We start from the raw sequence: 72,089 nt of genomic DNA, 5'->3' as shown, positions 1-72,089 counted from the left end.
ACTGAGCATACCTTTAACTTGACTTTTCTCTCTCTTAAAAAGTAGTAGGTAAAAAGCTCTAGTCGGCTCAGACACCAAACTGAGCATAACTTTAATTTGACTTTTCTCTCTGTAAGAAGTAGTAGGTAAAAAGCTCTAGCCGGCTCAGACTACAAACTGAGCATACCTTTAACATGTCTTTTCTCTCTGAAAAAGTAGTTGGTAAAAAGCTCTAGTGGGCTTAGACGCCAAGCTGCGCATACCTCTTAATTTGACTTTTCTCTCTCTAAGAAGTAGTAGGTAAAAAGCTCTAGCCGGCTCAGACTCCAAACTGAGCATACCTTTAACTTGACTTTTCTCTCTCTTAAGAAGTAGTAGGTAAAAAGCTCTAGCCGGCTCAGACGTCAACCTAAGCATACCTTAAACTTGACTTTTCTCTCTGTTAAAAAGTAGTAGGTAAAAAGCTCTAGTCGGCTCAGACGCCAAGCTGCGCCTAACTTTAATTTGACTTTTCTCTCTGCAAGAAGTAGTAGGTAAAAATCGCTAGCCGGCTCAGACGCCAACCTATGCATACCTTTAACTTGACTTTTCTCTCTCTTAAAAAGTAGAAGGTAAAAAGCTCTAATTGGATCAGACGCCAACCTAAGCATACATTTAACTTGACTTTTCTCTTTCTTAAAAAGTAGTAGGTAAAAATCGCTAGCCGGCTCAGATGCCAAGCTGAGCATACCTTTAACTTGACTTTTCTCTCTGTAATAAGTAGTAGGTAAAAATCGCTAGCCGGCTCAGACGCCAAACTGAGCATACCTTTAACTTGACTTTTCTCTCTCTTAAAAAGTAGTAGGTAAAAAGCTCTAGTCGGCTCAGACTCCAAACTGAGCATACCTTTAACTTGACTTTTCTCTCTCTTAAAAAGTAGTAGGTAAAAAGCTCTAGTCGGCTCAGACTCCAAACTGAGCATACCTTTAACTTGACTTTTCTCTCTCTTAAAAAGTAGTAGGTAAAAAGCTCTAGTTGGCTCAGACGCCAAGCTGCGCATAACTTAATTTGACTTTTCTCTCTGTAAGAAGTAGTAGATAAAAAGTACTAGCCGGCTCAGACTACAAACTGAGCATACCTTTAACGTGTCTTTTCTCTCTGTAAGAAGTAGTGGGTAAAAAGTGCTAGCCGGCTCAGACGCCAAACTGCGCATACCACTTAATTTGACTTTTCTCTCTCGAAGAAGAAGTAGTACGCAAAAAGCACTAGCCGGCTCTGACGCCAAACTGAGCATACCTTTAACTTGTCTTTTCTCTCCGTTAGAAGTAGTAGGTAAAAATCGCTAGCCGGCTCAGACGCCAAGCTAAGCATACCTTTAACTTGACTTTTCTCTTTCTTAAGAAAAAGTAGGTAAAAAGCTCAAGTAGGCTCATACTACAAACTGAGCATACCTTTAATTTGACTTTTCTCCCTGTAAGAAGTAGTAGGTAAAAAGCGCTAGGCGGCTCAGACGCCAATATGAGCATACCTTTTTATTTGACTTTTCTCTCTCTCTAAGAAGTAGTAGGTAAAAAGCGCAAGCCGGGTCAGACTACAAACTGAGCATACCTTTAATTTGACTTTTCTCTTTGTAAGAAGTAGTAGGTAAAAATCGCTTGCCGGCTCAGACGCCAAACTGAGCATTCCTTTAACTTGACTTTTTTCTCTCTAAGAAGTAGTAGGTAAAAAGCGCTAGCTGGCTCAGACGCCATGCTGCGCATACTTTTTAATTTGACTTTTCTATCTCTAAGAAGTAGTAGGTAAAAAGCTTAGCCGGCTCAGACTACAATCTGCGCATACCTTTAACTGGTCTTTTCTCTCTGTAATAAGTAGTAGGTAAAAAGTCGCTAGCCGGCTCAAGCGCCAACCTAAGCATACCTTTAACTTGACTTTTCTCTCTCTTAAAAAGTAGTAGGTAAAAAGCTCTAGTCGGCTCAGACGCCAAACTGAGCATACCTTTAATTTGACTTTTCTCCCTCTAAGAAGTAGTAGGTAAAAATCGCTAGCCGGCTCAGACGCCAAGCTGAGCATACCTTTAACTTGACTTTTCTCTCTGTAATAAGTAGTAGGTAAAAATCGCTAGCCGGCTCATACGCCAAACGGAGCATACCTTTAACTTGTCTTTTCTCTCTGTAATAAGTAGTAGGTAAAAAGCTCTAGCCGACTCAGACGCCAACCTAAGCATACCTTTAACTTGACTTTTCTCTCTCTTTAAAAGTAGTAGGTAAAAAGCTCTAGTCGGCTCAGACGCCAAGCTGCGCATAACTTTAATTTGACTTTTCTCTCTGTAAGAAGTAGTAGGTAAAAATCGCTAACCGGCTCAGATGCCAACCTAAGCATACCTTTTAATTTGACTTTTCTCTCTCTAAGACGTAGTAGGTAAAAATCGCTAGCCGGCTCAGACGCCAACCTAAGCATACCTTTAACTTGACTTTTCTCTCTCTTAAAAAGTAGTAGGTAAAAAGCTCTAGCCGGCTCAGACGCTAAATTGAGCATACCTTTAACTTGACATTTCTCTTTCTAAGAAGTAGTAGGTAAAAAGAACTAGCCGGCTCAGACGCCAAACTGAGCATACCTTTAACTTGTCTTTTCTCTCCGTAAGAAGTAGTAGGTGAAAATCGCTAGCCGGCTCAGACGCCAAGCTGAGCATACCTTTAACTTGACTTTTCTCTCTCTCTTAAAAAGTAGTATGTAAAAAGCTCTAGCCGGCTCAGACGCCAAGCTGAGCATACCTTTAATTTGACTTTTCTCTCCGTAAGAAGTATTAGGTAAAAATCGCTTGCCGGCTCAGACGCCAACCTAAGCATACCTTTAACTTGTCTTTTCTCTCCGTAAGAAGTAGTAAGTGAATATCGCTTGACTTTTCTCTCTCTTAAAAAGTAGTAGGTAAAAAGCTCTAGTCGGCTCAGACACCAAGCTGCGCATAACTTTAATTTGACTTTTCTCTCTGTAATAAGTAGTAGGTAAAAATCGCTAGCCGGGTGAGACGCCAACCTAAAAGCATACCTTTAACTTGACTTTTCTCTCTCTTAAAAAGTAGTAGGAAAAAAGCTCTAGCCGGCTCAGACGCTAAATTGAGCATACCTTTAATTTGACTTTTCTCTCTCTTAAGAAGTAGTAGGTAAAAAGCTCTAGCCGACTCAGACCCCAAACTGAGCATACCTTTAATTTGACTTTTCTCTCTGTAAGAAGTAGTAGGTAAAAAATCGCTAGCCGGCTCATACGCCAAACTGAGCATACCTTTAACTTGTCTTTTCTCTCTGTAATAAGTAGTAGGTAAAAATCTCTAATCGGCTCAGACGCCAAACTGAGCATACCTTTAACTTGACTTTTCTCTCTCTAAGATGTAGTAGGTAAAAAGCGCTAGCCGGCTCAGACGCCAAACTGAGCATACCTTTAACTTGACTTTTCTCTCTCTTAAAAAGTAGTAGGTAAAAAGCTCTAGTCGGCTCAGATGCCAAGCTGCGCATAACTTTTAATTAGATTTTTCTCTGTCTCTAAGAAGTAGTAGGTAAAAAGTACTAGCCGGCTCAGACTCCAAACTGAGCATACCTTTAACTTGTCTTTCCTCTCTGTAAGAAGTAGTAGGTAAAAAGCTCAAGTAGGCACATACTACAAGCTGAGCTTACCTTTAATTTGACTTTTCTCTCTGTAAGAAGTAGTAGGTAAAAAGCTCTAGTCGGCTCAGATGCCAAGCTGCGCATACCTTTTAATTAGATTTTTCTCTCTCTCTAAGAAGTAGTAGGTAAAAAGTACTAACCGGCTCAGACGCCAAACTGAGCATACCTTTAACTTGTCTTTTCTCTCTTTAAGAAGTAGTAGGTAAAAAGCTCTAGCCGGCTCAGACTCCAAATGGAGCATACCTTTAACTTGACTTTTCTCTCTCTAAGAAGTAGTAGGTAAAAAGCTCTAGCCGACTCAGACCCCAAACTGAGCATACCTTTAGTTTGACTTTTCTCTCTGTAAGAAGTAGTAGGTAAAAATCGCTAGCCGGCTCAGACGCCAACCTAAGCATACTTTTTAATTTGACTTTTCTCTCTCTAAGAAGTAGTAGGTAAAAAACTTAGCCGGCTCAGACTACATACCTTTAACTTGTCTTTTCTCTTTCTAAGAAGTAGTAGGTAAAAAGCTCTAGCCGGCTCATACACCAAGCTGAGCATGCCTTTAACTTGACTTTTCTCTCTCTTAAGAAGTAGTAGGTAAAAAGCTCTAGACGGCTCAGACGCCAAGCTGCGCATACCTTTTAATTTGACTTTTCTCTCTCTAAGAAGTAGTAGGTAAAAATCGCTAGCCGGCTCATACGCCAAGCTGAGAATACCTTTAACTTGACTTTTCTCTCTCTAAGTAGTAGTAGGTAAAAAGCGCAAGCCGGCTCAGACGCCAAGCTGAGCATACCTTTAATTTGACTTTTCTCTCTCTAAGAAGTAGTAGGTAAAAATCACTAGCCGGCTCAGACGCCAACCTAAGCATACCTTTTAATTTGACTTTTCTCTCTCTTAAGAAGTAGTAGGTAAAAAGCTCTAGCCAACTCAGACCCCAAACTGAGCATACCTTTAATTTGACTTTTCTCTCTGTAAGAAGTAGTAGGTAAAAATCGCTAGCCGGGTCAGACGCCAACCTAAAAGCATACCTTTAACTTGTCTTTTCTCTCTGTAATAAGTAGTAGGTAAAAATCTCTAATCGGCTCAGATGACAAACTAAGCATACCTTTAACTTGACTTTTCGCTCTCTAAGAAGTAGTAGGTAAAAAGCTCTAATTGGCTCAGACGCCAAACTGAGCATACCTTTAACTTGACTTTTCTCTCCGTAAGAAGTAGTAGGTAAAAATCACTAGCCGGCTCAGACGCCAACCTAAGCATACCTTTAACTTGACTTTTCTCTCTCTTAAAAAGTAGTAGGAAAAAAGCTCTAGCCGGCTCAGACGCTAAATTGAGCATACCTTTAATTTGGCTTTTCTCTCTCTTAAGAAGTAGTAGGTAAAAAGCTCTAGCCGACTCAGACCCCAAACTGAGCATACCTTTAATTTGACTTTTCTCTCTGTAAGAAGTAGTAGGTAAAAAATCGCTAGCCGGCTCATACGCCAAACTGAGTATACCTTTAACTTGTCTTTTCTCTCTGTAATAAGTAGTAGGTAAAAATCTCTAATCGGCTCAGACGCCAAACTGAGCATACCTTTAACTTGACTTTTCTCTCTCTAAGATGTAGTAGGTAAAAAGCGCTAGCCGGCTCAGACGCCAAACTGAGCATACCTTTAACTTGACTTTTCTCTCTCTTAAAAAGTAGTAGGTAAAAAGCTCTAGTCGGCTCAGATGCCAAGCTGCGCATACCTTTTAATTAGATTTTTCTCTCTCTCTAAGAAGTAGTAGGTAAAAAGTACTAACCGGCTCAGACGCCAAACTGAGCATACCTTTAACTTGTCTTTTCTCTCTTTAAGAAGTAGTAGGTAAAAAGCTCTAGACGGCTCAGACGCCAAGCTGCGCATACCTTTTAATTTGACTTTTCTCTCTCTAAGAAGTAGTAGGTAAAAAACTTAGCCGGCTCAGACTACAATCTGAGCATACCTTTAACTTGTCTTTTCTCTTTCTAAGAAGTAGTAGGTAAAAAGCTCTAGCCGGCTCAGACACCAAGCTGAGCATGCCTTTAACTTGACTTTTCTCTCTCTTAAGAAGTAGTAGGTAAAAAGCTCTAGACGACTCAGACGCCAAGCTGCGCATACCTTTTAATTTGACTTTTCTCTCTCTAAGAAGTAGTAGGTAAAAATCGCTAGCCGGCTCATACGCCAAGCTGAGAATACCTTTAACTTGACTTTTTTTCTCTCTAAGAAGTAGTAAGTAAAAAGCGGTCGCCGGCTCATACGCCAAGCTGAGCATATTGCTTAATATGACTTTTCTCTCTCTAAGAAGTAGTAGGTAAAAAGCTCTAACCCGCTTAGACTACAAGCTGAGCATACCTTGTAATTTGCCTTTTCTCTCTCTAAGGAGTAGAAGATAAAAAGTTTTTGTTGGCTCAGACACCAAGCTGAGCATACCTTTTAATTTGACTTTTATCTCTGTAGGAAGTAGTAGGTAAAAATCGGTATTCTGCTCAGATGCCATGCTGCGCATACCTTTTAATGTGACTTTTCTCTCTGTAAGAAGTAGTAGGTAAAAATCACTAGCCGGCTCAGACACCAGCCTAAGCATACCTTTAACTTGACTTTTCTCTCTCTTAAAAAGTAGTAGGTAAAAAGCTGTAGTCGGCTCAGACGCCAAACTGAGCTTACCTTTAACTTAACTTTTCTCTCTCTTAGAAGTATTAGGTAAAAACGCTATCCAGCTCAGACGCAAAAACCGGCAAACTGCTCCAACTGTGCATTCGCAGAAACACCGGTCTTGCCGGTTTGCGCAACTATGCATGTGTGGAATTAGACGGAAATTGCCGATCTCGCAGTCAGCTTACCGAGGACGCAGAAGATGGACGCGTGGAACTTCACTGGTAGAATCTGCGGCGAGGGGTAAGTATGGAGTATGGGGCATCTCCCCAGGGGCCTTGTTAGCCTGGGGGGAGGAGGGAGGGGGTCTACCTTGGGTAGGGGGGTACGAGTTTTTTCAGAACATGTTGAATTCTCCTTTAACCAAAGTGGTCCTTCATGGTAGATTTTTTAGAGGGTGGGTTTGATGGGCCTCTTTGGTCTAGCATGTGGCCCCAAGCAAAGGGAAAGTTTATCGGTTCCTTTGGGGTCCTCTGCAATTGAATTGTTCTAATAAACATACTTATGTATAATTCTCATGTCACTGCTAAGACTATTTCCCAATTGCCCGCTGAAATTGGTTTTAACAATTTTGTTTTGAAATTAGTTTTAAGAAAAATGCAGTTATTCTGTAATTTAATGTAAATTGTCATATTCAATGCAATATTCAATGATTTTTTAATAATGTCTATTTTTTAACTTGTTTAACATTTTAACAGTGATTGTAAACAGATATGCATTGCCCCTTGAAATAAAATTCTGTACATTTTCAATCCATTTTGCAGTGTTTTTTTTACTCTTCTCTGTATTTCTGTGATATCTGATTATCCAGGCTTTTAGCAACTGCACTGATTCCTGCGCCTCCATGTTAAGTAACACCAGAGGAATCCAACTGAGTGTCTCTTTCTTCAGGGCAAAAGATGCTCTTTAGCATTTTCCTGTTGATGGGAAGAGGGAAAACATGGCTATGTACCTTTTTTGCACCCTTCCACAGGGAGAACTTCTAGTTCTCTTACTGCCTTGACCTAAGGGATTTCCAGTTCTATTTCAGTTTTCCAGGTTCTTAATTCATAGTGCACCTCACTGAATGAACATCCTTGATCATGCATAGAGCATATTTAGTGATTAATGCAGCTCAAAAAAGAGTAAATTGTTACTTTCCATGTTTTTTTTTGTAATAATTCTACTCCCCTCTAACATTTGCACATTATTTATCTGTAAAAGATCTTTAAAGGCCACTTTATCTGTGTCTCTGGATTGAATGATGACTTCTAATAACTTTAATAACTTGCAGCAGCTGACCTTATGCTTAAATTATCCTTAAGGCCTTTTCCTTAGGCCTTAAAATACATTCTATTCATCTTTGCAGTGGAGTCTGGTATTTTTCCTTTTTAGCTTTGGATAAGTCAGTCTGTGCTTTATTGGCTTTTAAAGGAACAGTTCAGTATCAAAATAAAAACTGGATACATAGGCTGTGCAAAATAAAAAATGTTTCTAATATAGTTAGTTAGCCAAAAATATAATCTATAAATGCTGGAGGTACCAGATATCCAACATAATAGCCAGAACACTACTTCCTGCTTTGTAGCTCTCTTGCTTTTCATTGTTTGGTTACCGGACCATTACCAATCAGTGACTTTAGGGGGGCCACATGGGTCATAACTGTTGCTTTTGAATCTGAGCTGAATGCTAAGGATCAATTGCAAACTCACTGAACAGTTATGTCCCATGTGCCCCCTTAAATTCTCTGTCTAACTCAGAGCTGCAAAGCAGGAATTAGTGTTCTGTTATGTTAGACATCCAACCATTCCAGCTTTATACATTAAATTTTTAGATAATTAACTATATTAGAAACATTTTAGTTTTTCATAGCCTATTTATCCAGTTTTTATTTTTAAATTGAACTGTCCCTTTAATATAAAATCACTCTACCCTACTCTCCAAAACTATGTGATCACTAAGAGGTAATAACAAATTCAATTTAGTAAACGGCCAGAGGATATTCTCACTTTCCATTTGGTACAAGTAGCAAAGTCCCTTATACCAAAGAAATGGAAGACTAAAAAAGCCCCCACAGTAAATGAATGGATAAGAGCGGTGGAGGTTGTAAGAGAAATGGAGGAATTAACTTCTATATACCATAATGAGAGCAAGTTATTTTGGAAGATCTGGTCCCCATGGATCGAATATAAAGATAAGTTAAACAAATAACACTAAGGGTTGTAATCTAAGGGTTAAGAGATAAACAATATATGTAAAGATGTACCTTAAAGTGTAAGCGAAACTTGTGTGGCCAAACCCCGATTGTTTTCCCCATTTTGTTTTTTTATTTACCCTTTCTTTTTTCTGTACCCTTTGATTTGAAAAAATTACAAAATAAAGAATTATAAAAAAAAAAAAAAATGCAGCCTATGAGACTCTATTTTTCAACTAAGGAGGGGGGTATGGGGGAGGGATAGGAGGGGGTAGGAGGGGAAAGGGGAGGGGGGAATGTTAGGGAAACAGACAAGAGAGATAGGAAGTAAAAATTGCACCTAATATCATTTCAAACTTGGCTGTGATATATAAGTCTGTAGTCTTATATGTAGTGTTAGGGGTTGTCTCGTATCATATAACATCTGGGCAAGGTTCATGTAGGTTGTATATTTGTAAATCCTTGAAATTCCCAAATTGTCAATGTTTTCAAATGTTGCTGCATTTGATTCCTTATCCAAGCTATTCTGTATTCAAACTTCCCTATTATAATTAGTTCACAGATCACCTCCAACTTATCTATGTGTTCCCCCAAATCTGTAACATCTCTCTGGATCAGTGCAATGGAGATTGCATTTGAGACCATATGTGATATGTCTGCTGTAATGCGCTCTTGTAATAATCTGAGCTGTTGGGAGAGTACCTGTGCGGTTGGACCCTCGCATCCAAGTCTGGTGATGGAGGCGCTCGTTGAGGAGAATCGGTTACAGAGCTTCCGCTGTTTTCTATAGATGAGCAGGTGAGTGATGAGGGATATCAGAATCTGGTATCTTGTCAGTTGTTTCGGCGCCATTTTTGGCGTATTTTGCTCTTTGTTCTTCTTCTTACCCATGTCCAGTGCTGCTAGTGTTCCCCTTGTATTTAATGACCATTTAATCAGATTGAAAAAGCGTTTCTCTGATTGCTTATTTACAAAATATTTAGCTGTATAGGAACGGAGCTCTTAGGAAGTACGTGTGGTCTCTCTCATGGTCGGCCATGCCCCCCATGCCATTTACTTTTATATATGTTTGGGGCCATATTTATATAATTCACTGTGTATGGGGGATTGATTTCAAAGTCAGTTTTGTAGCTTGAATACCAAGTCACACCCTGATCCAACTTCTATATATCAAAGGGTTACCTGGGAATTACTGTATGTGAGAAAACCCGCTTGACAGGATGTGGACAAGTTGTGGAATTTTACCTCCTCCATCTCATCAGTTGGGAGGTGAGCTGTGGGGCAGTGGCTGAGGACTGGCATAAAAAGAACCCTGGGGTTAGCCAGGGGGGAGCCTGGGAAGAGAGAATGAAGACAGAAGCAGCCTGGGATAGATGAGAAGCAGCCTGGGAACAGGAGCCATCAGATGGACAAAAGAAATGCAATAAGGGCCTGACAACAACAATGTAGACTATATCAAACATTTGTAAATGTTAATATTGTTTCAGTGTAATTGTTTTTGCATAACATTGATTTATTATACAATATAGTCACTTTAATATACACGTGTGCATTATTTGTCTGATAGCTCAAAAGAACCATAAACCCTTGTTAGAGGGGTTTGTCACAACACAGCAAGAACATTTATTGTAAGAAGTTCTTTTAAGCAGCCAAAGTTTCAGCCATCAAATATCCGGAGGGCCCAAACACTGGTAATTAAAATGCTCCAACAATATTTTTTTTATAAAGTCAAGCCCTGTGTTGTGCCAAACTTTATTTTCATCAACTTCCATACTTTTATTGAATTTTAAAGATCATATTTCACCTTCTCTTGTCTCTCTGGAGTAACTATGGGCACACCATTGTCGGGTCGTGACCTTACTGTGCTGGCCTCCAGCCCACACCTTTTATAGACTTGTGCCTGCCCCTTCTGTGACATCACATTGGGGTGGGTGGGTGCATGCTGGGTGTGGGTGGTTCAGCAGAGGGTAAGGGCCAGGGAAATTTTGTCGACCTACACAACATTATACATTTCTTATTCTTGTCCCTGCTGAGTAGAATCCCTAAATTCCATTTAAGGCAGCTATATAATTGATACAGTAGTTGCTAATATTACACAGATGCTGCTGAGAAATGTATCAACTAAATGTAGTAACAACTGTAACAGATTAGAGGCTGTCCCTGGATTACGGAGCTGCCAGAGAGAGAGAGGAACATTACAAGCCAGTGCCAATGCTCAAACAGAATACACAGGTTCAATAAATATCTGCTACTGAGAACTCAGAATGCCAAAATTCTTTATTCTTATAAAGCACTGCTTTTACACATTTGTCAAAATGACTATAGACTATAAAACTATAAGCACACACAGTGCTGCTACCTGCTGCAGGGCTTTCCAGTTCAATCAAGGTTTTGGCCCAGTGCTTGCAGTTATTACACAACACTATGAGGGTATATTTATCAAAGAGTGAAGTTAGAGATTGCCACAGTCCATTAAAGTGAAATTCTGCCACTCTCCATTCATTTCTATGGAATTTTGAAAGGCATATTTATCAAAGGATAAATAAAAAAACTTTCACCCATTGATAAATACGCTTTTAAAATCCACGTAGAAATAGAGGACTGTGGGGATCTCTAACTTCACTCTTTGATGAATACACCCCTATATTTGGAATATGGATACTAAAGAGTTATTGCAGCCAATTTAATTAAAACTACCATATTTTACATACTGAACTTATTGCCCCAGCCTTAAGTTTCAGCTTTTCAATAGCAGCAATGATCCAGGACTTCAAACTTGTCACAGGGGGCCACCATCTTGGAAAGTGTCTGCGACACTCACATGCTCAGTGGGCTCTGAGCAGCTGTTGAGAAGCTAAGCTTAGGGGTCGTCACTAATTATCAAGCGGAAAATGAGGTTGATCTGTAATATAAGCTGATGCTACAGGGCTGGTTATTAAATTCGGATGCTAGTTGCACTGGTTTCTGTGCTGCCATGTAGTAATTATCTGTATTACCTATTAAACAGCCTTATACTGGGACATTTATATTCTATGTGCACTGTATCTTGTAAGTGACAGCAGCACAGAGCATGGGCAGTGAATCAGTAGAAAAGAAGATGGGGAGCTACTGCCACATCTTTGGAGACACAGATCTTTACTACTAAATGGCTGGGGTTGACACATACAGTACAACATTTCTACCCTACTTTAGTTAAGCTTTAGTTCCCATTTAAAGCTGTGGGTTCATGTGTGAGTACCTAATAATTTCAGGAAACAGCTCCTGGAGAACTTTGCACATCTCAACCCTTTTTTACAAAACTGATCATGTGTTGCATAATATAGGCGTATATAGACTACGGCCCTTCAGCTGCTGCTAAATGTATACCTTTGATAAAGAGGTGGGTGGTCAGATAAATATCTAGCATAGGTCAATCTAAAAACAACTGGACTTGCTGAGTAATCAATGAAGACGTTTCACTACTCATCCGAGCAGCTTCTTCAGTTCAACTGACTGGTGTGGGAAATTCTCGGCATATAAACTCTTCCACTAATCCATTTACAATGGCACATTGTAACTCTTCAAAGAGCTGACATCTGAAGAAACGCACAGAGGTGTTGATTCTGTGTAGTTGTGATAGGATTATCCAATGTGTCATGCAACTCCTAGATACAGGTGTTACTTGTGAGAGTTGCATGAATGGATGTGTGAAGTGTTCTGAATCCGCCGGTATATAGTATATACTAGATATACTATGACCTGGATGAATGAAAATCTTCATAGTCGTGGTCAGATAAACAAACTATATCCATAATAATAATCAAATAGGGTGGCAAAAATATAATTCTGGTGCAAAACATGGCTCAGCTTCCAAAATCATTTTGAAAATGCTTTACCAAGAAATATATATACATTAAGTAATTTAGAAATGTTAAATTAAATTGCTCTGAGTATTAAATATGAAATGGACAATCATACCCAGACTGTACTGTTTAAAACCTATACTTGCTCACCCCTCTCAACCCAACCTTGTAGTTACGCAGGGGTTGGATATTCCAACAAGACAATGACCCTAACAGTCCCCCAACTTGAATATCATCGCAGATGATTTGAAGCAGGCTGTCAGTCAAATTGAACTGAACTGGAGGGATTATGTATGGACGAATGGGCAAAAATACCACCATCCAGAACCCAGACACTCATCAAAGACTATAGGAGGTGTTTAGAAGCTGTTACATTTGCAAAAGGAGGCTCAACTAAGTATTGATGTAATATACAGACACATATACAGACACACACACATATGCAAACATGCACACATACAGACACATGCACATGTACAGGCACACACACATACAAACACACATACACACACCTACAGACATATACAGACACACACACATAAACAGACACATTTACACTGGTAAAGAATAATGGATATATGTATATCATTTTAATGCAAGGAAAGAAGAATACTTTGTAAAGAAGTTCTCTGTCCACTCCTAATGGATTACCAGCTATTGCACCACTGTCAATAAACACAAAGAAGTTGGGGTTGTACCATAAGATTTCTGTAAAACGTAGATTCTTCCCGTGCAGTTATACACTCCTTATCAGATCACCATTGAAAAAAAAATTATTTGCCATTGAATACATTTATACATTTTCTCTTTTTTTAGTAGTTTCTAGGATTATCTCCTGAGGGAAGTGAACCAGAATGTGATGAGAGAATCTAAAGGAGTTGTGTGAATTCTTGTTCAATTTCAGAGCAGCATTAAAAAATGTTTCAAGGGAAACTGGTTTTGATAAGGATGTCAGAACTTTTTTTTTTTTTAAATTGACTAATGAAAAGTGGTGAAACGTTTTCATTTTTACTCTACTGGCCAGCAGATGAAAAATACTTATAAACCAAAAAGTCCCTAATGTCTTTGTGATGTTTATAAAATCTAAACAGATACAGCACAACCACAAAAATAGTAAATTCATACAGCCAAGGACTGTGTTCCCTCCAATACTAAAGCACATAAATCTGATCACTTAATCACTGATTACATGACTGAGATCAATTGGGCTTGATAAATCACAACTTTATGTTGTCATCATTTTATGTCAGTTCCCAGCAGCTCTCCTACAGTTTGTGTCAACCATATTCTTCCAAAGAAAAAAAGTAACTAGCCATGGTGAATTAGTGTATGGTGTCTAATACTGTGGAGAGTAAAATACAATACTCACACAAATTAATGAATAGAATACGGTTATGAAGCACCTGGGATATGACCAAAACTGTGATGAATATAAAGTATTGATTTACCTGAGCCCACCAGTTAATTAAACCCCACCTAGTTGTGAAAGAACTTTATCAGCAGTAGTAGATGCTTCAGAGTATTTTGCATATTAACTTTCCATGTTGTAGTTCAGTTTTAAATACAGCCACCCATGCCATACAGCTTACAAAAGAGTCCATCCTCTCTGTTTCGGATATGTTATTGGGTTCCATGATAACACATTTCTGCAGCTCACCCTGCTCCACCATGGTCTAATATTCCCCAATTCTCATGCATGTTATTAAGACGTCACTATAGTTGCTCAAACACTCGCCAGAAGTGCATGGAAATGATAATGTGAAGTACCCTGAACCAGCAAGGGGAACTGAGATGTTTGGCTGAACCTAAGGGCATGTGGAGTGGCTGCATACCTCCCAACTGTCCCGTTTTGAACAGCTCAACCCGCAGTCCCCCATTTGTACTGAAAGGTCCCAACTTTCTCTGCACTGAAAAGCCAGAAAAAGAAACAAAGTTTCTAACTTAACTGGCTTTTGGCAGAGAGCCCAGAACAGCCACCAGGTGCAACTAAGATACTTTATAACAATAAGTAATTGTAACAATTTAGATAAGGAGATCCCTGGGGAAAAGTTAGACTAACAGCTGAAAGGGCAAGTCACCTTCATTAGCAAAACTGTAATAACTGAAAAAAACATAAATATGTTCAAGCTTTCATAACCTGCCAAATTTTATAAAATGACCATGGTAATTATGGGTGTGGTCACAAAAATGAACGTGGTCAAAAAATTATGTTTTTGTCCCTCTTTTTATTTCCAAAATGTTGGGGAGGTATGTGCTGCAATCGGGCTTATTAGCAGAACATGGGGAGGTAGTGATATTGGGCTAATGGAAGGGCAAATAGTACTGCTGACATAGTGGCCCTGCGTTTGGCGACCCCTTTTCTAGGTTATTCTGAATATTATGTATCAAGAAGTAATGGGCAGCTAAATTGTTGATTATACAAGTGGATGGGCCAGTCTGTTTGCTGCCACACTGATTGGATACACCCTTTAATGGCTGAATTACCACTCTCCATGTAATGTAATTTCTACACACCCCGGGTCCACATAGGGGCAGTTTCTCACAGGGCCGGAACTAGGGGTAGGCACAAGAGGCACGTGTCTAGGGCGCAAAGCTTGGGGGCGCCAGGCAATTACCTTATATGCAGTCTACCCCTAGTCCTGCAACTGTTACCACATTGAAACGTGTGTTAAATAAAAAACACAACTTTTGCAGCATATTTCTGCGTCTGATTGGAGCTCATTACCACATCACTTCATTGTATACATTGAAAAGTAGGTGCGCTATGTGAAGCCGAAGTGCTTTGCGCATGACTAAGCCTGCGCCCCGCTACGCACGTGCGTCCTCGGTTGCGCACCGTTACCCACGATTACGCACGCGAGTCCTCGGTTGTGCGCTATTGCGCACAGCTGCGTTGGGGACCTCAATTGCCAGGCCAGATGGGTTGCCTGGGGCAACTGACAGACCTGGCCCGGCATTGGTTTCTCTAATCGTCCAGTCTATAATTCCTCTGGAGACAACATTCCATATTAGGCGAGCAAAACACTAGCATGCCACAATCCCACCAATGAGCGTGTCCCTGGGCGGAGCTTAACTTCTCTCCTGAAGCAGCCACTTCCTGATTGGCTGCGGCTTCCCCTCAAGCCTGAGCAATTGACAGCAGTCTAGCCGCTCCCCCCTCACTCCCGTCTCTGGTATTTGACTTATGAGCCATCAATTTGTTGCGTCCTTATCTGAGGCCGGCGACCTGTATTGATGTGCTGTCAGTGTCTGCAGCTCACGCCGCTGTTGCTGGGAAATGTCTGCGAATGATCTTTATCAGCTTTTCATTCAGCTGAACGGTACCATCGGGTAATGGCAAGGGGGGGGGGCTATGACTAGAACTGCAAGGAAATTGTTTAACACATTTAAAGATTCACGTCAGTAATGTTTCTCATTACCATAAACCTATAACAAAAATATAAAGGTAAAACGAAGTACACGTGCAACAGGCTGTCAGGGAGTCAGGGAGTGCAGTCGGGAGTTGTGAAGTTCAGTGGTCAAATAATGTCATGGCATCAAAAGTTATTCCTAATATATGTGATTTATTGTAATTATTATTGGGGAGGCACCTGAGCCATGGCTTGGAAGGGGACTATACCTGCAATCTAACATCAGGTACCTTGGATTAAAAACATCCAAGCATTTAAACTGTAAGTGAGATAAAAGTTGCCATGATCACATGACCAGTGGTCACATGGTCCAACTGACATTTCTCTGAGCTCCAACTGACATTTCTCTGTCAGAACCAGGGATAAAATATATTGACTAAGAGACTTCCCGGGAACTTTCTGTTGAGATGCCAGGAGTCTGAGCCATGGCTTGGAAGGGGGTATACCTGCTGATTAACAGTGTGTACCTTGGATTAAAAATATCTGAGTATATAAACTGTAGAGAAAGAGACTTAGCCATGATCACATGCCCCATAGTCACATGACTCAACTGCCATTTTGTGTCAGTTGGTAAGCAGAATATCATGTGATGTGTGAAGCATTTGGACCTGAGGAAAGAGCACTTAAAAAACTGGAGAAAGGAGAGAAGATGTCAAAGATGGGGGAAACGCTCTGCAGAAAAGCGAGATTATCAAGAAATAATCAATACAGATGAGCAGGCAGGAGAGTGAAGTAAGTAAGATCCAATTTCAAAAAGCTGATTTTATGCATATGGTGGTTTCTTTAAAAACATTTTTCTTGTTAATTAGTTATATTTTGTTCTGCGATTTTGCAGCAGCTTTTGTTTTGACATATTTTAAGAACAGTTTTTTTTTCAGGACTAAATCTGCATTTGTCAGTAAATAGGAGATTTGGTTTGATTAACTAAATACATAAAGCACATCAGTCATAGAAATCCTTGTTACTGGAGAAGGGGCTAGTTACACATGGGCAATAAAAGCCATTTCATTTGTCAGGGAAGATTTCTCAGATGGGATAATCCAGCAAAGAGGCACATTTTTAATTATGTATGCTGGTAAGTGCCAGTTATGGGATGTTGTGTGTAATATTATGGGATGTTGTGTGTAATATTATGGGATGTTGTGTGTAATATTATGGGAAGTTGTGTGTAATATTATGGGATGTTGTGTGTAATATTATGGGATGCTGTGTTTAATATTATGGGATGTTGTGTGTAATATTATGGGATGTTGTGTGTAATATTATGGGATGTTGTGTGTAATATTATGGGATGTTGTGTGTAATATTATGGGATGCTGTGTGTAATATTATGGGATGCTGTGTGTAATATTATGGGATGCTGTGTGTAATATTATGGGATGCTGTGTGTAATATTATGGGATGCTGTGTGTAATATTATGGGATGTTGTGTGTAATATTATGGGATGTTGTGTGTAATATTATGGGATGTTGTGTGTAATATTATGGGATGCTGTGTGTAATATTATGGGATGCTGTGTGTAATATTATGGGATGCTGTGTGTAATATTATGGGATGCTGCGTGCAATAGTGACCGATTATAACTGCAATGCTAAATGCAAAGGGAAAGAGCAAGACTGACAAGCAGCATTTGTCAGAGAGGAGATTAACAGGCATTTGACTGAAGCAAGTGAGATCCAATTTTAAATAGCTGATTTATTCTGTTTATGTATAGAGTGAATTCATTACACCCTAGGGTGGAATTAATTTTACTGCTTTTTTCCCACAGTGATTTACAGATTTACATGGGCAGCGCAAAGCCATTTTATATTCCAGGGGAGCTGTGTTTTTCTGCTTATTTATAAGGTGCAGTATTTACATTTTTCTTTTAGATGCATTTTATACTGTGATTTTATGACCACTTTTGGGGTTAGATTTTCCATTTGGTTGACTAAATTTACATTTGGGATAAACCATTTTTCATTTAAAAGGAGGGATGATTTGTTTAACTACAGCACTGAGATATTTGTTTTTAAAGGAACAGTTCAGTGTAAAAACAAAAACTGGGTAAATAGGCGGTGCAAAATGAAAAATATTTCTAATGTAGTTAATTAGCCGAAAGTGTAATGTATAAAGGCTGGAGTGACAAAGGAGGGATAATTCTTTAACTACAGCACTGAGATATTTATTTTTAAAGGAACAGTTCAGTGTAAAAGCAAACACTGGTAGTAGTGTTCCAGCTATTATGTAAGACATCCAGTCACTCCAGCCTTTATACATTACATTTTGGCTAACTATATTAGAATTTTTATTTTTTATTTTACAGCCTATCTATTTAGCCAATTTTTATTTCCATACTGAACAATTCCTTTAATAGAGACATTATGTGCAGTGTCACATGGGCAATGCAAAGCCATTTTATTTGGCAAGGTAGACATGTGAAATTTGGAAACAGGCACATTTTCCATTTTGAATGTTGGTAAATGTCTCCGTGCTCTGTTAAAGATACAATTAAAAAAAAAAGATTTTTCCTATTATGTATAGGGTGAATTATTTCACTTTTTCTTGTAAATGTATATTATTTTATGACCACTTTAACACCTTTGATCCCTGTGTTCTCCATTGTGTTGACTAAGATTACAATCTGGTTAAATAATTTCATAGGATGGCTAATTGTTAACCACATATATTCAGCAATCCAGACACTTGGGGACTGATTTACGATTACTCAAGCCTTTCAGCATTTTTAGGTGCCATACTTTTTCTGCCTGCTCAGTCTAAAAACATGTTTTGGGAAACATATTGGAAGTTCTGAAGAACACTTGAGGACCTTACATCCTCTCCAGTTATCAACGGTGAGCTGTGAGCGGCATAGAAATTGCCACATTTGAATGTTTCTTTATTACATTATATTATGATGGTTGTGACCTAAGAATAGTGGGCGTGCATGTTTAGTGCCGCATTTTTGTCATATTCTAGCCCCCCAACTAAAAACATCTTTTGTAAACATACAAATAAGATATAAAATATCAACATTGAGCAAACTGGGCAACTAAACTCCATATTCATTTCAAAATTTGAGTTAACATTTAAAGTCCATACAAGGTGTTATATACAGAAACAATTCACAACGTACATTGTATTACAAAATACTAGCATATGTGGTTTATTAGTATGCACACCAAAACATTTCCATATATAATTTAATGGAAACATTAGTAAAATGTTCGCACAGCATCTTTATGAATATGTACTTCAACGAAGAACCCAACCCTAGCCCATCCTCAGCCCCCTCCACTGCACCCCCATGCTCCCTCCCCACAATAGCTATTCTGTTTTAAAGTGTCACTGTGTGGCGACTTGCAGTAAATCAGCAGACTTACTCAGTGGAGTTCAAAGACACCAATTTCCACTTTGTTTGGATGCTCTTCTGTAAGTTTGCTAGCACAGACCTTGCAGGATCATGCACAGTTAAATGTATGTCCTGAATCTGCTTTGACTGTGCATAGTCCTGCAAGATCTGTATTGAAGAACTGACTGAGGATGATCAGAAGACAGGGGAAGATGGCAGGTTGGAGCTTTTGAACAAAGTAAATGTTGTGAAGAAGAAAATTGCAAGGGAGCAGAGGGGGGGGGGTTCAAGGCAAAAGGAGCCCCCCTATAAATATATTTAATCTGACTGTCAATGATTATCTGGCGCCCAACTGCTGCATGAAGAGAGAATAAAGAGAAACAGATGCTGAGAGAGGAGTAGTGAAGATAAACTTGATTGTTTCAGAAACAGTACATAATATTTTGTTAATTGTATTTAAAAATACCAAACTGAGCATACCATTTAATTTGACTTTTCTCTCTATAAGAAGTAGTAGGTAAAAATCGCTGGCCGGCTCAGACTACAAGCTGAGCATACCTTTAACTTGACTTTTAGGTAAAAAGCTCTAGCAGGCTCAGACTCCAAACGGAGCATACCTTTAACTTGACTTTTCTCTCTCTAAGAAGTAGTAGGTAAAAATCGCTAGCCGGCTCAGACGCCAAGCTGAGCATACCTTTAACTTGACTTTTCTCTCTCTTAAAAAGTAGTAGGTAAAAAGCTTTAGTCGGCTCGGACGCCAAACTGAGCATACCTTTAACTTGACTTTTCTCTCTCTAAAAAGTAGTAGGTAAAAAGCTCTAGTCGGCTCAGACGCCAAGCTGCGCATAACTATAATATAACTTTTCTCTCTGTAAGAAGTAGTAGGTAAAAATCGCTAGCCGGCTCAGACGCGAACCTAAGCATACCTTTAACTTGACTTTTCTCTCTCTTAAAAAGTAGTAGGTAAAATGTTCTAATCGACTCAGACGCCAAACTGAGCATACCTTTAACTGGACTTTTCTCTCTCTAAGAAGTAGTAGATAAAATCGCCAGCCGGCTCAGACGCCAAGCTGAGCATACCTTTAACTTGACTTTTCTCTCTGTAATAAGTAGTAGGTAAAAATCGTTAGCCGGCTCAGACGCCAAACTGAGCATACCTTTTAATTTGACTTTTCTCTCTCTTAAGAAGTAGTAGGTAAAAAGCTCTAGCCGACTCAAACCCCAAACTGAGCATACCTTTAATTTGACTTTTCTCTCTGTAAAAAGTAGTAGGTAAAAATCGCTAGCCGGCTCAGATGCCAACCTAAGCATATCTTTAACTTGACTTTTCTCTCTCTTAAAAAGTAGTAGGTAAAAAGCTCTAGCCGGCTCAGACGCTAAACTGAGCATACCTTTAACTTGACTTTTCTCTCTCTAAGAAGTAGTAGGTAAAAAGCTCTAGTCGGCTCAGACGCCAAGCTGCGCATAACTTTAATTTGACTTTTCTCTCTGTAAGAAGTAGTAGGTAAAAATCGCTAGCCGCCTCATACGCCAAACTGAGCATACCTTTAACTTGTCTTTTCTCTCTGTAATAAGTAGTAGGTAAAAATCGCTAGCCGGCTCATACGCCAAGCTGAGCATACCTTTAACTTGTCTTTTCTCTCTGTAATAAGTAGTAGGTAAAAATCGCTAGCCGGCTCAAACGCCAAACTGAGCATACCTTTAACTTGACTTTTCTCTCTCTTTCTTAAAAAGTATTAGGTAAAAAGCTCTAGTCGGCTTAGACGCCAAGCTGAGCATACCTTTAACTTGACTTTTCTCTCTGTAATAAGTAGTAGGTAAAAATCGCTAGCCGGCTCAGGCGCCAAACTGAGCATACCTTTAACTTGACTTTTCTCTCTCTTAAAAAGTAGTAGGTAAAAAGCTCTAGTCGGCTCAGATGCCAACCTAAGCATACCTTTAATTTGACTTTTATCTCTGTAAGAAGTAGTAGGTAAAAATCGCTAGCCGGCTCAGACGCGAACCTAAGCATACCTTTAACTTGACTTTCTCTCTCTTAAAGAAGTAGTAGGTAAAAAGCTCTAGCCGGCTCAGACTCCAAATGGAGCATACCTTTAACTTGACTTTTCTCTCTCTAAGAAGTAGTAGGTAAAAAGCTCTAGCCGACTCAGACCCCAAACTGAGCATACCTTTAATTTGACTTTTCTCTCTGTAAGAAGTAGTAGGTAAAAATCGCTAGCCGGCTCAGACGCCAACCTAAGCATACCTTTAACTTGACTTTTCTCTCTCTTAAAAAGTAGTAGGTAAAAAGCTCTAGTCGGATCAGACGCCAAGCTGCGCATAACTTTAATTTGACTTTTCTCTCTGTAATAAGTAGTAGGTAAAAATCGCTAGCCGGCTCAGACGCCAAACTGAGTATACCTTTAACTTGTCTTTTCTCTCTGTAATAAGTAGTAGGTAAAAAATCGCTACGCGGCTCATACGCCAATCTGAGCATACCTTTAACTGTCTTTTCTCTCTGTAATAAGTAGTAGGTAAAAATCGCTAGCCGGCTCAGACGCCAAGCTGAGCATACCTTTAACTTGACTTTTCTCTCTCTTAAGAAGTAGTAGGTAAAAAGCTCTAGCCGGCTCAGACTCCAAATGGAGCATACCTTTAACTTGACTTTTCTCTCTCTAAGAAGTAGTAGGTAAAAAGCTCTAGCCGACTCAGACCCCAAACTGAGCATACCTTTAATTTGACTTTTCTCTCTGTAAGAAGTAGTAGGTAAAAATCGCTAGCCGGCTCAGACGCCAAGCTGAGCATACCTTTAACTTGACTTTTCTCTCTCTTAAAAAGTAGTAGGTAAAAAGCTTTAGTCGGCTCGGACGCCAAACTGAGCATACCTTTAACTTGACTGTTTCTCTCTCTAAGAAGTAGTAGGTAAAAATCGTCTAGCCGGCTCAGACGCCAGCTGAGCATACCTTTAACTTGACTTTTCTCTCTGTAATAAGAAGTAGGTAAAAATCGCTAGCCGGCTCATACGCCAAACGGAGCATACCTTTAACTTGTCTTTTCTCTCTCTTAAAAAGTAGTAGGTAAAAAAGCTTTAGTCGGCTCGGACGCCAAACTGGAGACATACCTTTAACTTGATTTTCTCTCTCTTAAAAGTAGTAGGTAAAAGCTTTAGTCGGCTCGCGACGCCAAATGAGGCATACCTTTAACTTACTTTTCTCTCTCTAAGAAGTAGTAGGTAAAGATCGTGTAGCCGGCTCAGACCCAGCTGAGCATACCTTTTAACTTGACTTTTCTCTCTGTAATAAGTAGTAGGTTAAAAATCGCTAGCCGCGCTTCATACGCGCAAACGGAAGCATACCTTTGACTGTCTTTTCTCTCTGTAATAAGTAGTAGGGAAAAAATCGCTAGCCGGCTCAGACGCCAACTAAGCATACCTTTTAACTTGACTTTTCTCTCTCTAAAAAGTAGTAGGTAAAAAGCTCTAGACGGCTCAGACGCCAAAGCTGAGCATACCTTTAACTTGGACTTTTCTCTCTCTAAAAGTAGTAGGTGAAAAATCGCTAGCCGGCTCAGGCGCCAAACTGAGCATACCTTTAACTTAACTTTTTCTCTTTGTAATAAGTAGTAGGTTAAAAATCTCTAGTCGGCTCAGACGCCAACCTAAGCATACCTTTTAATTTGACTTTTCTCTCTTTTAAGAAGTAGTAGGTAAAAAGCTCTAGCCGACTCAGACCCCAAACTGAGCATACCTTTAATTTGACTTTTCTCTCTGTAAGAAGTAGTAGGTAAAAATCGCTAGCCGGCTCAGACGCCAACCCTTAAGAATACCTTTAACTGTGACTTTTCTCTCTCTTAAAAAGTAGTAGGTAAAAAGCTCTTGGTCAGATCAGACGCCAAGCTGCGCATAACTTTACTTTGACTTTCTCTCTGTAATAAGTAGTAGGTAAAAATCGCTAGCCGGCTCAGATGCCAAGCTGAGCATACCTTTAACTTGACTTTTCTCTCTTAAGAAGTAGAGGTAAAAAGCTCTAGCCGGCTGAGACTCCAAATGGGAGCATACCTTTAACTGACTTATCTCTCTCTAAGAAGTAGTAGGTAAAAGCTCTAGCCGACTCAGACCCAAACTGAGCATACCTTTAATTTGACTTTTCTCTCTGTAAGAAGTAGTAGGTAAAAATCGCTAGCCGGCTCAGACGCCAACCTAAGCATACCTTTAACTTGACTTTTCTCTCTCTTAAAAAGTAGTAGGTAAAAAGCTCTAGTCGGATCAGACGCCAAGCTGCGCATAACTTTAATTTGACTTTTCTCTCTGTAATAAGTAGTAGGTAAAAATCGCTAGCCGGCTCAGACGCCAAACTGAGTATACCTTTAACTTGTCTTTTCTCTCTGTAATAAGTAGTAGGTAAAAATCGCTAGCCGGCTCATACGCCAATCTGAGCATACCTTTAACTTGTCTTTCTCTCTGTAATAAGTAGTAGGTAAAAATCGCTAGCCGGCTCATACGCCAAGCTGAGCATACCTTTAACTTGACTTTTCTCTCTCTAATAAGTAGTAGGTAAAAATCGCTAGCCGGCTCAGACGCAAAACTGAGCATACCTTTAACTTGACTTTTCTCTCTCTTAAAAAGTAGTAGGTAAAAAGCTCTAGTCGGCTCAGACGCCAAGCTGCGCATAACTTTAATTTGACTTTTCTCTCTGTAAGAAGTAGTAGGTAAAAATCGCTAGCCGGCTCAGACGCCAACCTAAGTATACCTTTAACTTGACTTTTCTCTCTCTTAAAAAGTAGTAGGTAAAAAGCTCTGGTCAGATCAGACGCCAAGCTGCGCATAACTTTACTTTGACTTTTCTCTCTGTAATAAGTAGTAGGTAAAAATCGCTAGCCGGCTCAGATGCCAAGCTGAGCATACCTTTAACTTGACTTTTCTCTCTCTTAAGAAGTAGTAGGTAAAAAGCTCTAGCCGGCTGAGACTCCAAATGGAGCATACCTTTAACTTGACTTTTCTCTCTCTTAAAAAGTAGTAGGTAAAAATCTCTAGCCGGCTCAGACGCCAAACTGAGCGTATTATACCTATAACTTGACTTTTCTCTCTCTTAAAAAGTAGTAGGTAAAAAGCTCTAGCCGGCTCAGACGCCAAGCTGAGCATACCTTTAACTTGACTTTTCTCTCTGTAATAAGTTGTAGGTAAAAATCTCTAGCCGGCTCAGACGCCAAACTGAGCATACCTATAACTTGACTTTTCTCTCTCTTAAAAAGTAGTAGGTAAAAAGCTCTAGTCGGCTCAGACGCCAAACTGAGCATACCTTTAACTTGACTTTTCTCTCTCTAAGAAGTAGTAGGCAAAAAGCGCTAGCCGGCTGAGACGCCAAGCTGAGGATACCTTTAATTTGACTTTTCTCTCTGTAAGAAGTATTAGGTAAAAATCGCTTGCCGGCTCAGACGCCAACCTAAGCATACCTTTAACTTGTCTTTTCTCTCCGTAAGAAGTAGTAGGTGAATATCGCTAGCCGGCTCAGACGCCAAGCTGAGCATACCTTTAACTTGACTTTTCTCTCTCTTAAGAAGTGGTAGGTAAAAAGCTCTAGCCGGCTCAGACTCCAAACGGAGCATACCTTTAACTTGACTTTTCTCTCTCTAAGAAGTAGTAGGTAAAAAGCTCTAGCCGACTCAGACCCCAAACTGAGCATACCTTTAATTTGACTTTTCTCTCTGTAAGAATTAGTAGGTAAAAATCGCTAGCCGGCTCAGACGCCAACCTAAGCATACCTATAACTTGAATTTTCTCTCTCTTAAAAAGTAGTAGGTAAAAAGCTCTAGTCGGATCAGACGCCAAGCTGAGCATACCTTTAACTTGATTTTTCTCTCTGTAATAAGTTGTAGGTAAAAATCTCTAGCCGGCTCAGACGCCAAACTGAGCATACCTATAACTTGACTTTTCTCTCTCTTAAAAAGTAGTAGGTAAAAAGCTCTAGTCGGCTCAGACGCCAAACTGAGCATACCTTAAACTTGACTTTTCTCTCTCTAAGAAGTAGTAGGTAAAAAGCTCTAGCCGACTCAGACCCCAAACTGAGCATACCTTTAATTTGACTTTTCTCTCTGTAAGAAGTAGTAGGTAAAAATCGCTAGCCGGCTCAGAGGCCAACCTAAGCATACCTATAACTTGACTTTTCTCTCTCTTAAAAAGTAGTAGGTAAAAAGCTCTAGTCGGCTCAGACGCCAAGCTGCGCATAACTTTAATTTGACTTTTCTCTCTGTAAGAAGTAGTAGGTAAAAATCGCTAACCGGCTCAGATGCCAACCTAAGCATACCTTTTAATTTGACTTTTCTCTCTCTAAGAAGTAGTAGGTAAAAATCGCTAGCCGGCTCAGACGCTAAATTGAGCATACCTTTAACTTGACATTTCTCTTTCTAAGAAGTAGTAGGTAAAAAGAACTAGCCGGCTCAGACGCCAAAATGAGCATACCTTTAACTTGTCTTTTCTCTCCGTAAGAAGTAGTAGGTGAAAATCGCTAGCCTGCTCAGACGCCAAGCTGAGCAGACCTTTAACTTGACTTTTCTCTCTCTTAAAAAGTAGTAGGTAAAAATCTCTAGCCGGCTCAGACGCCAAACTGAGCGTATTATACCTATAACTTGACTTTTCTCTCTCTTAAAAAGTAGTAGGTAAAAAGCTCTAGCCGGCTCAGACGCCAAGCTGAGCATACCTTTAACTTGACTTTTCTCTCTGTAATAAGTTGTAGGTAAAAATCTCTAGCCGGCTCAGACGCCAAACTGAGCATACCTATAACTTGACTTTTCTCTCTCTTAAAAAGTAGTAGGTAAAAAGCTCTAGTCGGCTCAGACGCCAAACTGAGCATACCTTTAACTTGACTTTTCTCTCTCTTAGAAGTAGTAGGCAAAAAGCGCTAGCCGGCTGAGACGCCAAGCTGAGCATACCTTTAATTTGACTTTTCTCTCTGTAAGAAGTATTAGGTAAAAATCGCTTGCCGGCTCAGACGCCAACCTAAGCATACCTTTAACTTGTCTTTTCTCTCCGTAAGAAGTAGTAGGTGAATATCGCTAGCCGGCTCAGACGCCAAGCTGAGCATACCTTTAACTTGACTTTTCTCTCTCTTAAGAAGTGGTAGGTAAAAAGCTCTAGCCGGCTCAGACTCCAAACGGAGCATACCTTTAACTTGACTTTTCTCTCTCTAAGAAGTAGTAGGTTAAAAGCTCTAGCCGACTCAGAACCCAAACTGAGCATACCTTTAATTTGACTTTTCTCTCTGTAAGAAGTAGTAGGTATAAATCGCTTGCCGGCTCAGACGCCAACCTAAGCATACCTTTAACTTGTCTTTTCTCTCCGTAAGAAGTAGTAAGTGAATATCGCTAGCCTGCTCAGCCGCCAAGCTGAGCATACCTTTAATTTGACTTTTCTCTCTCTTAAGAAGTAGTAGGTAAAAAGCTCTAGCCGGCTCAGACTCCAAACGGAGCATACCTTTAACTTGTCTTTTCTCTCTGTAATAAGTAGTAGGTAAAAATCGCTAGCCGGCTCAGACGCCAACCTAAGCATACCTTTAACATGACTTTTCTCTCTCTTTAAAAGTAGTAGGTAAAAAGCTCTAGTCAGCTCAGACACCAAGCTGCGCATAACTTTAATTTGACTTTTCTCTCTGTAATAAGTAGTAGGTAAAAATCGCTAGCCGGCTCATACGCCAAACTGAGTATACCTTTAACTTGTCTTTTCTCTCTGTAATAAGTAGTAGGTAAAAATCGCTAGCCGGCTCATACGCCAAGCTGAGCATACCTATAACTTGTGTTTTCTCTCTGTAATAAGTAGTAGGTAAAAATCGCTAGCCGGCTCAGACGCCAAACTGAGCATACCTTTAACTTGACTTTTCTCTCTCTTAAAAAGTAGTAGGTAAAAAGCTCTAGTCGGCTCAGACGCCAACCTAAGCATACCTTTTAATTTGACTTTTCTCTCTCTTAAGAAGTAGTAGGTAAAAAGCTCTAGCCGACTCAGACCCCAAACTGAGCATACCTTTAATTTGACTTTTCTCTCTGTAAGAAGTAGTAGGTAAAAATCGCTAGCCGGGTGAGACGCCAACCTAAAAGCATACCTTTAACTTGACTTTTCTCTCTCTTAAAAATTAGTAGGTAAAAATCGCTAGCTGGCTCATATGCCAAACTGAGTATACCTTTAACTTGTCTTTTCTCTCTGTAATAAGTAGTAGGTAAAAATCTCTAATCGGCTCAGATGCCAAACTAAGCATACCTTTAACTTGACTTTTCGCTCTCTAAGAAGTAGTAGGAAAAAAGCTCTAGCCGGCTCAGACGCTAAATTGAGCATACCTTTAATTTGACTTTTCTCTCTCTTAAGAAGTAGTAGGTAAAAAGCTCTAGACGACTCAGACCCCAAACTGAGCATACCTTTAATTTGACTTTTCTCTCTGTAAGAAGTAGTAGGTAAAAATCGCTAGCCGGGTGAGACGCCAACCTAAAAGCATACCTTTAACTTGACTTTTCTCTCTCTTAAAAATTAGTAGGTAAAAATCGCTAGCTGGCTCATACGCCAAACTGAGTATACCTTTAACTTGTCTTTTCTCTCTGTAATAAGTAGTAGGTAAAAATCTCTAATTGGCTCAGACGCCAACCTAAGCATACCTTTAACTTGACTTTTCTCTCTCTTAAAAAGTAGTAGGAAAAAAGCTCTAGCCGGCTCAGACGCTAAATTGAGCATACCTTTAATTTGACTTTTCTCTCTCTTAAGAAGTAGTAGGTAAAAAGCTCTAGACGACTCAGACCCCAAACTGAGTATACCTTTAATTTGACTTTTCTCTCTGTAAGAAGTAGTAGGTAAAAATCACTAGCTGGCTGAAGCGCCAAACTGAGCATACCTTTAACTTGACTTTTCTCTCCTGCTCAAACAGTCTGCCAGGATGTTGTCTTCCCCTTTTATATGAACTGCCATCAGTCTGGCTACACATCTCTCTGCCCAAGATAGAATTCTGTACACTTCCTGGCTGAGTACTGGGGCTCTGGTCCCACCTTGCTTGTTTAAGTATGCCACTGTGGTGGAGTTGTCTGACATGATCTTCAGGTTCGAACCCTTCAAGTGATGTTGAAAAAGCTTGGATGGCCTTGAACACTGCTCTCATCTCCCTGAAGTTTGAAGACATGGAACTCTCCATTGAATTCCATAGACCCTGCGCTGTCATCTCTCTCAGATGGGCTCCCCATCCTGTCTGTGAGGCATCTGTGGTAAGAATCGTCCATTCCACCTGATGGAAATAAGACCCGGTCGAGAGATTGTTCTTCTGGAGCCACCACTTCAGATGGACTCTTGTATCCCTGCTGAGTATAACCTTCTTCTCCAAGGATGACAACTGACGGTCCCATCTCCTTAGAACCTCTGATTGTAGCGGTCTCATATGGAATTTTGCCCAGGGTACAGCCTCTATAGATGCTGTCATCAGGCCGACTACTCTCATCAACTCGCGAAGGGAGGACTGAGGACTCTTGAAAATCTTTTGGACTGCACCTATGAGCTTCACTACTCTGTCCGTAGGTAAGTATAACTTCATCTCTTCTGAATTGATGATGTATCCCAAGAACTGAATTGTCCTTGCTGGAACCAGGACTGATTTCTTCCAATTGATTATCCACCCCAGCTTCTGTAACATCTCTATCGTCTGTATCAGATGTTTCTTCAATAGAGAGGCTGATACCGCTGAAATCAACCAGTCGTCCAGGTAAGGAATTATAGATATACCTTTCCTCCTCAGTATCGCTACTACTGAAACTGTTATCTTGGTGAATACTCGGGGTGCTGTTGTTATTCCGAAAGGTAAAACTCTGAATTGCAGATGAACCATTGAGCCCTTGATTACTACCGCTAAACGTAGAAATCTTCTGTGAGCCAGACAGAGGGGTACATGGAGATAGGCATCCTTGAGGTCCAAAGAAACCATATAATCTCCCCGCTCTATGATACTTTTTATCGATCTGATGTTCTCCATCCGAAAAGATTTTTTTCTGATAAATTGGTTTACGAACCGTAGGTCTATGATGGTCCTGAAAGCACCGTCTGGTTTTGGCACTAAAAACACCTTTGAATAGGTTCCTTGGAACCTCTCCCCAAAAGGAACTGGTTCGAGTACCCTTGAATCTAGGAATCCTAGAATAGCTTCCTCGATAGCCAGCTGTCTTTCTGGTTGGGCTAAGGAGGTGAGAATAAATCTTTGTGGTGGAAACTGTAGAAATTCTATCTGATATCCTATTTGCAGGAGTTGAAGGACCCAACTGTCTGTAATCGTCTCTTCCCATTCTGGAAAAAATTCCCGCAATCTTCCTCCCACTGGAAGAGCACTTCTGGCGTCAGAAAGACGACTTCTTTTTCTGGAAGGATGGTCTATCTCCTCCCTTGTTAGCTCTGAATGGAGTTTTTCTGAAGGGTCGAAAGGAATCATTATCTCTCTTTCTTTTATCCTTCTGGGATTCTGAATCACGAACTGGAGATCTTCTAGCTCTAAAAAAGGATCTCCTGTTCCTTCTAAAGTTCTCCTGCGACAGACGTTTACCCTTAGAGCTTGACAAGGATTCCAGTAACTTGTCTAGTTCGGCACCAAACAAATGTCCTGGCTCAAAAGCCATAGTGCAGAGGCTATTTTTTGAAACTGCGTCAGCCGACCAATTTCTTAGCCATAAGGCTCTTCTAGCTGCCGTAGATAAAGCCATAGCCTTAGCAGATAATTTAACACCTTCCACAGTAGCATCACATAGGAAATCAATCGCCATACTGATCTTGGAAAGAGAACTAGATAACTCTTCTCTAGCTATGCGGTTGTTGATATCTTCATCCAGCTGCTTCAACCAGAATCTAGTGGAGCGTGCCACTCCCGAAGCTGCCAAAGCTGGTTTACATGCTGCCACTGCCGCTGTGTAAGATCTTTTCAGAATACTATCTGCCTTCCTATCCATAGGATCTTTTAATCCTGACCCGTCTTCTACAGGAATGACAGTCTTTTTGGACAGCCTAGCTATCGCTATATCCACTTTGGGAGGGGCTTCCCAAGATTGCAGTTCCTCCTCTTGTATTGGAAATAGAAGCTTATGTCTTTTAGTTATAGTAGGTGCCTTCTCTGGCTCTTTCCATTCTCTTTTCATAAGGTCTTTCATGACCGAATGTACCGGAAAAGTTTTAGACCTCTTTGTAACCTGAGAAGTCGAGGGTAGAGCTTCTATGTCCTCAAAGGAATCCATAGTAGATCTGACTTTCTTAATTAATCTAGCCGTATTATCTGTTGCAAATAATGCTAGAGACTCCTCCTCCGAGGATGAATCTTCCCCTGACAATACTGGAGAATCCAGAGGACCTTCTGGCAGTCTAGAATCCTGTAATTCTGCCATCATCTCCTGCATTGTAGATTTTATAAAATCTTTTATCCAGGTAGTAGGGGGTACAGATTCTGAACCTTGTTTCTTGGCAATACATGTCATGCAGTCCATGCACAATCTCTTGTCATAGCCTTCAGGTAAAGGTTGATCACATGCTCTGCATTGCAAATGTTTAGACTTCTTAAGTCTTTTAGCATTCGGATCCTCTCTAACAGGAGTGGACATCTGTAACAGAAAAAAACATGCACCAGTCAGAATCTGATCAAGTAATAAGTTCATTATCCAACATCACCCTCACTCACACTACCTTACAGCCTAACCAGGAGGCTGCAGCCTAGGCAGGGAGACACGCCAAAATTCTAAGTGCGCAACCAGCTTAGGCGCCACTAGAATTCAAACCGCCGGTTAAATCCCTTCACTTCCGCATCTGACGTACACTTCCGCGTCTGACGTCAGCGGATTCGGCGGCATTCCGCGCACGCTCTTAGCGTCGCGCCCAATTACACAGCCGCCATCTTGGATTAGGGCAGCCCTAGACTACCCGGACTTTAGTGCGGCTGAACCTGGGGATGCGTCCTGCCTTCCCCGGATCTCCTGCCCCTTGGGCAGTCCATCCTACGGTCTTCAAGTCCCCTAGGGACCTGGAAACTTTCCTTCTGCTTTCCCTAAAAAAGAAGAGAGAAAACAAACAGGATTAGAAATTCTGCTTACCTACCATCTAGGACAAGAAAAACACTGTGGACTGTTGAGGTAACTCCTACTTATAGGTGTGGCTAGGAAGTTGTTAACTCTTTTTTTGCTTGTCCTACCAGCCAGGGAACAAAATATATCTCATGGTTGCTGCCGAGGGGGACGAAGGGGAATTTGACTTTTCTCTCTCTAAGAAGTAGTAGGTAAAAAACTTAGCCGGCTCAGACTACAATCTGAGCATACCTTTAACTTGTCTTTTCTCTTTCTAAGAAGTAGTAGGTAAAAAGCTCTAGCCGGCTCAGACACCAAGCTGAGCATGCCTTTAACTTGACTTTTCTCTCTCTTAAGAAGTAGTAGGTAAAAAGCTCTAGACGGCTCAGACGCCAAGCTGCGCATACCTTTTAATTTGACTTTTCTCTCTCTAAGAAGTAGTAGGTAAAAATCGCTAGCCGGCTCATACGCCAAGCTGAGAATACCTTTAACTTGACTTTTCTCTCTCTAAGTAGTAGTAGGTAAAAAGCGCAAGCCGGCTCAGACGCCAAGCTGAGCATACCTTTAATTTGACTTTTCTCTCTCTAAGAAGTAGTAGGTAGAAAGCGCTAGCCCGCTCAGACTACAAGCTAAGCATACCTTTAATTTGACTTTTCTCTCTGTAATAAGTAGTAGGTAAAAAGCGCTAGCCGGCTCAGACGCCAAGCTGAGCAGAGCCGGATTAAGACTAAACAGGGCCCTAGGCAAGGTAGTGCTTCTGGGGCCCCCCCATCTCGAACCACCTAAAGTTACAGTTACAAAAGAAGCACTGCTATACTAGCGCACCTTTATTATGACAGTTCTTTTAAAAGTTCAGTAGTAACACTGTTGGCAATCTGACAGAAGGTATTCCTTCTGTTCATTGTCTTAAGAATACACTCTGCATTAACCTATTTCTTCAGAAAAGACATCAATTGATTGTTGTTTATCCATTCCTATTCTTTAATAGAGTGCTACTCAAATAAAATAATAAGGTTGTAATAGACAAACCTACACAGCATTTACTTCTTCATACTCAAAGTCAGACCAAGGGTTAATTTATAAATTTAATTAGCTAACAAAAAGCAGCATGTCCAGTACTGAACACAAAAAGTATGCCCATAAAATAAATATGAAATACTGCCATTATTATTGCAGAAATAGCAGCAATATGATGAAAATATAGCCACAGTTACAAAAACACTTGAGCCACAGATAATAAGAAACATTGTAAAACAGGGTAAGCTTCCCAAATATAATAACCAATAATAAATTATTAGTTAGCTTTTAATGACTTTGTGAACTTAGATTAATGAATTCTAACAAGAATTATGTCAGGAATTGGGAATCAGTTGCATTAAAGACTTGTTCCACATTTGCATAAAAATTAATCTGCAGCCAGATGAGACAACTAGACTATTAGAAATGTTGCAGCTAATTGGGAAGACTAGAGTATTAGTATTAGAAGTGTTTTGCAGCCAGATGAAGAGATGAGAATATTAGAATTGTTTTGCAGCCAGATGAGAAGACTAGGGTAAAATAATTCTTTTGTAGCTAGATGAGAAGATTAGGATATTAGAATTGTTTTGCAGTCAGATGAGACTAGGATATTAGAATTATTCTGCAGTCGGATGAGAAGAGTAGAATATTAGAATTGTTTTGCAGCTAGATGAGACACTAGGGTATTAGAATTTTTCTGCAGCCAGATAAGAAGACTAGAGTATTAGACTTCTTTTGCAGTCAGATGAGAAGACTTGAGTATAAGAATTATTTTGCAGCCAGATGAGATGATTAGAGTTTTAGAATCATTTTCATTAGCTCTATGAACTCCTCTACTATGGAAGATGACGTAGTTGCTTACCCCTCAGTCTTACTCACCATACGTCTTTTATATGCTGCTCAAGAAATGGATCATTTTTAGCATGAAGCTCTGGTACTCACTGAAATCTCCCATTCTGTGGTGATCCAAATAGCTTATCAGTTCCCCTGAATGGTAGCCTAAGGAACTTTACAACACTGACAATCCAAGCAGATTTCTTTTCATGAGCTAGTTGTTCAAAGAAGAGCATGGTTTTGCAGTCAGGTGAGAAGACTAGGGTAAAATATTTCTTTTGTAGCGAGATGAAAAGATTAGGGTATTAGAATTAGACTTTGTGCACTTAGATTAATGAACTCTAAGAATTATGTCAGGAATTGGGAATCAGTTGCATTAAAGACTTGTTCCAAATTTGCATAAAAATTAATCTGCAGCCAGATGAGACAACTAGACTATTAGAAATGTTGCAGCTAATTGGGAAGACTAGAGTATTAGTATTAGAAGTGTTTTGCAGCCAGATGAAAAGATGAGAATATTAGAATTGTTTTGCAGTCAGATGAGAAGACGAGAATATTAGAATTGTTTTGCAGTCAGATGAGAAGACGAGAATATTAGAATTGTTTTGCAGACAGATTTCTTTTCATGAACTGGTTGTTCAAAAAGAGCATGGTCTATTCATCATTATTTATTTTCCTTAGTTCTTTAGTCATATAACTTGTAATATCAGTATATGATTGTTTTACATACAAATACATATTTTGAACTAGATTTGTAAAACAATATTCACACACATTTTAAAACAGGGTAAGTCTCCCCAATATAATAACAAATTATGATGTAGCTTTTAATGATTTAAAATAATTCTTACAGCCAGATGAGTAGACTAGGGTACATTTTTTTGCAGCCATATCAGGTGAGTAGGGTTTTAGAAATATTTTGCAGCCATATGAGACAATGAATTAGAATTTCAACATTTAGAAATAAAGAAGCTGGTGAAGGGATTTCATGACTTGTGTACCAAGCCTTGTACTGTTTGCTGAGCAGCTAACAATTACAAATTAACTTTACGTACTTTTTGCTTAGCAAAAGAATCCACAATGTCATCAAAGTCAAGTTGTCTGACTAAAGCGGATTCCACAGCTAGCAAAGAAAGGGCTGATAACCTTTCTTGGCCCATGGTAGTTCTTCTTTCATTTTTTATCCTTTTCAAACAGGAAAATGATCTTTCTCCACTGGCATTGGTTACAGACATGCATAAAAACATACGTAGCAAGGTTTCAGTATTTGGAAATGTTTTTTGCAAGTCCCTGGCAATTATATATTGCCTCATTGCCATTGGGCACACCATGGATTCCTGGGGTATCAATGCAGAAAATTGTAAAAATTCTTCTGTAAAACAGTCTTCGAGATCCTCTGGGTAGTTTTTTTTGCAATTTGTCTGCAGAGCTGCGTAAATCTGATATTGGCAAGTTTGTATTAAAAATATCAAAACGGTTATTCAAGCATTCATAGCACTGATTCCTTCTTTTAAGCTCTGCAATAAGAGAATCTGTTAATACATAGAATGTTTCAGTGATAAATTTGTTTCTTGCTGACATATGTTGGTTAACATCATCAAATGGTGATTCATCAGCAAATGTTTTGCGTTTTTTAAGCCGTTTTCCTTCTCCTGCATATGTATGGTCTCTAGTTAGCTTTTTAGCTTCTAGTTCATATGTGTCAAATGAATCCCTAATTATTTGCACATATGCAATCAATGAGTTATAAAGTATGACTACTTCTGAAAGACAGATTTTGGTGTTTTGTAAAGTTTTACTAGTCGCATTTAGCCTTTCTAAGATGTTTCCCCACACCACAAGAAGAATGGCGGTTTCAAAGTGGTTGAGTTTTCCCAATAAGGACTTTGCCTCATGTTGGACTCTTACTTGGTGATCAGACGACTCTAATTCTCTGAGAGCATTTTTCACATACTGAAAACCGATTCTCAGTGCTTTAGTAGCATCAGAACGAGCAGCCCATCTTGTGCCAGACAGACCTTTTACAGAAAGATTTCCAGGAGCTTTGCAAAGCTCATTTTTAAGAATGTTCCATCGATGAGTGGATGAAGAAAAAAAAACATAGATGCACTCCAATAGATTAAAAAATGTAGCTGCTTTAAGACAGGATTCTGCAGCACATGTTCCAACCAAATTCAGTGAATGTGCAGAACAAGGCACATAATATGCCAACTGATTGATTGCACGAATTCTAGCTTGCAATCCATTGTATCTGCCAGACATATTGCTAGCGTTATCGTAGCTTTGGCCTCTGCAATCCTGAATATTAATTTTCAATACAGCCAGGAATGACAACACAGTATTTTCAAGATGTTCTCCTGTATGAGAATAGATTGGAACAAACCCCAGTAACCGTTCCACAGGCCCATCTTTGTTAACATAACGTAGTACAATTGCTAGCTGATCAACATGACTGAGATCTGGTGTGGAATCTACAATTAAAGAAAAATATTTGGCAGTGTATAGCTCTTGCACTATTACTTGAGCAACTTTATTTCCCATTAACTCGATGAACTCCTCTACTATGGTAGATGACATGTAGTTGCTTACCCCTCTGCCTGACCCACCATACTTCTTTATATGCTGCTCAAGAAATGGGTCATATTTAGCAATAAGCTCTAGTATTCCCAGAAATGCCCCATTCTGTGGGGATCCAAATAGCTCATCAGTTCCCCTGAATGGTAAGCCACGTTCACCAAGGAACTTTACAACATCGACAACCCTTCTTAAAACTTCCCGCCAGTACTTCTGTTCATGAACTTCTTGTTCAATAAGAGCGCGGTCTATTCGGCATTCAGGGTTTGCCCTGTCTGTGAATATGAAAACACACTTGCGATGATCAGGTGAATTCTCATGCTCCCTTAATCTTGCAGCAGCATTTTTCCAGTCATTAAAGCCCGATGTTGCAAGGGCATGAGACAAACTACTATAAAGTTTACACGGCACACAGAATATAGTTCCTGTTGAGGGTGAGTAGATCATCCAATCACGAGTAATACATTCAGCATTATTTCTTTTCCGTATGAATAGTTCTTTAGTCAGATACCTTGTAATATCAGTATATGTTCTTTTAGATGCAGAGTAGTCCACATACTTATTTTGAATTTGATTCTTAGAAAAATATTCACGCAAATCTTCAGAAATGTTACTTCCCCACTCAGCAGGATCATTAGAGTAACTCTTAATGATATTTTTGATAGCATTTGAAGTTGTTGTAATTTCTGGTATAGCAGATATGGACTGCTGGGATTGGGAAACTGGGGCATAATCTCCAGTTTCTTCATAGTCCATGGTCAATGGGCTTTGCACCATAGTAGCTACTTCTGTATCTCTAGTGCTTTTGGTGATTATAGTACAACAGCATGACTGGATGACTGGATGACGACTTCATCATCATCATTAGGATGTAATGCACGGCTTACTATAGTTTGATCAGTGTCAGCAACTTGACTTATGGAGCAACTTGTTCCTTGTTCATCAGGCTGAGGTGTATTAGAATCTACACGGCTTTTGCTGGATTTATGATGAGCAGAAGGAATTACTCCTTGCTCCAAATTGGAGATAGAGACAGCATATGTATTTGTAGCATTAGGATGCGCTGCAGTACTATCTATACTTGTGGTGAAACTTGTTCCTTGTTCATCACCATCAGGCTGAACAAGCTGATGCTTTGGTACTAAAAAAGATTGCATATACGTCTTTTGTTTTACTGTCTCTTTTTGCTCTTTATTTTTCTTTCTCCTTTTAGCAGCCCCTGAGGCATGCCTATACAGATTCTTCGACATACCTTCTATTGTCTTTTTACAACCCTGTTTATAACTGGAAACCCTAGACAACCCTTAGAATTCTTCTGCAGCCAGATGAGATGAGTATTAGAACTATTTTGCAGCCACCAACCAGATTAGACTAGAATATTAGAACTGTTTTGCAACCAGACGAGAAGACTAGAACTGTTTTTCAGCCAGACGAGGCTAGAATATTAAAACTGTTTTGCAACCAGACGAGAAGACTAGGTTATTAGAACTGTTTTGCAGCAACCAGCCAGATTAGGCTAGAATATTAGAACTGTTTTGCAGCCAGATGAGACTAGAATATTAGAACTGTTTTGCAACCAGACAAGAAAACTAGGGTATTAGAACTGTTTTGCAGCCACCAGCCAGATTAGGCTAGAACTAGAATATTAGAACTGTTTTGTAGCCAGATGAGACTAGAATATTAGAACTGTTTTGCAACCAGACAAGGAAACTAGGGTATTAGAACTGTTTTGCAGCCACCAGCCAGATTAGGCTAGAATATTAGAACTGTTTTGCAACCAGACTATGGTATTAGAACTGTTTTGCAGCCAGATGAGACTAGAATATTAGAACTGTTTTGCAACCAGACAAGAAAACTAGGGTATTAGAACTGTTTTGCAGCCACCAGCCAGATTAGGCTAGAACTAGAATATTAGAACTGTTTTGTAGCCAGATGAGACTAGAATATTAGAACTGTTTTGCAACCAGACAAGGAAACTAGGGTATTAGAACTGTTTTGCAGCCACCAGCCAGATTAGGCTAGAATATTAGAACTGTTTTGCAACCAGACTATGGTATTAGAACTGTTTTGCAGCCAGATGAGACTAGAATATTCTACCCGTTTTGCAACCAAATGAGAAGACTAGAATATTATAACTGTCTTGGAGCTAGATGAGGAGACTAGATGATTTTATACCAGAATAGAATTATTAATTTGCACTCAGCTCAGTTGTAGCTTTGGTTGGTCTTGCAACCTGCATGGCTGCCGGGTCCCCTCCCTCACTCCTTTCAGAGCCAGTCAGACAGTCCCACTTTCAGAGACCCTTCTCAAATTATTTTACACACCGATATTTTGTATTTTTGTTTTTTAAAAAAAAATTTCGTTTTTTTCTGTAGTTTTTAGTTTTTTTCTAGGTTTTTTTTCTCAGTTCTGATTGCCCCCTCACTCACTGCAGAATCAGTTGAACAGTTCCACCACTGCCCCACAGACCCTTTTGAATTATTTTTACCCCCAGATCACACTGTTACTTCCAAATGGCTGCAGCACAGCCTGCCCCTCCTCCACCCCACAAGCCAGTCACAGCCCCACTCCCACAGACTCTTTACAAATTATTTTGCCCCCCAATTTTTTTTTGTATTTTTGTTTTGTAGTTTTTTTGGTGTTTTTTTGTAGTTTTTATTTTTTTTTAGTTTTTTTCTAGTTTTTTTTTCTCAGTTCTGTCTGCCCCCTCACTCACTGCAGAATCAGTTGAACAGTTCCACTGCCCCACAGACACTTTTGAAATATTTTGACCCCCAGATCACAGTCACACTGTTAGTTTCAAATTGCTGCAGCACAGCCTGCCCCCTCCTCCCCCTCACAAGCCAGTCACAGCCCCTTTACAAATTATTTTGCCCCCAAATTTTTTTTTGTATTTTTGTTTTGTAGTTTTTTTTGGTGTTTTTTTGTAGTTTTTATTTTTTTTTGTTTTTTTCTAGGTTTTTTTTCTCAGTTCTGTCTCTGCCCCCTCACTCACTGCAGAATCAGTTGAACAGTTCCACTTTCAATTTCCCCCCTAGCGCCAGAAGCCAGATGCCCAGCCCAAGATCACGTTCAAATGGCTAGAAATTAGAAAACAGCCTGCCAGCCTGGCCTAGTAACTGCCCCCTTCCTCTTCCCTCCCTCCCTCACAAGCCAAGCCAGCAGACAGTCGGACAGTCCCAGACCAGTAGTCTTCAAAAATATATTAGGCAAGCCGCAATTTAAAAAAAACAATTCGGGCTGCAGGCAGCCAGCAGGCACTGTTTGCTGCACAGGCAGACGGACCAGCAGATAAACAATTAGTTAGGCCGCAACCTGCAAGGATTTGTGGCAAATCAGTCACACAGTGTGTAAGAGAGCTCCTCCAGTCTAAACTTTTAGGCGCCAACTGAACGCTCACTGCGCACAACCGAGCTTTTATAATGTGCGCCATGATGTCAGCGCGCAGGCGCGCCGTGACGTCAGCGCGCAGGCGCGCCGTGACTTCAGCGCGCAGGCGCGCCGTGACGTCTGGGCGCAGGCGCGCCGTGACGGCAGCGCGCACGCCGAGATCAGCGGCGACAGACTGACAGGTGACTGACAACAGCACAACTGTGGGGGGCCCGGACCCGGAAGTTTTTAGAGGTATTTTTTTCCCGGCCCGGGCCCCCTAGAGCTAGGCGGGCCCTAGGCAGCCGCCTAGGGCGCCTAGTGGGTAATCCGGCCCTGAAGCTGAGCATACCTTTAATTTGACTTTTTTTCTCTCTAAGAAGTAGTAAGTAAAAAGCGGTCGCCGGCTCATACGCCAAGCTGAGCATATTGCTTAATATGACTTTTCTCTCTCTAAGAAGTAGTAGGTAAAAAGCTCTAACCCGCTTAGACTACAAGCTGAGCATACCTTGTAATTTGCCTTTTCTCTCTCTAAGGAGTAGAAGATAAAAAGTGTTTGTTGGCTCAGACGCCAAGCTGCGCATACCTTTTAATGTGACTTTTCTCTCTGTAAGAAGTAGTAGGTAAAAATCACTAGCCGGCTCAGACACCAGCCTAAGCATACCTTTAACTTGACTTTTCTCTCTCTTAAAAAGTAGTAGGTAAAAAGCTGTAGTCGGCTCAGACGCCAAACTGAGCTTACCTTTAACTTGACTGGATAGCGTTATTAGGTAAAAACGCTATCCAGCTCAGACGCAAAAACCGGCAAACTGCTCCAACTGTGCATGCGCAGAAACACCGGTCTTGCCGGTTTGCGCAACTATGCATGTGTGGAATTAGACGGAAATTGCCGATCTCGCAGTCAGCTTACCGAGGACGCAGAAGATGGACGCGTGGAACTTCACTGGTAGAATCTGCGGCGAGGGGTAAGTATGGAGTATGGGGCATCTCCCCAGGGGCCTTGTTAGCCTGGGGGGAGGAGGGAGGGGGTCTACCTTGGGTAGGGGGGTACGAGTTTTTTCAGAACATGTTGAATTCTCCTTTAACCAAAGTGGTCCTTCATGGTAGATTTTTTAGAGGGTGGGTTTGATGGGCCTCTTTGGTCTAGCATGTGGCCCCAAGCAAAGGGAAAGTTTATCGGTTCCTTTGGGGTCCTCTGCAATTGAATTGTTCTAATAAACATGCATATTATTATTTTTCTAATGATATTTTTGTTAATTTGAAATATATAAGGTTTTTAAATCTAGAGTTACGTTGTTATAATTGGGGATGGATTCTTGATAAGGTTTTCAATATACATCTTATTGTGTTATAGTTAGCAATTTGTGTTATTAGATGTGTGTTGTATTCTCTATATGGTTATGCTGTTTTTGAAAATTGTTTGTTATATGTTTTTTAATGAATGTGATTCATGTATTGGGTAATTGATTCACATTTGAATTGCTGAGTCACCAAGAGGTTGAGTCCCTTTATGGGCAATAACTAGTTCAACCAAAGTGGTCCTTCATGGAAGGTTTGGCACAGGGTGAGTTTGATGGACATCTTTAGTTCAGCATGTGTACGTCAGCAACAGGGAAAGGGTAGGGCTTTCCTTGGGTTTCCTAGATAAATGTATATCGTTTTATTTTTTTAATATAGCTGTATATTTCTGTTTTTGTAAACAAAAATGGTTTTTCATTTGATATATCAATTGAAAATTCTTTTGTTTTCTTTCTTTTGTTTGTAGTTCAGATAAGGTGTTCTAATATATAGATGGTTATACTTTCATAGATAAGGTTTAGTTTTAAGACAATTAAATTGCTGGTTCCCCAAGGGGGTGGGTCCCTTTGCTGTGGATGATATGCTCATAGAGGTCCTTCATTGTAGGAAAGGTAGAGAGCAAATATGATGGACCTCTTTATTTAAGCATGTGACCCCCAATAACATGGAAAGGGTAGGGTTTTCCTTTGGGTCCTTAGCAATTTAATTGTTCCTAGATATATGTTTACAGAATTTTTTTTTTATTCATCTGCATATTTTCATTTTAGTAAATACAAATGTTTTTTTTTAATTTGGTATATGAGTTGAAAGTTCTTTTGTTTTGTTTTAGTTTGTAGTGCAGATAAGGTGTTCAGATTTGTACAAAGTTATACTTTCATAGATAATTAAATTTTCCATTGTTGATTAGGTCATAGATTTATATAGACAATTGAACTGCTGGGTCCCCAAGGGGGTGGGTCCCTTTTCTGGGGATGACATGCTCATAGAGGTCCTTCATGACAATTTAGGTAGAGGCTGGGTATGATGGACCTCTTTAGTTAAGCATGTGACCCCCAACAAGAGGAAAAGGGTAGCGTTTTCCTTGGGTCCTTAGCAATTTAATTGTTCCTAAGTATATTTTGTTTCATAAATGAAAGTCATTGCTATTGTCATTCGGATATATAGTTTGTGACAATGCCCCAGATTGATTTGTTTTTTTACTTATGTATAATTCTCATGTCACTGCTAAGACTATTTCCCAATTTGTTTTGAAATTAGTTTTAAGAAAAATGCAGTTATTCTGTAATTTAATGTAAATTGTCATATTCAATGCAATATTCAATGATTTTTTAATAATGTCTATTTTTTAACTTGTTTAACATTTTAACAGTGATTGTAAACAGATATGCATTACCCCTTGAAATAAAATTCTGTACATTTTCAATCCATTTTGCAGTGTTTTTTTTACTCTTCTCTGTATTTCTGTGATATCTGATTATCCAGGCTTTTAGCAACTGCACTGATTCCTGCACCTCCATGTTAAGTACCACCAGAGGAATCCAACTGAGTGTCTCTTTCTTCAGGGCAAAAGATGCTCTTTAGCATTTTCCTGTTGATGGGAAGAGGGAAAACATGGCTATGTACCTTTTTTGCACCCTTCCACAGGGAGAACTTCTAGTTCTCTTACTGCCTTGACCTAAGGGATTTCCAGTTCTATTTCAGTTTTCCAGGTTCTTAATTCATAGTGCACCTCACTGAATGAACATCCTTGATCATGCATAGAGCATATTTAGTGATTAATGCAGCTCAAAAAAGAGTAAATTGTTACTTTCCATGTTTTTTTTTGTAATAATTCTACTCCCCTCTAACATTTGCACATTATTTATCTGTAAAAGATCTTTAAAGGCCACTTTATCTGTGTCTCTGGATTGAATGATGACTTCTAATAACTTTAATAACTTGCAGCAGCTGACCTTATGCTTAAATTATCCTTAAGGCCTTTTCCTTAGGCCTTAAAATACATTCTATTCATCTTTGCAGTGGAGTCTGGTATTTTTCCTTTTTAGCTTTGGATAAGTCAGTCTGTGCTTTATTGGCTTTTAAAGGAACAGTTCAGTATAAAAATAAAAACTGGATACATAGGCTGTGCAAAATAAAAAATGTTTCTAATATAGTTAGTTAGCCAAAAATATAATCTATAAATGCTGGAGGTACCAGATATCCAACATAATAGCCAGAACACTACTTCCTGCTTTGTAGCTCTCTTGCTTTTCATTGTTTGGTTACCGGACCATTACCAATCAGTGACTTTAGGGGGGCCACATGGGTCATAACTGTTGCTTTTGAATCTGAGCTGAATGCTAAGGATCAATTGCAAACTCACTGAACAGTTATGTCCCATGTGCCCCCCTTAAATTCTCTGTCTAACTCAGAGCTGCAAAGCAGGAATTAGTGTTCTGTTATGTTAGACATCCAACCATTCCAGCTTTATACATTAAATTTTTAGATAATTAACTATATTAGAAACATTTTAGTTTTTCATAGCCTATTTATCCAGTTTTTATTTTTAAATTGAACTGTCCCTTTAATATAAAATCACTCTACCCTACTCTCCAAAACTATGTGATCACTAAGAGGTAATAACAAATTCAATTTAGTAAACGGCCACTTCAGCGGAGCAGTGGGGAGATCACTACTGCACTCTCCTAACAGTGTATTCCCATGCATGGCTAAAATACAGGCGTTAGTAACAATTATTTTCGCTATGCCATTTACTTATATTTTTATTGTTACAGAGTCGACAATTATGGTTTGGCATTCATACTTAAGAAAGGAAAAAGATACAGAATGTCCACAGTATGAATTATAATTAGCATCACATGTTAACATTAGCCATAACATTAAGCAAAATTGTATAGCCTGTTAAAAAATATCAAAAAATGCAGCCTATGAGACTCTATTTTTCAACTAAGGAGGGGGGTATGGGGGAGGGATAGGAGGGGGTAGGAGGGGAAAGGGGAGGGGGGAATGTTAGGGAAACGGACAAGAGAGATAGGAAGTAAAAATTGCACCTAATATCATTTCAAACTTGGCTGTGATATATAAGTCTGTAGTCTTATATGTAGTGTTAGGGGTTGTCTCGTATCATATAACATCTGGGCAAGGTTCATGTAGGTTGTATATTTGTAAATCCTTGAAATTCCCAAATTGTCAATGTTTTCAAATGTTGCTGCATTTGATTCCTTATCCAAGCTATTCTGTATTCAAACTTCCCTATTATAATTAGTTCACAGATCACCTCCAACTTATCTATGTGTTCCCCCAAATCTGTAACATCTCTCTGGATCAGTGCAATGGAGATTGCATTTGAGACCATATGTGATATGTCTGCTGTAATGCGCTCTTGTAATAATCTGAGCTGTTGGGAGAGTACCTGTGCGGTTGGACCCTCGCATCCAAGTCTGGTGATGGAGGCGCTCGTTGAGGAGAATCGGTTACAGAGCTTCCGCTGTTTTCTATAGATGAGCAGGTGAGTGATGAGGGATATCAGAATCTGGTATCTTGTCAGTTGTTTCGGCGCCATCATTGTATTTTGCTCTTTGTTCTTCTTCTTACCCATGTCCAGTGCTGCTAGTGTTCCCCTTGTATTTAATGACCATTTAATCAGATTGAAAAAGCGTTTCTCTGATTGCTTATTTACAAAATATTTAGCTGTATAGGAACGGAGCTCTTAGGAAGTACGTGTGGTCTCTCTCATGGTCGGCCATGCCCCCCATGCCATTTACTTTTATATATGTTTGGGGCCATATTTATATAATTCACTGTGTATGGGGGATTGATTTCAAAGTCAGTTTTGTAGCTTGAATACCAAGTCACACCCTGATCCAACTTCTATATATCAAAGGGTTACCTGGGAATTACTGTATGTGAGAAAACCCGCTTGACAGGATGTGGACAAGTTGTGGAATTTTACCTCCTCCATCTCATCAGTTGGGAGGTGAGCTGTGGGGCAGTGGCTGAGGACTGGCATAAAAAGAACCCTGGGGTTAGCCAGGGGGGAGCCTGGGAAGAGAGAATGAAGACAGAAGCAGCCTGGGATAGATGAGAAGCAGCCTGGGAACAGGAGCCATCAGATGGACAAAAGAAATGCAATAAGGGCCTGACAACAACAATGTAGACTATATCAAACATTTGTAAATGTTAATATTGTTTCAGTGTAATTGTTTTTGCATAACATTGATTTATTATACAATATAGTCACTTTAATATACACGTGTGCATTATTTGTCTGATAGCTCAAAAGAACCATAAACCCTTGTTAGAGGGGTTTGTCACAACACAGCAAGAACATTTATTGTAAGAAGTTCTTTTAAGCAGCCAAAGTTTCAGCCATCAAATATCCGGAGGGCCCAAACACTGGTAATTAAAATGCTCCAACAATATTTTTTTTATAAAGTCAAGCCCTGTGTTGTGCCAAACTTTATTTTCATCAACTTCCATACTTTTATTGAATTTTAAAGATCATATTTCACCTTCTCTTGTCTCTCTGGAGTAACTATGGGCACACCATTGTCGGGTCGTGACCTTACTGTGCTGGCCTCCAGCCCACACCTTTTATAGACTTGTGCCTGCCCCTTCTGTGACATCACATTGGGGTGGGTGGGTGCATGCTGGGTGTGGGTGGTTCAGCAGAGGCTAAGGGCCAGGGAAATTTTGTCGACCTACACAACATTATACATTTCTTATTCTTGTCCCTGCTGAGTAGAATCCCTAAATTCCATTTAAGGCAGCTATATAATTGATACAGTAGTTGCTAATATTACACAGATGCTGCTGAGAAATGTATCAACTAAATGTAGTAACAACTGTAACAGATTAGAGGCTGTCCCTGGATTACGGAGCTGCCAGAGAGAGAGAGGAACATTACAAGCCAGTGCCAATGCTCAAACAGAATACACAGGTTCAATAAATATCTGCTACTGAGAACTCAGAATGCCAAAATTCTTTATTCTTATAAAGCACTGCTTTTACACATTTGTCAAAATGACTATAGACTATAAAACTATAAGCACACGCAGTGCTGCTACCTGCTGCAGGGCTTTCCAGTTCAATCAAGGTTTTGGCCCAGTGCTTGCAGTTATTACACAACACTATGAGGGTATATTTATCAAAGAGTGAAGTTAGAGATTGCCACAGTCCATTAAAGTGAAATTCTGCCACTCTCCATTCATTTCTATGGAATTTTGAAAGGCATATTTATCAAAGGATAAATAAAAAAACTTTCACCCATTGATAAATACGCTTTTAAAATCCACGTAGAAATAGAGGACTGTGGGGATCTCTAACTTCACTCTTTGATGAATACACCCCTATATTTGGAATATGGATACTAAAGAGTTATTGCAGCCAATTTAATTAAAACTACCATATTTTACATACTGAACTTATTGCCCCAGCCTTAAGTTTCAGCTTTTCAATAGCAGCAATGATCCAGGACTTCAAACTTGTCACAGGGGGCCACCATCTTGGAAAGTGTCTGCGACACTCACATGCTCAGTGGGCTCTGAGCAGCTGTTGAGAAGCTAAGCTTAGTAGGGGTCATCACTAATTATCAAGCGGAAAATGAGGTTGATCTGTAATATAAGCTGATGCTACAGGGCTGGTTATTAAATTTGGATGCTAGTTGCACTGGTTTCTGTGCTGCCATGTAGTAATTATCTGTATTACCTATTAAACAGCCTTATACTGGGACATTTATATTCTATGTGCACTGTATATTGTAAGTGACAGCAGCACAGAGCATGGGCAGTGAATCAGTAGAAAAGAAGATGGGGAGCTACTGCCACATCTTTGGAGACACAGACCTTTACTACTAAATGGCTGGGGTTGACACATACAGTACAACATTTCTACCCTACTTTAGTTAAGCTTTAGTTCCCATTTAAAGCTGTGGGTTCATGTGTGAGTACCTAATAATTTCAGGAAACAGCTCCTGGAGAACTTTGCACATCTCAACCCTTTTTTACAAAACTGATCATGTGTTGCATAATATAGGCGTATATAGACTACGGCCCTTCAGCTGCTGCTAAATGTATACCTTTGATAAAGAGGTGGGTGGTCAGATAAATATCTAGTATAGGTCAATCTAAAAACAACTGGACTTGCTGAGTAATCAATGAAGACGTTTCACTACTCATCCGAGCAGCTTCTTCAGTTCAACTGACTGGTGTGTGAAATTCTCGGCATATAAACTCTTCCACTAATCCATTTACAATGGCACATTGTAACTCTTCAAAGAGGTGACATCTGAAGAAACTCACAGAGGTGTTGATCCTGTGTAGTTGTGATAGGATTATCCAATGTGTCATGCAACTCCTAGATACAGGTGTTACTTGTGAGAGTTGCATGAATGGATGTGTGAAGTGTTCTGAATCCGCCGGGGTACAGATGTTAGAACAGTATTGTATGTAGCAGACAGGTGGTGTCGAAGGCCCCCACGTCTGTTCAGAGATGGTCTCTCCACCTTGACATGAATCACCTCTTTCACGCCTCGTTCAGACCAGCGGTCTTCTTTATCCAAGATTTGGACCTTGCTGTCTTCAAAGGAGTGTCCCTTGTCTTTTAAGTGTAGAAAGACAGCTGAGTTTTGCCCTGTAGAGTTCTCCCTCCTGTGCTGAGCCATTCGCTTGGAGAGCAGTTGTTTTGTCTCCCCAATGTATAGATCTGTGCACTCCTCGCTACACTGGACTCCGTATACCACATTGCTTTGTTTTTCTTTTGGTGTTGGATCCTTTGGGTGTACCAGTTTTTGTCTCAGTGTGTTGCTAGGTTTGAAAAACACAGGGACATGGTGTTTGTTGAAAATCCTCCTGAGTTTCTCTGACACTCCAGCTACATATGGTGCTGTTCTAACATCTGTACCCCGGCGGATTCAGAACACTTCACACATCCATTCATGCAACTCTCACAAGTAACACCTGTATCTAGGAGTTGCATGACACATTGGATAATCCTATCACAACTACACAGAATCAACACCTCTGTGAGTTTCTTCAGATGTCAGCTCTTTGAAGAGTTACAATGTGCCATTGTAAATGGATTAGTGGAAGAGTTTATATGCCGAGAATTTCCCACACCAGTCAGTTGAACTGAAGAAGCTGCTCGGATGAGTAGTGAAACGTCTTCATTGATTACTCAGCAAGTCCAGTTGTTTTTAGATTGACCTATACTAGATATACTATGACCTGGATGAATGAAAATCTTCATAGTCGTGGTCAGATAAACAAACTATATCCATAATAATAATCAAATAGGGTGGCAAAAATATAATTCTGGTGCAAAACATGGCTCAGCTTCCAAAATCATTTTGAAAATGCTTTACCAAGAAATATATATACATTAAGTAATTTAGAAATGTTAAATTAAATTGCTCTGAGTATTAAATATGAAATGGACAATCATACCCAGACTGTACTGTTTAAAACCTATACTTGCTCACCCCTCTCAACCCAACCTTGTAGTTACGCAGGGGTTGGATATTCCAACAAGACAATGACCCTAACAGTCCCCCAACTTGAATATCATCGCAGATGATTTGAAGCAGGCTGTCAGTCAAATTGAACTGAACTGGAGGGATTATGTATGGACGAATGGGCAAAAATACCACCATCCAGAACCCAGACACTCATCAAAGACTATAGGAGGTGTTTAGAAGCTGTTACATTTGCAAAAGGAGGCTCAACTAAGTATTGATGTAATATACAGACACATATACAGACACACACACATATGCAAACATGCACACATACAGACACATGCACATGTACAGGCACACACACATACAGACACACATACACACACCTACAGACATATACAGACACACACACATAAACAGACACATTTACACTGGTAAAGAATAATGGATATATGTATGTCATTTTAATGCAAGGAAAGAAGAATACTTTGTAAAGAAGTTCTCTGTCCACTCCTAATGGATTACCAGCTATTGCACCACTGTCAATAAACACAAAGAAGTTGGGGTTGTACCATAAGATTTCTGTAAAACGTAGATTCTTCCCGTGCAGTTATACACTCCTTATCAGATCACCATTGAAAAAAAAATTATTTGCCATTGAATACATTTATACATTTTCTCTTTTTTTAGTAGTTTCTAGGATTATCTCCTGAGGGAAGTGAACCAGAATGTGATGAGAGAATCTAAAGGAGTTGTGTGAATTCTTGTTCAATTTCAGAGCAGCATTAAAAAATGTTTCAAGGGAAACTGGTTTTGATAAGGATGTCAGAACTTTTTTTTTTTTAAATTGACTAATGAAAAGTGGTGAAACGTTTTCATTTTTACTCTACTGGCCAGCAGATGAAAAATACTTATAAACCAAAAAGTCCCTAATGCCTTTGTGATGTTTATAAAATCTAAACAGATACAGCACAACCACAAAAATAGTAAATTCATACAGCCAAGGACTGTGTTCCCTCCAATACTAAAGCACATAAATCTGATCACTTAATCACTGATTACATGACTGAGATCAATTGGGCTTGATAAATCACAACTTTATGTTGTCATCATTTTATGTCAGTTCCCAGCAGCTCTCCTACAGTTTGTGTCAACCATATTCTTCCAAAGAAAAAAAGTAACTAGCCATGGTGAATTAGTGTATGGTGTCTAATACTGTGGAGAGTAAAATACAATACTCACACAAATTAATGAATAGAATACGGTTATGAAGCACCTGGGATAGGACCAAAACTGTGATGAATATAAAGTATTGATTTACCTGAGCCCACTAGTTAATTAAACCCCACCTAGTTGTGAAAGAACTTTATCAGCAGTAGTAGATGCTTCAGAGTATTTTGCATATTAACTTTCCATGTTGTAGTTCAGTTTTAAATACAGCCACCCATGCCATACAGCTTACAAAAGAGTCCATCCTCTCTGTTTCGGATATGTTATTGGGTTCCATGATAACACATTTCTGCAGCTCACCCTGCTCCACCCATGGTCTAATATTCCCCAATTCTCATGCATGTTATTAAGACGTCACTATAGTTGCTCAAACACTCGCCAGAAGTGCATGGAAATGATAATGTGAAGTACCCTGAACCAGCAAGGGGAACTGAGATGTTTGGCTGAACCTAAGGGCATGTGGAGTGGCTGCATACCTCCCAACTGTCCCGTTTTCAGCAGGACTGTCCCGCTTTGAACAGCTCAACCCGCAGTCCCCCATTTGTACTGAAAGGTCCCAACTTTCTCTGCACTGAAAAGCCAGAAAAAGAAACAAAGTTTCTAACTTAACTGGCTTTTGGCAGAGAGCCCAGAACAGCCACCAGGTGCAACTAAGATACTTTATAACAATAAGTAATTGTAACAATTTAGATAAGGAGATCCCTGGGGAAAAGTTAGACTAACAGCTGAAAGGGCAAGTCACCTTCATTAGCAAAACTGTAATAACTGAAAAAAACATAAATATGTTCAAGCTTTCATAACCTGCCAAATTTTATAAAATGACCATGGTAATTATGGGTGTGGTCACAAAAATGAACGTGGTCAAAAAATTATGTTTTTGTCCCTCTTTTTATTTCCAAAATGTTGGGGAGGTATGTGCTGCAATCGGGCTTATTAGCAGAACATGGGGAGGTAGTGATATTGGGCTAATGGAAGGGCAAATAGTACTGCTGACATAGTGGCCCTGCGTTTGGCGACCCCTTTTCTAGGTTATTCTGAATATTATGTATCAAGAAGTAATGGGCAGCTAAATTGTTGATTATACAAGTGGATGGGCCAGTCTGTTTGCTGCCACACTGATTGGATACACCCTTTAATGGCTGAATTACCACTCTCCATGTAATGTAATTTCTACACACCCCGGGTCCACATAGGGGCAGTTTCTCACAGGGCCGGAACTAGGGGTAGGCACAAGAGGCACGTGTCTAGGGCGCAAAGCTTGGGGGCGCCAGGCAATTACCTTATATGCAGTCTACCCCTAGTCCTGCAACTGTTACCACATTGAAACGTGTGTTAAATAAAAAACACAATTTTTGCAGCATATTTCTGCGTCTGATTGGAGCTCATTACCACATCACTTCATTGTATACATTGAAAAGTAGGTGCGCTATGTGAAGCCGAAGTGCTTTGCGCATGACTAAGCCTGCGCCCCGCTACGCACGTGCGTCCTCGGTTGCGCACCGTTACCCACGATTACGCACGCGAGTCCTCGGTTGTGCGCTATTGCGCACAGCTGCGTTGGGGACCTCAATTGCCAGATGGGTTGCCTGGGGCAACTGACAGACCTGGCCCGGCATTGGTTTCTCTAATCGTCCAGTCTATAATTCCTCTGGAGACAACATTCCATATTAGGCGAGCAAAACACTAGCATGCCACAATCCCACCAATGAGCGTGTCCCTGGGCGGAGCTTAACTTCTCTCCTGAAGCAGCCACTTCCTGATTGGCTGCGGCTTCCCCTCAAGCCTGAGCAATTGACAGCAGTCTAGCCGCTCCCCCCTCACTCCCGTCTCTGGTATTTGACTTATGAGCCATCAATTTGTTGCGTCCTTATCTGAGGCCGGCGACCTGTATTGATGTGCTGTCAGTGTCTGCAGCTCACGCCGCTGTTGCTGGGAAATGTCTGCGAATGATCTTTATCAGCTTTTCATTCAGCTGAACGGTACCATCGGGTAATGGCAAGGGGGGGGGGGCTATGACTAGAACTGCAAGGAAATTGTTTAACACATTTAAAGATTCACGTCAGTAATGTTTCTCATTACCATAAACCTATAACAAAAATATAAAGGTAAAACGAAGTACACGTGCAACAGGCTGTCAGGGAGTCAGGGAGTGCAGTCGGGAGTTGTGAAGTTCAGTGGTCAAATAATGTCATGGCATCAAAAGTTATTCCTAATATATGTGATTTATTGTAATTATTATTGGGGAGGCACCTGAGCCATGGCTTGGAAGGGGACTATACCTGCAATCTAACATCAGGTACCTTGGATTAAAAACATCCAAGCATTTAAACTGTAAGTGAGATAAAAGTTGCCATGATCACATGACCAGTGGTCACATGGTCCAACTGACATTTCTCTGAGCTCCAACTGACATTTCTCTGTCAGAACCAGGGATAAAATATATTGACTAAGAGACTTCCCGGGAACTTTCTGTTGAGATGCCAGGAGTCTGAGCCATGGCTTGGAAGGGGGTATACCTGCTGATTAACAGTGTGTACCTTGGATTAAAAATATCTGAGTATATAAACTGTAGAGAAAGAGACTTAGCCATGATCACATGCCCCATAGTCACATGACTCAACTGCCATTTTGTGTCAGTTGGTAAGCAGAATATCATGTGATGTGTGAAGCATTTGGACCTGAGGAAAGAGCACTTAAAAAACTGGAGAAAGGAGAGAAGATGTCAAAGATGGGGGAAACGCTCTGCAGAAAAGCGAGATTATCAAGAAATAATCAATACAGATGAGCAGGCAGGAGAGTGAAGTAAGTAAGATCCAATTTCAAAAAGCTGATTTTATGCATATGGTGGTTTCTTTAAAAACATTTTTCTTGTTAATTAGTTATATTTTGTTCTGCGATTTTGCAGCAGCTTTTGTTTTGACATATTTTAAGAACAGTTTTTTTTTCAGGACTAAATCTGCATTTGTCAGTAAATAGGAGATTTGGTTTGATTAACTAAATACATAAAGCACATCAGTCATAGAAATCCTTGTTACTGGAGAAGGGGCTAGTTACACATGGGCAATAAAAGCCATTTCATTTGTCAGGGAAGATTTCTCAGATGGGATAATCCAGCAAATAGGCACATTTTTAATTATGTATGCTGGTAAGTGCCAGTTATGGGATGTTGTGTGTAATATTATGGGATGTTGTGTGTAATATTATGGGATGTTGTGTGTAATATTATGGGATGTTGTGTGTAATATTATGGGAAGTTGTGTGTAATATTATGGGATGCTGTGTGTAATATTATGGGATGCTGTGTGTAATATTATGGGATGCTGCGTGCAATAGTGACCGTTTATAACTGCAATGCTAAATGCAAAGGGAAAGAGCAAGACTGACAAGCAGCATTTGTCAGAGAGGAGATTAACAGGCATTTGACTGAAGCAAGTGAGATCCAATTTTAAATAGCTGATTTATTCTGTTTATGTATAGAGTGAATTCATTACACCCTAGGGTGGAATTAATTTTACTGCTTTTTTCCCACAGTGATTTACAGATTTACATGGGCAGCGCAAAGCCATTTTATATTCCAGGGGAGCTGTGTTTTTTCTGCTTATTTATAAGGTGCAGTATTTACATTTTTCTTTTAGATGCATTTTATACTGTGATTTTATGACCACTTTTGGGGTTAGATTTTCCATTTGGTTGACTAAATTTACATTTGGGATAAACCATTTTTCATTTAAAAGGAGGGATGATTTGTTTAACTACAGCACTGAGATATTTGTTTTTAAAGGAACAGTTCAGTGTAAAACAAAAACTGGGTAAATAGGCGGTGCAAAATGAAAAATATTTCTAATGTAGTTAATTAGCCGAAAGTGTAATGTATAAAGGCTGGAGTGACAAAGGAGGGATAATTCTTTAACTACAGCACTGAGATATTTATTTTTAAAGGAACAGTTCAGTGTAAAAGCAAACACTGGTAGTAGTGTTCCAGCTATTATGTAAGACATCCAGTCACTCCAGCCTTTATACATTACATTTTGGCTAACTATATTAGAATTTTTATTTTTTATTTTACAGCCTATCTATTTAGCCAATTTTTATTTCCATACTGAACAATTCCTTTAATAGAGACATTATGTGCAGTGTCACATGGGCAATGCAAAGCCATTTTATTTGGCAAGGTAGACATGTGAAATTTGGAAACAGGCACATTTTCCATTTTGAATGTTGGTAAATGTCTCCGTGCTCTGTTAAAGATACAATTAAAAAAAAAAAGATTTTTCCTATTATGTATAGGGTGAATTATTTCACTTTTTCTTGTAAATGTATATTATTTTATGACCACTTTAACACCTTTGATCCCTGTGTTCTCCATTGTGTTGACTAAGATTACAATCTGGTTAAATAATTTCATAGGATGGCTAATTGTTAACCACATATATTCAGCAATCCAGACACTTGGGGACTGATTTACGATTACTCAAGCCTTTCAGCATTTTTAGGTGCCATACTTTTTCTGCCTGCTCAGTCTAAAAACATGTTTTGGGAAACATATTGGAAGTTCTGAAGAACACTTGAGGACCTTACATCCTCTCCAGTTATCAACGGTGAGCTGTGAGCGGCATAGAAATTGCCACATTTGAATGTTTCTTTATTACATTATATTATGATGGTTGTGACCTAAGAATAGTGGGCGTGCATGTTTAGTGCCGCATTTTTGTCATATTCTAGCCCCCCAACTAAAAACATCTTTTGTAAACATACAAAATAAGATATAAAATATCAACATTGAGCAAACTGGGCAACTAAACTCCATATTCATTTCAAAATTTGAGTTAACATTTAAAGTCCATACAAGGTGTTATATACAGAAACAATTCACAACGTACATTGTATTACAAAATACTAGCATATGTGGTTTATTAGTATGCACACCAAAACATTTCCATATATAATTTAATGGAAACATTAGTAAAATGTTCGCACAGCATCTTTATGAATATGTACTTCAACGAAGAACCCAACCCTAGCCCATCCTCAGCCCCCTCCACTGCACCCCCATGCTCCCTCCCCACAATAGCTATTCTGTTTTAAAGTGTCACTGTGTGGCGACTTGCAGTAAATCAGCAGACTTACTCAGTGGAGTTCAAAGACACCAATTTCCACTTTGTTTGGATGCTCTTCTGTAAGTTTGCTAGCACAGACCTTGCAGGATCATGCACAGTTAAATGTATGTCCTGAATCTGCTTTGACTGTGCATAGTCCTGCAAGATCTGTATTGGAAAACTGACTGAGGATGATCAGAAGACAGGGGAAGATGGCAGGTTGGAGCTTTTGAACAAAGTAAATGTTGTGAAGAAGAAAATTGCAAGGGAGCAGAGGGGGGGGGGGTTCAAGGCAAAAGGAGCCCCCCTATAAAATATATTTAATCTGACTGTCAATGATTATCTGGCGCCCAACTGCTGCATGAAGAGAGAATAAAGAGAAACAGATGCTGAGAGAGGAGTAGTGAAGATAAACTTGATTGTTTCAGAAACAGTACATAATATTTTGTTAATTGTATTTAAAAATACCAAACTGAGCATACCTTTTAATTTGACTTTTCTCTCTATAAGAAGTAGTAGGTAAAAATCGCTGGCCGGCTCAGACTACAAGCTGAGCATACCTTTAACTTGACTTTTAGGTAAAAAGCTCTAGCAGGCTCAGACTCCAAACGGAGCATACCTTTAACTTGACTTTTCTCTCTCTTAAAAAGTAGTAGGTAAAAAGCTTTAGTCGGCTCGGACGCCAAACTGAGCATACCTTTAACTTGACTTTTCTCTCTCTAAGAAGTAGTAGGTAAAAATCGCTAGCCGGCTCAGACGCCAAGCTGAGCATACCTTTAACTTGACTTTTCTCTCTGTAATAAGTAGTAGGTAAAAATCGCTAGCCGGCTCATACGCCAAACGGAGCATACCTTTAACTTGTCTTTTCTCTCTGTAATAAGTAGTAGGTAAAAATCGTTAGCCGGCTCAGACGCCAAACTGAGCATACCTTTAACTTGACTTTTCTCTCTCTTAAAAAGTAGTAGGTAAAAAGCTCTAGTCGGCTCAGACGCCAACCTAAGCATACCTTTAATTTGACTTTTCTCTCTGTAAGAAATAGTAGGTAAAAATCGCTAGCCGGCTCAGACGCGAACCTAAGCATACCTTTAACTTGACTTTTCTCTCTCTTAAGAAGTAGTAGGTAAAAAGCTCTAGCCGGCTCAGACTCCAAATGGAGCATACCTTTAACTTGACTTTTCTCTCTCTAAGAAGTAGTAGGTAAAAAGCTCTAGCCGACTCAGACCCCAAACTGAGCATACCTTTAATTTGACTTTTCTCTCTGTAAGAAGTAGTAGGTAAAAATCGCTAGCCGGCTCAGACGCCAACCTAAGCATACCTTTAACTTGACTTTTCTCTCTCTTAAAAAGTAGTAGGTAAAAAGCTCTAGTCGGCTCACACGCCAACCTAAGCATACCTTTTAATTTGACTTTTCTCTCTCTTAAGAAGTAGTAGGTAAAAAGCTCTAGTCGGATCAGACGCCAAGCTGCGCATAACTTTAATTTGACTTTTCTCTCTGTAATAAGTAGTAGGTAAAAATCGCTAGCCGGCTCAGACGCCAAACTGAGTATACCTTTAACTTGTCTTTTCTCTCTGTAATAAGTAGTAGGTAAAAATCGCTAGCCGGCTCATACGCCAATCTGAGCATACCTTTAACTTGTCTTTTCTCTCTGTAATAAGTAGTAGGTAAAAATCGCTAGCCGGCTCAGACGCCAAGCTGAGCATATCTTTAACTTGACTTTTCTCTCTCTTAAGAAGTAGTAGGTAAAAAGCTCTAGCCGGCTCAGACTCCAAATGGAGCATACCTTTAACTTGACTTTTCTCTCTCTAAGAAGTAGTAGGTAAAAAGCTCTAGCCGACTCAGACCCCAAACTGAGCATACCTTTAATTTGACTTTTCTCTCTGTAAGAAGTAGTAGGTAAAAATCGCTAGCCGGCTCAGACGCCAACCTAAGCATACCTTTAACTTGACTTTTCTCTCTCTTAAAAAGTAGTAGGTAAAAAGCTCTAGTCGGATCAGACGCCAAGCTGCGCATAACTTTAATTTGACTTTTCTCTCTGTAAAAAGTAGTAGGTAAAAATCGCTAGCCGGCTCAGACGCCAACCTAAGCATATCTTTAACTTGACTTTTCTCTCTCTTAAAAAGTAGTAGGTAAAAAGCTCTAGCCGGCTCAGACGCTAAACTGAGCATACCTTTAACTTGACTTTTCTCTCTCTAAGAAGTAGTAGGTAAAAATCGCTAGCCGGCTCAGGCGCCAAACTGAGCATACCTTTAACTTAACTTTTCTCTCTGTAATAAGTAGTAGGTAAAAATCTCTAGTCGGCTCAGACGCCAACCTAAGCATACCTTTTAATTTGACTTTTCTCTCTCTTAAGAAGTAGTAGGTAAAAAGCTCTAGCCGACTCAGACCCCAAACTGAGCATACCTTTAATTTGACTTTTCTCTCTGTAAAAAGTAGTAGGTAAAAATCGCTAGCCGGCTCAGACGCCAACCTAAGCATATCTTTAACTTGACTTTTCTCTCTCTTAAAAAGTAGTAGGTAAAAAGCTCTAGCCGGCTCAGACGCTAAACTGAGCATACCTTTAACTTGACTTTTCTCTCTCTAAGAAGTAGTAGGCAAAAAGCGCTAGCCGGCTGAGACGCCAAGCTGGGCATACCTTTAATTTGACTTTTCTCTCCGTAAGAAGTATTAGGTAAAAATCGCTTGCCGGCTCAGACGCCAACCTAAGCATACCTTTAACTTGTCTTTTCGCTCCGCAAGAAGTAGTAGGAGAAAATCGCTAGCCGGCTCAGACGCCAAGCTGAGCATACCTTTAACTTGACTTTTCTCTCTCTAAGAAGTAGTAGGTAAAAAGCTCTAGTCGGCTCAGACGCCAAGCTGCGCATAACTTTAATTTGACTTTTCTCTCTGTAAGAAGTAGTAGGTAAAAATCGCTAGCCGCCTCATACGCCAAACTGAGCATACCTTTAACTTGTCTTTTCTCTCTGTAATAAGTAGTAGGTAAAAATCGCTAGCCGGCTCATACGCCAAGCTGAGCATACCTTTAACTTGTCTTTTCTCTCTCTTAAAAAGTAGTAGGTAAAAAGCTCTAGTCGGCTCAGACGCCAACCTAAGCATACCTTTAATTTGACTTTTCTCTCTGTAAGAAGTAGTAGGTAAAAATCGCTTGCCGGCTCAGACGCCAACCTAAGCATACCTTTAACTTGTCTTTTCTCTCCGTAAGAAGTAGTAAGTGAATATCGCTAGCCTGCTCAGCCGCCAAGCTGAGCATACCTTTAATTTGACTTTTCTCTCTCTTAAGAAGTAGTAGGTAAAAAGCTCTAGCCGGCTCAGACTCCAAACGGAGCATACCTTTAACTTGTCTTTTCTCTCTGTAATAAGTAGTAGGTAAAAATCGCTAGCCGGCTCAGACGCCAACCTAAGCATACCTTTAACTTGACTTTTCTCTCTCTTAAAAAGTAGTAGGTAAAAAGCTCTAGTCGGATCAGACGCCAAGCTGCGCATAACTTTAATTAGACTTTTCTCTCTGTAATAAGTAGTAGGTAAAAATCGCTAGCCGGCTCAGACGCCAAACTGAGTATACCTTTAACTTGTCTTTTCTCTCTGTAATAAGTAGTAGGTAAAAATCGCTAGCCGGCTCATACGCCAATCTGAGCATACCTTTAACTTGTCTTTTCTCTCTGCAATAAGTAGTAGGTAAAAATTGCTAGCCGGCTCAGACGCCAAACTGAGCATACCTTTAACTTGACTTTTCTCTCTCTTAAAAAGTAGTAGGTAAAAAGCTCTAGTCGGCTCAGACGCCAACCTAAGCATACCTTTTAATTTGACTTTTCTCTCTGTAAGAAGTAGTAGGTAAAAATCGCTAGCCGGCTCAGAAGCCAACCTAAGCATACCTTTAACTTGACTTTTCTCTCTCTTAAAAAGTAGTAGGTAAAAAGCTTTAGTCGGCTCGGACGCCAAACTGAGCATACCTTTAACTTGACTTTTCTCTCTCTAAGAAGTAGTAGGTAAAAATCGCTAGCCGGCTCAGACGCCAAGCTGAGCATACCTTTAACTTGACTTTTCTCTCTGTAATAAGTAGTAGGTAAAAATCGCTAGCCGGCTCATACGCCAAACGGAGCATACCTTTAACATGTCTTTTCTCTCTGTAATAAGTAGAAGGTAAAAATCGTTAGCCGGCTCAGACGCCAAACTGAGCATACCTTTAACTTGACTTTTCTCTCTCTTAAAAAGTAGTAGGTAAAAAGCTCTAGTCGGCTGAAACGCCAAGCTGAGCATACCTTTAACTTGACTTTTCTCTCTGTAATAAGTAGTAGGTAAAAATCGCTAGCCGACTCAGGCGCCAAACTGAGCATACCTTTAACTTAACTTTTCTCTCTGTAATAAGTAGTAGGTAAAAAGCTCTAGCCGACTCAGACCCCAAACTGAGCATACCTTTAATTTGACTTTTCTCTCTGTAAAAAGTAGTAGGTAAAAATCGCTAGCCGGCTCAGACGCCAACCTAAGCATATCTTTAACTTGACTTTTCTCTCTCTTAAAAAGTAGTAGGTAAAAAGCTCTAGTCGGCTCAGACGCAAAACTGAGCATACCTTTAACTTGACTTTTCTCTCTCTAAGAAGTAGTAGGTAAAAATCGCTAGCCGGCTCAGACGCAAAACTGAGCATACCTTTAACTTGACTTTTCTCTCTCTTAAAAAGTAGTAGGTAAAAAGCTCTAGTCGGCTCAGACGCCAAGCTGCGCATAACTTTAATTTGACTTTTCTCTCTGTAAGAAGTAGTAGGTAAAAATCGCTAGCTGGCTCAGACGACAACCTAAGCATACCTTTAACTTGACTTTTCTCTCTCTTAAAAAGTAGTAGGTAAAAAGCTCTGGTCGGATCAGACGCCAAGCTGCGCATAACTTTACTTTGACTTTTCTCTCCGTAATAAGTAGTAGGTAAAAATCGCTAGCCGGCTCAGGCGCCAAACTGAGCATACCTTTAACTTAACTTTTCTCTCTGTAATAAGTAGTAGGTAAAAATCTCTAGTCGGCTCAGACGCCAACCTAAGCATACCTTTTAATTTGACTTTTCTCTCTCTTAAGAAGTAGTAGGTAAAAAGCTCTAGCCGACTCAGACCCCAAACTGAGCATACCTTTAATTTGACTTTTCTCTCTGTAAAAAGTAGTAGGTAAAAATCGCTAGCCGGCTCAGACGCCAACCTAAGCATATCTTTAACTTGACTTTTCTCTCTCTTAAAAAGTAGTAGGTAAAAAGCTCTAGTCGGCTCAGACGCAAAACTGAGCATACTTTTAACTTGACTTTTCTCTCTCTTAAAAAGTAGTAGGTAAAAAGCTCTAGTCGGCTCAGACGCCAAGCTGCGCATAACTTTAATTTGACTTTTCTCTCTGTAAGAAGTAGTAGGTAAAAATCGCTAGCTGGCTCAGACGCCAACCTAAGCATACCTTTAACTTGACTTTTCTCTCTCTTAAAAAGTAGTAGGTAAAAAGCTCTAGTCGGCTCAGATGCCAACCTAAGCATACCTTTAACTTGTCTTTTCGCTCCGTAAGAAGTAGTAGGAGAAAATCGCTAGCCGGCTCAGACGCCAAGCTGAGCATACCTTTAACTTGACTTTTCTCTCTCTAAGAAGTAGTAGGTAAAAAGCTCTAGTCGGCTCAGACGCCAAGCTGCGCATAACTTTAATTTGACTTTTCTCTCTGTAAGAAGTAGTAGGTAAAAATCGCTAGCCGCCTCATACGCCAAACTGAGCATACCTTTAACTTGTCTTTTCTCTCTGTAATAAGTAGTAGGTAAAAATCGCTAGCCGGCTCATACGCCAAGCTGAGCATACCTTTAACTTGTCTTTTCTCTCTGTAATAAGTAGTAGGTAAAAATCGCTAGCCGGCTCAAACGCCAAACTGAGCATACCTTTAACTTGACTTTTCTCTCTCTTAAAAAGTAGTAGGTAAAAAGCTCTAGTCGGCTCAGACGCCAAGCTGAGCATACCTTTAACTTGACTTTTCTCTCTGTAATAAGTAGTAGGTAAAAATTGCTAGCCGGCTCAGGCGCCAAACTGAGCATACCTTTAACTTGACTTTTCTCTCTCTTAAAAAGTAGTAGGTAAAAAGCTCTAGTCGGCTCAGACGCCAACCTAAGCATACCTTTAATTTGACTTTTCTCTCTGTAAGAAGTAGTAGGTAAAAATCGCTAGCCGGCTCAGACGCGGACCTAAGCATACCTTTAACTTGACTTTTCTCTCTCTAAGAAGTAGTAGGTAAAAAGCTCTAGCCAACTCAGACCCCAAACTGAGCATACCTTTAATTTGACTTTTCTCTCTGTAAGAAGTAGTAGGTAAAAATTGCTAGCCGGCTCAGACGCCAACCTAAGCATACCTTTAACTTGACTTTTCTCTCTCTTAAAAAGTAGTAGGTAAAAAGCTTTAGTCGGCTCGGACGCCAAACTGAGCATACCTTTAACTTGACTTTTCTCTCTCTAAGAAGTAGTAGGTAAAAATCGCTAGCCGGCTCAGACGCCAAGCTGAGCATACCTTTAACTTGACTTTTCTCTCTGTAATAAGTAGTAGGTAAAAATCGCTAGCCGGCTCATACGCCAAACGGAGCATACCTTTCACTTGTCTTTTCTCTCTGTAATAAGTAGAAGGTAAAAATCGTTAGCCGGCTCAGACGCCAAACTGAGCATACCTTTAACTTGACTTTTCTCTCTCTTAAAAAGTAGTAGGTAAAAAGCTCTAGTCGGCTCAAACACCAAGCTGAGCATACCTTTAACTTGACTTTTCTCTCTGTAATAAGTAGTAGGTAAAAATCACTAGCCGGCTCAGGCGCCAAACTGAGCATACCTTTAACTTAACTTTTCTCTCTGTAATAAGTAGTAGGTAAAAATCTCTAGTCGGCTCAGACGCCAAACTAAGCATACCTTTTAATTTGACTTTTCTCTCTCTTAAGAAGTAGTAGGTTAAAAGCTCTAGCCGACTCAGACCCCAAACTGAGCATACCTTTAATTTGACTTTTCTCTCTGTAAAAAGTAGTAGGTAAAAATCACTAGCCGGCTCAGACGCCAACCTAAGCATATCTTTAACTTGACTTTTCTCTCTCTTAAAAAGTAGTAGGTAAAAAGCTCTAGTCGGCTCAGACGCAAAACTGAGCATACCTTTAACTTGACTTTTCTCTCTCTTAAAAAGTAGTAGGTAAAAAGCTCTAGTCGGCTCAGACGCCAAGCTGCGCATAACTTTAATTTGACTTTTCTCTCTGTAAGAAGTAGTAGGTAAAAATCGCTAGCTGGCTCAGACGACAACCTAAGCATACCTTTAACTTGACTTTTCTCTCTCTTAAAAAGTAGTAGGTAAAAAGCTTTATTCGGCTCGGACGCCAAACTGAGCATACCTTTAACTTGACTTTTCTCTCTCTAAGAAGTAGTAGGTAAAAATCGCTAGCCGGCTCAGACGCCAAGCTGAGCATACCTTTAACTTGACTTTTCTCTCTGTAATAAGTAGTAGGTAAAAATCGCTAGCCGGCTCATACGCCAAACGGAGCATACCTTTAACTTGTCTTTTCTCTCTGTAATAAGTAGTAGGTAAAAATCGTTAGCCGGCTCAGACGCCAAACTGAGCATACCTTTAACTTGACTTTTCTCTCTCTTAAAAAGTAGTAGGTAAAAAGCTCTAGTCGGCTCAAACGCCAAGCTGAGCATACCTTTAACTTGACTTTTCTCTCTGTAATAAGTAGTAGGTAAAAATCGCTAGCCGGCTCAGGCGCCAAACTGAGCATACCTTTAACTTAACTTTTCTCTCTGTAATAAGTAGTAGGTAAAAATCTCTAGTCGGCTCAGACGCCAACCTAAGCATACCTTTTAATTTGACTTTTCTCTCTCTTAAGAAATAGTAGGTAAAAAGCTCTAGCCGACTCAGACCCCAAACTGAGCATACCTTTAATTTGACTTTTCTCTCTGTAAAAAGTAGTAGGTAAAAATCGCTAGCCGGCTCAGACGCCAAGCTGAGCATACCTTTAACTTGACTTTTCTCTCTCTTAAGAAGTAGTAGGTAAAAAGCTCTAGCCAGCTCAGACTCCAAATGGAGCATACCTTTAACTTGACTTTTCTCTCTCTAAGAAGTAGTAGGTAAAAAGCTCTAGCCGACTCAGACCCCAAACTGAGCATACCTTTAATTTGACTTTTCTCTCTGTAAGAAGTAGTAGGTAAAAATCGCTAGCCGGCTCAGACGCCAACCTAAGCATACCTTTAACTTGACTTTTCTCTCTCTTAAAAAGTAGTAGGTAAAAAGCTCTAGTCGGATCAGACGCCAAGCTGCGCATAACTTTAATTTGACTTTTCTCTCTGTAATAAGTAGTAGGTAAAATCGCTAGCCGGCTCATACGCCAAACGGAGCATACCTTTAACTTGTCTTTTCTCTCTGTAATAAGTAGAAGGTAAAAATCGTTAGCCGGCTCAGACGCCAAACTGAGCATACCTTTAACTTGACTTTTCTCTCTCTTAAAAAGTAGTAGGTAAAAAGCTCTAGTCGGCTCAAACGCCAAGCTGAGCATACCTTTAACTTGACTTTTCTCTCTGTAATAAGTAGTAGGTAAAAATCGCTAGCCGGCTCAGGCGCCAAACTGAACATACCTTTAACTTAACTTTTCTCTCTGTAATAAGTAGTAGGTAAAAATCTCTAGTCGGCTCAGACGCCAACCTAAGCATACCTTTTAATTTGACTTTTCTCTCTCTTAAGAAGTAGTAGGTAAAAAGCTCTAGTCGACTCAGACCCCAAACTGAGCATACCTTTAATTTGACTTTTCTCTCTGTAAAATGTAGTAGGTAAAAATCGCTAGCCGGCTCAGACGCCAACCTAAGCATATCTTTAACTTGACTTTTCTCTCTCTTAAAAAGTAGTAGGTAAAAAGCTCTAGTCGGCTCAGACGCAAAACTGAGCATACCTTTAACTTGACTTTTCTCTCTCTAAGAAGTAGTAGGTAAAAATCGCTAGCCGGCTCAGACGCAAAACTGAGCATACCTTTAACTTGACTTTTCTCTCTCTTAAAAAGTAGTAGGTAAAAAGTTCTAGTCGGCTCAGACGCCAAGCTGCGCATAACTTTAATTTGACTTTTCTCTCTGTAAGAAGTAGTAGGTAAAAATCGCTAGCTGGCTCAGACGACAACCTAAGCATACCTTTAACTTGACTTTTCTCTCTCTTAAAAAGTAGTAGGTAAAAAGCTTTAGTCGGCTCGGACACCAAACTGAGCATACCTTTAACTTGACTTTTCTCTCTCTAAGAAGTAGTAGGTAAAAAGCTCTAGTCGGCTCAGACGCCAAGCTGCGCATAACTTTAATTTGACTTTTCTCTCTGTAAGAAGTAGTAGGTAAAAATCGCTAGCTGGCTCAGACGACAACCTAAGCATACCTTTAACTTGACTTTTCTCTCTCTTAAAAAGTAGTAGGTAAAAAGCTTTATTCGGCTCGGACGCCAAACTGAGCATACCTTTAACTTGACTTTTCTCTCTCTAAGAAGTAGTAGGCAAAAAGCGCTAGCCGGCTGAGACGCCAAGCTGGGCATACCTTTAATTTGACTTTTCTCTCCGTAAGAAGTATTAGGTAAAAATCGCTTGCCGGCTCAGACGCCAACCTAAGCATACCTTTAACTTGACTTTTCTCTCTCTTAAAAAGTAGTAGGTAAAAAGCTCTAGTCGGCTCAGACGCCAAGCTGAGCATACCTTTAACTTGACCTTTCTCTCTGTAATAAGTAGTAGGTAAAAATCGCTAGCCGGCTCAGGCGCCAAACTGAGCATACCTTTAACTTGACTTTTCTCTCTCTTAAAAAGTAGTAGGTAAAAAGCTCTAGTCGGCTCAGACGCCAACCTAAGCATACCTTTAATTTGACTTTTCTCTCTGTAAGAAGTAGTAGGTAAAAAATCGACTAGCTCGGCTCAGACGCAGACCTAAGCAACCTTTAACTTGACTTTCTCTCTCTTAAGAAGTAGTTAGGGTAAAAGCTCTAGCCGGCTGAGACTCCAAATGGAGCATACCTTTAATTTGACTTTTCTCTCTGTAAGAAGTAGTAGGTAAAACGCTAGCGGCTCAGACGCAACCTAAGCATACCTTTAACTTGACTTTTCTCTCTCTTCAAAAAGTAGTAGGTAAAAAGCTCTGGTCGGCTCAGACGCCAAAGGCTGCCCATAACTTTAATTTTGACTTTTCTCTCTGTAAGAAGTAGTAGGTAAAAATCGCTAGCTGGCTCAGACGACAACCTAAGCATACCTTTAACTTGACTTTTCTCTCTCTTAAAAAGTAGTAGGTAAAAAGCTCTGGTCGGATCAGACGCCAAGCTTCGCATAACTTTACTTTGACTTTTCTCTCTGTAATAAGTAGTAGGTAAAAATCGCTAGCCGGCTCAGACGCCAAGCTGAGCATACCTTTAACTTGACTTTTCTCTCTCTTAAGAAGTAGTAGGTAAAAAGCTCTGGCCGGCTCAGACTCCAAATGGAGCATACCTTTAACTTGACTTTTCTCTCTCTAAGAAGTAGTAGGCAAAAAGCGCTAGCCGGCTGAGACGCCAAGCTGGGCATACCTTTAATTTGACTTTTCTCTCCGTAAGAAGTATTAGGTAAAAATCGCTTGCCGGCTCAGACGCCAACCTAAGCATACCTTTAACTTGTCTTTTCGCTCATCTCTCTCTGGTACTAACTCCACCTGTTACTTATAACACCAACCCATCCTCCCCACTACCTAAATACCTGCCTAAATCTCCCCCACAGACATCCCGGAGCAAATTGCCTCCTCCATAAAACGTGCATGCATATCTAACCTCCCTACTTCAGTTACTCAGCTACATCCGGTCCTACCCTAGCAGTCTCCCTTACACTCAGTACCCGCTATCCGCACTGCAGGTCATCACAGCCATTCCCTTCGCCAGAATCCACTATGCTATTTCCACCCTCCGTTAGCTATAAGATCCACACTATCTCCTTCCAGTACCGGCACGTTTACTTACCATGCCATAACTACAATATCTCAAGACACGCACCCAAGAGTTCCTTTCCCGGCACAATGCTCATCCTCAAACTGATCTTTAATAATCCACTGACCTCCCTTTACCATGATTTACGCTCCATGTCCAATAATATACCCACGAACAGCACCAGTAATCATAACCATGTAAGTTCTTGGCACCATCGTTGACAATGCCTCTATGCTGACTCTCCAAGCCACTGTTACTCCGCTCTTCCCAGTCGTATCACTCCAAAAATATTTCCTTGGGTTTACTTTCCCTCGCCCTATACCAGTACCCTATTATTCTCAAGGTGTGTGCTGGCTCCATGCCTCCTAATAGAACGCTGCCTCCCTCCCCTTCCTCACCTTAATTTCCATGTCATGTTATGGAGCTCTCTAGGCCTATTTTCCACCTTATGGTGGTGGGGTGAGTACACTTAATTTAGGGCAGGGTGAAGGAAGTGGAAGGTTACTGGCGGGGCGGGGGCACAATATATACAATCTATATATACAGCTGTTTATGAGCTAATGGGGATAAGCCAGAAGCTGTAGCCACATAAACTGACCCCCTCCCCGCACAGGTGACATTAGTGAGAGGGAACAGGTGTTTCACTGATGGTCCAGTCCTCCCTGTCTGACACCCATATCACTTCACTGCGCTTGCCCCATAAACTCCACCGCTGTCACACTGTAAATCTATCACTTCCCCCTGTGTTTCAGGAATAGCTTCCCCCTGGCTGCAGTTGTAGACTGCTGCTGCTAGCTTAGTGGCCGTGACTGTTAATTGTTCCTCCTTCTGTGGGCTACAGCCCTGCCTGTCTGTGGGCTAGCACATAATGAGGCATTTGAAAGCTCCAGCAGCAGGAGGAGGAGGAGGCGGCTCTGGGATTTGCATGGTCTGAAGGCTGAGTATTTTTACCTTGTGCGGTTCAAATCAAGTTGCGCACAGACAAGATGACACTCCTGATTTACTGGCCAAGCAAGTCCCCTTCCCCCACCCCACCCCCCCTGTGGAGCAGTAAAACAGACCTTTATTGTAGCCCCGCTGTCTCCTGTACTTTTTCTAACAATCGGCTCTCAGCCGGCAGGCTGCAAACAGCAGACGGTGTATGTCTTGCGCACTCTGCAATCCACTGATCGTGTCTGCTGTTTGCAGACTGCCGGCTGAGAGCCGATTGTTAGAAAAAGTACAGGAGACAGCGGGGCTACAATAAAGGTCTGTTTTACTGCTCCACACGATCACTACAGGAGCGGCCCACTTAGCAAAAATTAGAGCGGCCCCACGGGCATTTTCCCGTACTGACAGATTGTCAGTCCGGGCCTGGTAAAAAGCTCTAGTCGGCTCGGACACCAAAATGAGCATACCTTTAACTTGACTTTTCTCTCTCTGAGAAGTAGTAGGTAAAAATCGCTAGCCGGCTCAGACGCCAAGCTGAGCATACCTTTAACTTGACTTTTCTCTCTGAAATAAGTAGTAGGTAAAAATCGCTAGCCGGCTCATACGCCAAACGGAGCATACCTTTAACTTGTCTTTTCTCTCTGTAATAAGTAGTAGGTAAAAATCGCTAGCCGGCTCAAACGCCAAACTGAGCATACCTTTAACTTGACTTTTCTCTCTCTTAAAAAGTAGTAGGTAAAAAGCTCTAGTCGGCTCAGACGCCAAGCTGAGCATACCTTTAACTTGACTTTTCTCTCTGTAAGAAGTAGTAGGTAAAAATCGCTAACCGGCTCAGACGCCAAACTGAGCATACCTTTAACTTGACTTTTCTCTCTCTTAAAAAGTAGTAGGTAGAAAGCTCTAGTCAGCTCAGACGCCAAGCTGAGCATACCTTTAACTTGACTTTTCTCTCTGTAATAAGCAGTAGGTAAAAATCACTAGCTGGCTGAAGCGCCAAACTGAGCATACCTTTAACTTGACTTTTCTCTCTCTTAAAAAGTAGTAGGTAAAAAGCTCTAGTCGGCTCAGACGCCAACCTAAGCATACCTTTTAATTTGACTTTTGTCTCTCTTAAGAAGTAGTAGGTAAAAAGCTCTAGTCGGCTCAGACCACAAAATGAGCATACCTTTAACTTGACTTTTCTCTCTCTTAAAAAGTAGTAGGTAAAAAGCTCTAGTCGGCTCACACGCCAAGCTGAGCATACCTTTAACTTGACTTTTCTCTCTGTAATAAGCAGTAGGTAAAAATCACTAGCCGGCTCAGGCGCCAAACTGAGCATACCTTTAACTTGACTTTTCTCTCTCTTAAAAAGTAGTAGGTAAAAAGCTCTAGTCGGCTCAGACGCCAACCTAAGCATACCTTTTAATTTGACTTTTCTCTCTGTAATAAGCAGTAGGTAAAAATCACTAGCCGGCTCAGGCGCCAAACTGAGCATACCTTTAACTTGACTTTTCTCTCTCTTAAAAAGTAGTAGGTAAAAAGCTCTAGTCGGCTCAGACGCCAAGCTGAGCATACCTTTAACTTGACTTTTCTCTCTGTAATAAGCAGTAGGTAAAAATCACTAGCCGGCTCAGGCGCCAAACTGAGCATACCTTTAACTTGACTTTTCTCTCTCTTAAAAAGTAGTAGGTAAAAAGCTCTAGTCGGCTCAGACGCCAACCTAAGCATACCTTTTAATTTGACTTTTCTCTCTCTTAAGAAGTAGTAGGGTAAAAAGCTCTAGTCGGCTCAGACCCCAAACTGAGCATACCTTTAACTTGACTTTTCTCTCTCTTAAAAAGTAGTAGGTAAAAAGCTCTAGTCGGCTCAGACGCCAACCTAAGCATACCTTTTAATTTGACTTTTCTCTCTCTTAAGAAGTAGTAGGTAAAAAGCTCTAGTCGGCACAGACCCCAAACTGAGCATACCTTTAACTTGACTTTTCTCTCTCTTAAAAAGTAGTAGGTAAAAAGCTCTAGTCGGCTCAAACACCAAGCTGAGCATACCTTTAACTTGACTTTTCTCTCTGTAATAAGTAGTAGGTAAAAATCGCTAGCCGGCTCAGACGCCAACCTAAGCATACCTTTAACTTGACTTTTCTCTCTCTTACAAAGTAGTAGGTAAAAAGCTCTAGTCGGCTCAGACGCCAAGCTGCGCATAACTTTACTTTGACTTTTCTCTCTGTGATAAGTAGTAGGTAAAAATCGCTAGCCGGCTCATACGCCAAACTGAGTATACCTTTAACTTGTCTTTTCTCTCTGTAATAAGTAGTAGGTAAAAATCGCTAGCCGGCTCAAACGCCAAACTGAGCATACCTTTAACTTGACTTTTCTCTCTCTTAAAAAGTAGTAGGTAAAAAGCTCTAGTCGGCTCACACGCCAAGCTGAGCATACCTTTAACTTGACTTTTCTCTCTGTAATAAGTAGTAGGTAAAAATCGCTAGCCGGCTCAGGCGCCAAACTGAGCATACCTTTAACTTAACTTTTCTCTCTGTAATAAGTAGTAGGTAAAAAGCTCTAGTCGGCTCAGACCCCAAACTGAGCATACCTTTAACTTGACTTTTCTCTCTCTTAAAAAGTAGTAGGTAAAAAGCTCTAGTCGGCTCAGACGCCAACCTAAGCATACCTTTTAATTTGACTTTTCTCTCTCTTAAGAAGTAGTAGGTAAAAAGCTCTAGTCGGCTCAGACCCCAAACTGAGCATACCTTTAACTTGACTTTTCTCTCTCTTAAAAAATAGTAGGTAAAAAGCTCTAGTAGGCTCAAACACCAAGCTGAGCATACCTTTAACTTGACTTTTCTCTCTGTAATAAGTAGTAGGTAAAAATCGCTAGCCGGCTCAGGCGCCAAACTGAGCATACCTTTAACTTAACTTTTCTCTCTGTAATAAGTAGTAGGTAAAAATCTCTAGTCGGCTCAGACGCCAACCTAAGCATACCTTTTAATTTGACTTTTGTCTCTCTTAAGAAGTAGTAGGTAAAAAGCTCTAGCCGACTCAGACCACAAACTGAGCATACCTTTAATTTGACTTTTCTCTCTGTAAGAAGTAGTAGGTAAAAATCGCTAGCCGGCTCAGACGCCAACCTAAGCATACCTTTAACTTGACTTTTCTCTCTCTTAAAAAGTAGTAGGTAAAAAGCTCTAGTCGGCTCAGACGCCAAGCTGCGCATAACTTTACTTTGACTTTTCTCTCTGTGATAAGTAGTAGGTAAAAATCGCTAGCCGGCTCATACGCCAAACTGAGTATACCTTTAACTTGTCTTTTCTCTCTGTAATAAGTAGTAGGTAAAAATCGCTAGCCGGCTCAAACGCCAAACTGAGCATACCTTTTTCTTGACTTTTCTCTCTCTTAAAAAGTAGTAGGTAAAAAAGCTCTGGTCGGATCAGACACCAAGCTGCGCATAACTTTACTTTGACTTTTCTCTCTGTAATAAGTAGTAGGTAAAAATCGCTAGCCGGCTCATACGCCAAACTGAGTATACCTTTAACTTGTCTTTTCTCTCTGTAATAAGTAGTAGGTAAAAATCGCTAGTCGGCTCAAACGCCAAACTGAACATACCTTTAACTTGACTTTTCTCTCTCTTAAAAAGTAGTAGGTAAAAAGCTGTAGTCGGCTCAGATGCCAAGCTGAGCATACCTTTAACTTGACTTTTCTCTCTGTAATAAGTAGTAGGTAAAAATCACTAGCCGGCTCAGGCGCCAAACTGAGCATACCTTTAACTTGACTTTTCTCTCTCTTAAAAAGTAGTAGGTAAAAAGCTCTAGTCGGCTCAGACGCCAACCTAAGCATACCTTTTAATTTGACTTTTCTCTCTCTTAAGAAGTAGTAGGTAAAAAGCTCTAGTCGGCTCAGACCCCAAACTGAGCATACCTTTAATTTGACTTTTCTCTCTGTAAGAATTAGTAGGTAAAAATCGCTAGCCGGCTCAGACGCGAACCTAAGCATACCTTTAACTTGACTTTTCTCTCTCTTAAAAAGTAGTAGGTAAAAAGCTCTAGTCAGCTCAGACGCAAAACTGAGCATACCTTTAACATGACTTTTCTCTCTCTAAGAAGTAGTAGGTAAAAATCGCTAGCCGGCTCAGACGCAAAACTGAGCATACCTTTAACTTGACTTTTCTCTCTCTTAAAAAGTAGTAGGTAAAAAGCTCTAGTCGACTCAGACGCCAAGCTGTGCATAACTTTAATTTGACTTTTCTCTCTGTAAGACGTAGTAGGTAAAAATCGCTAGCCGGCTCAGACGACAACCTAAGCATACCTTTAAGTTGACTTTTCTCTCTCTTAAAAAGTAGTAGGTAAAAAGCTCTAGTCGGCTCGGACGCCAAACTGAGCATACCTTTAACTTGACTTTTCTCTCTCTGAGAAGTAGTAGGTAAAAATCGCTAGCCGGCTCAGACGCCAAGCTGAGCATACCTTTAACTTGACTTTTCTCTCTGTAATAAATACTAGGTAAAAATCGCTAGCCGGCTCAGACGCCAACCTAAGCATACCTTTAACTTGACTTTTCTCTCTCTTAAAAAGTAGTAGGTAAAAAGCTCTAGTCGGCTCAGACGCCAACCTAAGCATACCTTTTAATTTGACTTTTCTCTCTCTTAAGAAGTAGTAGGTAAAAAGCTCTAGCCGACTCAGACCCCAAACTGAGCATACCTTTAATTTGACTTTTCTCTCTCTTAAGAAGTAGTAGGTAAAAAGCTCTAGCCGACTCAGACCCCAAACTGAGCATACCTTTAATTTGACTTTTCTCTCTGTAAGAAGTAGTAGGTAAAAATCGCTAGCCGGCTCAGATGCCAACCTAAGCATACCTTTAACTTGACTTTTCTCTCTCTTAAAAAGTAGTAGGTAAAAAGCTCTGGTCGGATCAGACGCCAAGTTGCGCATAACTTTACTTTGACTTTTCTCTCTGTAATAAGTAGTAGGTAAAAATCGCTAGCCGGCTCATACGCCAAACTGAGCATACCTTTAACTTGACTTTTCTCTCTGTAATAAGTAGTAGGTAAAAAGCTCTAGTCGGCTCAGACGCCAACCTAAGCATACCTTTTAATTTGACTTTTCTCTCTCTTAAGAAGTAGTAGGTAAAAAGCTCTAGCCGACTCAGACCCCAAACTGAGCATACCTTTAACTTGACTTTTCTCTCTCTTAAAAAGTAGTAGGTAAAAAGCTCTAGTCGGCTCAGACGCCAAGCTGAGCATACCTTTAACTTGACTTTTCTCTCTGTAATAAGTAGTAGGTAAAAATCGCTAGCCGACTCAGGCGCCAAACTGAGCATATCTTTAACTTGACTTTTCTCTCTCTTAAGAAGTAGTAGGTAAAAAGCTCTAGCCGACTCAGACCCCAAACTGAGCATACCTTTAATTTGACTTTTCTCTCTCTTAAGAAGTAGTAGGTAAAAAGCTCTAGCCGACTCAGACCCCAAACTGAGCATACCTTTAATTTGACTTTTCTCTCTGTAAGAAGTAGTAGGTAAAAAACGCTAGCCGGCTCAGATGCCAACCTAAGCATACCTTTAACTTGACTTTTCTCTCTCTTAAAAAGTAGTAGGTAAAAAGCTCTGGTCGGATCAGACGCCAAGTTGCGCATAACTTTACTTTGACTTTTCTCTCTGTAATAAGTAGTAGGTAAAAATCGCTAGCCGGCTCATACGCCAAACTGAGCATACCTTTAACTTGACTTTTCTCTCTGTAATAAGTAGTAGGTAAAAAGCTCTAGTCGGCTCAGACGCCAACCTAAGCATACCTTTTAATTTGACTTTTCTCTCTCTTAAGAAGTAGTAGGTAAAAAGCTCTAGCCGACTCAGACCCCAAACTGAGCATACCTTTAACTTGACTTTTCTCTCTCTTAAAAAGTAGTAGGTAAAAAGCTCTAGTCGGCTCAGACGCCAAGCTGAGCATACCTTTAACTTGACTTTTCTCTCTGTAATAAGTAGTAGGTAAAAATCGCTAGCCGACTCAGGCGCCAAACTGAGCATATCTTTAACTTGACTTTTCTCTCTCTTAAGAAGTAGTAGGTAAAAAGCTCTAGCCGACTCAGACCCCAAACTGAGCATACCTTTAACTTGACTTTTCTCTCTCTTAAAAAGTAGTAGGTAAAAAAACGCTAGCCGGCTCATGCGCCAAACTGAGCATACCTTTAACTTGTCTTTTCTCTCTGTAATAAGTAGTAGGTAAAAATCGCTAGCCGGCTCAGACGCGAACCTAAGCATACCTTTAACTTGACTTTTCTCTCTGTAATAAGTAGTAGGTAAAAATCGCTAGCCGGCTCATACGCCAAACGGAGCATACCTTTAACTTGACTTTTCTCTCTCTAAGAAGTAGTAGGTAAAA

At 40.2% G+C, this 72,089-nt stretch overlaps 1 protein-coding gene across 1 annotated transcript; it reads right to left on the bottom strand.

The window, feature by feature from the left end:
• Positions 1-33,419: 33,419 nt before the first annotated feature.
• Positions 33,420-36,273, bottom strand: LOC121400631 (zinc finger MYM-type protein 1-like). The gene has a single exon (XM_041584115.1). It carries the CDS (start codon positions 36,231-36,233, stop codon positions 34,143-34,145), a length of 2,091 nt encoding a protein of 696 aa, XP_041440049.1. The 5' UTR covers positions 36,234-36,273; the 3' UTR covers positions 33,420-34,142.
• Positions 36,274-72,089: the final 35,816 nt, after the last annotated feature.

This window comes from Xenopus laevis, chromosome 2S (assembly GCF_017654675.1).
Source record: "Xenopus laevis strain J_2021 chromosome 2S, Xenopus_laevis_v10.1, whole genome shotgun sequence".
Classification (NCBI taxonomy): domain Eukaryota; kingdom Metazoa; phylum Chordata; class Amphibia; order Anura; family Pipidae; genus Xenopus; species Xenopus laevis.
This window is presented reverse-complemented; position numbering and strand designations above follow the sequence as displayed.

What these genes read in the sequence shown, in the direction of transcription:
- LOC121400631 (XM_041584115.1), bottom strand. Translation starts at nt 36,233, where the DNA reads ATGGTGCAAAGCCCATTGACCATGGACTATGAAGAAACTGGAGATTAT.